The sequence below is a fragment of the Parasteatoda tepidariorum genome, chromosome 8 (genome assembly GCF_982258835.1).
Source record: "Parasteatoda tepidariorum strain Cologne lab strain chromosome 8, Ptep-v5.0, whole genome shotgun sequence".
In the NCBI taxonomy this organism is placed as follows: domain Eukaryota; kingdom Metazoa; phylum Arthropoda; class Arachnida; order Araneae; family Theridiidae; genus Parasteatoda; species Parasteatoda tepidariorum.
This window is the reverse complement of record NC_141762.1, coordinates 87,442,839-87,514,927: the sequence shown is the minus strand read 5'-3', so window position 1 is coordinate 87,514,927 and position 72,089 is coordinate 87,442,839. Positions and strand designations below refer to the sequence as shown.

General features: G+C 31.7%; 2 protein-coding genes and 1 long non-coding RNA gene across 3 annotated transcripts; 1 reads left to right on the top strand and 2 right to left on the bottom strand.

Moving 5' to 3' along the window:
- The first annotated feature begins 2,327 nt into the window (after positions 1 to 2,327).
- Positions 2,328 to 3,122, top strand: LOC147806495 (uncharacterized). Its single transcript, XM_087149651.1, has 2 exons — positions 2,328 to 2,536; positions 2,804 to 3,122. The coding sequence occupies exons 1-2, from the start codon at positions 2,328 to 2,330 to the stop codon at positions 3,120 to 3,122; spliced, it is 528 nt and encodes a 175-aa protein (XP_087005777.1).
- A 1,733-nt stretch (positions 3,123 to 4,855) lies between these two features.
- On the bottom strand, positions 4,856 to 12,994 carry LOC139425679 (uncharacterized). Its single transcript, XR_011636826.2, has 3 exons — positions 12,886 to 12,994; positions 7,676 to 7,748; positions 4,856 to 5,147 (listed from the first exon to the last, which is right to left on the bottom strand). It is a non-coding gene; the product is annotated as an uncharacterized LOC139425679 (long non-coding RNA).
- Positions 12,995 to 15,553: 2,559 nt separating this feature from the next.
- On the bottom strand, positions 15,554 to 69,374 carry LOC139425595 (uncharacterized). The gene is made up of 14 exons (XM_087149650.1): positions 69,311 to 69,374; positions 56,158 to 56,203; positions 54,636 to 54,667; positions 51,110 to 51,182; positions 50,683 to 50,855; positions 48,233 to 48,508; positions 45,672 to 45,810; positions 27,825 to 27,958; positions 23,889 to 24,010; positions 21,319 to 21,482; positions 20,178 to 20,276; positions 19,113 to 19,221; positions 15,796 to 15,889; positions 15,554 to 15,623 (listed from the first exon to the last, which is right to left on the bottom strand). Exons 2-14 carry the CDS (start codon positions 56,179 to 56,181, stop codon positions 15,554 to 15,556), a joined length of 1,509 nt encoding a protein of 502 aa, XP_087005776.1. The 5' UTR covers positions 56,182 to 56,203; positions 69,311 to 69,374.
- Between the last annotated feature and the right edge of the window lie 2,715 nt (positions 69,375 to 72,089).

The following is a 72,089-nucleotide window of genomic DNA, read 5'->3' as shown; positions in this document are numbered from 1 at the left end:
CTTGTATGAATATAATTGTATGTGATTGATTTCAGAAATTAATTAGGCCTAACTGTTATTTTTAAATTTTATTAAATTTGTCATTCCCTCACTAGTGTATAAAGTGAGAGAATGATGCTGAAGTGAGGGAATGACGCTGAAGTGAGGGAATGATTCAAGATGAGTATATTATAAAAAAAATTTTTGTTCAATCGTACCTGCCAATTTTATTTCCCAAACCTGTAAAAACTATTAAAAATATAAAACTAAATTATAATAAATATTAGTTATACTTAGTATGTTATCATTTTCAAAATTGAGGTAGCTGTAACTTAGAGGAAAACAAGTATTAAAATAAAATATCATTCCCTCACTTTTTAAACAGTGAAATTAATTAATTTATTTAAATATTAAGTATAATTTATAGGATATATACTTTTTTTATAATGCCATTACATATTTCTATTAATATAAAAAGTTTCAGAACTTTTTATTCACTTTACTTTTTTGGGATTTCATGAACTGAAAAATGACAGTTTCCGTGAGAATGACCCATGTAATGACACAATTTCTTAGAATTTTGTGACTTTTATAATTATTTTTATTGTTGATATTTACTAATAACTTGTTATATAACTGAAAATAATATCAAAAATATTAAAAAATAATTTTAAACAAATTTCTTTATACATTAGTTATTCTTTCACAATGCAGTCATTTTGACTGCTTTGGGGCAATATAGGTATTTCTGTCGATCCCTACAGTTAGTGTTAGACAGTTGTTGATTGCGCTTCACAAAAATAGATTTCATATTTCATTTTGCTTAGAACCGAGTCACGTCGGTATTCCAGGGAATGACACTGCTGATTCGGCTGTTTTAACTCTATGTGTACCTTTCTCAGACACAAAAACTTATATTCGACAGTTCATCGCATCTCTATGGCAGCAACAATTGGATCTTAAAATTTATAATAAATTAAACTCAGTAAAACCAGATTTTAACCCTTATCCTGTATTGCATATGCGGTATGCAGATGTTAAGTTAAACCGTCTCCGTATCGGCCACACTCGGCTGACCCACTTACATTTGTTATTTGGAGAACCTCTTCCACAATGCAGCACTTGCGAAGTTTTACTCACTATTCATCATATTTTAATCATCTGCCCATGTTTTGACCGTTATCGTCTTACCTTTTTCGGTGGTTCTGTTTTAACTCTGAAGGATTTGCTGGGTGACTCCCATTATCCTAACATTTTTGCGTTTCTTCACGCAATTGGTATTTTATACTGTATATAACTGATTCATCCTATTTACAATTTTATCTGATTTTATTCAGCTTTGAATGCAACTGTTTTATGATGTTTTACTGTATTTACATTAAAATGTAAATACAGTAAATTATGTTTTAATGTAAATACAGTACATTAAAAGTTAATTTTGCATACGTCTGTTTATTATATTTTAATGTAAATACAGTACATTAAAAGTTAATTTTGCATACGTCTGTTTATTACATTTTAATGTAAATACAGTACATTAAAAGTTAATTTTGCATACGTCTGTTTATTATATTTTAATGCAAATACAGCTCATTAAAAGTTAATTTTGCATACTTCTGTTTCGTTGTATTCAGTTTTATAACCTCCGTGTTATTTTTAGTAAGAAAAATTTGTAGTATAAATTTACCTAAGATTTATTTTAAAGCCGTTCCTTTGGCGTAGCATGCTGTTCTGTGGACTTTGTACCCTTAAACCCTACATTAAATTCTATTTATGCATACAAGATTTGTTGAATGACGTTCACCATCCTAACAGTTTCGCATTTACACATGTCGCGGGTATTTTCAACTACATCTACTGAAACACATCTACTGTTTTATACACTTTTGTAAATATCTTACCTAATTTTACTCAGTGCATTTTATACTGTAATCATACTTTTTTTCCGATTTTATTCATACCCTTTCATCAGATTTTATTTAGATCATTTATGTTGTCTTATTCACTTACTATTACTGTTTTATCAGTTATAATTGTGCTAGAATTAAATTTTGTATGCACTTAGGCTTATTAACTACACTGCTCAAAAAAATTAGGGGAGCACATGGTTTTAGTGAAATTACGCAAATATTTACACCGATAAGAAACAAAAAAGTAATCATTTATAATGTAAGACCGAGCAGGAAAAAGAAGAAGAAAACTTCATATGCAAATAAAAGTTCATGACGTCACAAACCAGAAAAGAAGATAAGAGCAGAAATTGGGATGTAGCAGAGACGTCTGTTTCACTGCCGTAATTCAGAAAGTTAATTTCTCAGTTATTGTTTTTGAGAAAGGGTGACTTGAAAATGTCTCAACAACGTGATTTACCAGAATCCATTGAATGGCGCATCATCGGCAGACTGGAATCCGGGCAAACACAACGCAGCGTGGCGGACGCTGTTGGAGTCAGCAGAAAAGTCATTGCAAGGCTATGGAATCGATTCCAGGAGACTGGAAATGTGAGTTGTCGGCCAGGGCAAGGTCGGCCACGTGCAACAACTGCAGCTAATGACCGGTATATACAGTTAACAGCTCGTCGTAACAGAACAGACAATGCTACTCAGCTGCAAAGACAGTTTCTCGTGGCAACAGGACGAAGAGTTTCCACTTAAACAATACGGAATAGGCTCCATCAGGGAGGTCTGTATGCTCGTAAGCCCATGGTCTGCATTCCATTGACCTCGAGCCACCGTGCTGCTAGCAGAAGATGGGCTGCTGAACATCAAGATTAGGAGCAACGCGATTGGGGCCATGTATTGTTTACAGACGAGTCTCGATTCAGTCTGGAGAGTGACACCCGACGTGTTTTGGTGTGGAGGGAAAGGGGAACTCGAAATAACCCCACTTTCAATAGTGAAAGGTCACACTACAGACGAGCTAGTTGGATGGTGTGGGGTGGAATAAGCATAGGCGGACGTACGGACCTGCATATCATTCGGAACGGTACTTTGACGGCCCGCAGATATGCAGACGAGATATTGAGACCTCATGTCATACCCTACGCAGCAGCCATTGGTAATTCCTTTGTTTTACAAGATGATAATGCGAGACCACATACAGCTCGTCTTGTGAAGAGCATGCTGGAAGCTGAAACAATATAACGTATGGAATGCCCTACACCCTCTCCTGACCTGAATCCAATCGAACATGTTCGTGCTCGGGCGACGCATTGCTGCGAGACCAAGCCTTCCATTAACTCTCCGTGACTTGGAGATTGCCCTTTTTTAGGAGTGGAACTGTAGTCCCCGAACTCTCATCGATACCATCATCGCATCCATGGGAAACAGGTGTGCAACAGTCTTAGCTGTTCGATGAGACCACATGCCTTATTAACAGTACTGCATCACTTCCAAACATTACTTTTTTATCGTTTACATGTAAACCAATTGTTGCCTTAAATCAGCTTTTTGTTTTTTTTTCCATAGTTTCCATGAATTAAAGATTAATTCCATATGTTTTTACGTCTTTTTTTCTGTATCGTGCACTGATACGTATGCACTATCCATTTCATGCAGCTCTGTGGATGTTTCGCACGACTTTCTTACTTTCTTTGCTTGCTCCCCTAATTTTTTTGAGCAGTGTATTTTACCGTATTGTTTTAATATTTTTTCTTGACAAGGATTCTAAGATTATATATGTGACAGGCAAAGTATGAAATATGAGAAGTATCACATACTTTGCCTAGGCATTATATATATAATGCCTAGGCATTATATATATAATGCCGGATGCTATTTAGACAAAGTATGAAGTAAACGTCCTGATGAGGTTATTATGTAAATGATGTGCGTCTTACTGTGAATGACCGAAATTGGTGGTTGTTGACTTTCACCGGTGAATGTTGACAATCACATAGTCGCTTCGGTGAATGTCCGAAATATTTATTACACCCGATTTGATATTAATTTATTCAGGGATATAATTACATAAATTCGATATTTCAATACTTACTGACGATAGATTAGAAGAAACATCAGTGTTTGGGGTGTCGGGCAAATATATACCGGGCAGTGGCCCGTGACCTTAAAGAACACCAGTGTAGGGTATACCGGGCAATGGGTTTTTAGGATCAAGTGTCATTGCCCGGTGTAACCTGCACTGATGTTTTTTAAGGTCAAGGGCCATTGCTCGGTATACCCTACACTGATGTTTTTTTAAGGTCAAGTGCCACTGCCCGGTATACATTTGCCCGGTATACATATACCCTACACTGATGATTTTTAAGGTCAAGGGTCACTGCCCGGTATACATTTGCCTGATATACCCTACACTGATGTTTTTTTGAGGTCAAGGGCCACTTCCCGGTATACCCTACACTGATGTTTATTTAAGGTCAAGTATCATTGCCCGGTATATATTTGCCCGATACCCCAAACACTGATGTTTCTTCTAATCTATCGTCAGTAAGTATTGAAATATCGAATTTATGTAATTATATCCCTGAATAAATTAATATCAAATCGGGTGTAATAAATATTTCGGACATTCACCGAAGCGACTATGTGATTGTCAACATTCACCGGTGAAAGTCAACAACCACCGATTTCGGTCATTCACAGTAAGATGCACATCATTTACATAATAACCTCATCAGGACGTTTATTTCATACTTTGTCTAAATAGCATCCGGCATTATATATAATGCCTAGGCAATGTGTGAAATATAAATCATTTCATACTTTGCCGGCTAGTTTTAGGCATTATATATAATACCGGATTTCATACTTTGCCGGTAACATATACAATGAAAGCAAAACATACTACTTTTTTAAGGCATTATATATGTATTTTTTTCAAAGAAAGAAAACAGAAAATTAAATAATTTCCAAACAAATCCCTTAATTGAATTTTATTAAAGCGTTTTATTTACTGTCCCAAAAGCTATTCCAGTTTTTTATTTGTTGCTCATTTTTAACGAGTATACACTTTCAGTTTACAATTATTTTAACAAAGAAAATTTAACTTTTCAAAATTTGCGTAACTAATTTATTGACTCGAACATGAAACATCTGAAGAAGAAGAATAAGGATGCTAGTTACAGTTTGGAAAAAGTGAAACAAAGCGATAAGAGATATTCCAAGCCATATTCCTATGTAGCCAGCTAAGTTACTCCAAAACTCAACACTCTAAAAAATACATATACATATCAAAATTGTTTTAAACTCGATGGTAATTAAATACAGTTGATCAATATATCATAGCACAGAAATTTTTGATTTAAACTCAAGAATTAAACTCTATGCGCAGTGTGTATAGATGTTAGCTCCTTGTTTCTTAACATTCGATTAAGAACGTTGACAATATTGTGGACATCTTTTGCAAATACGCTGGTAAAAATGATTCAAAGGACAATTGGATTTTTTTTATAATAAAGAAATAAACTAAGCAAATCAAATCACAATTTTTTACTTCCTTGTCTTTATTCGACCTTTGCGTACCGACGGTACTTTAAATAATCAAAAATCGACGGTACTTTTCGTCTCATTTAATTGCTATTAATTCGTAAAATATTGTAAAAAATAAAATTTTTATTGCTTATATATTTGAGTTTGCTCGTAAGTAAACATAAAAAAATACTTGAATTATTGATTTTCTATGTGATTGATAATGTGGTAAATAAAGGATTAAGTGAATACAACTTCATGGAACTCAAGGAAACGACGTTATACACATATGCGACCACTACAATAATGAAAGAGACTCTTACAGTTTTTGACATTTTTCTAAATTTCTAAAGAAATACTTAAAGGATTATTTTGCAATTTCAGTGCTTAGTTCATGGGAATTTTCATACTTAGCTATAATTATATCATTGCCATTCTGCAATCAGTATTTTGAAACGACAGTTCAGTACTATACACATGCTTGCTTTTAGATTTTGGATAAATGTTTTTGTGTTTACATAGTTTAAGTTGAGAAATTCTTGAATGGCTGCCAATTTAGATTTGATATGTTTAAATAACAATATAAATAAATTTATGCCGGCCAGGTGGCCGAGCGGTTAGCGAGCCTGACTGTGAAGCCAATGGCCGTGGGTTCGAATCCCGCTCTGGGATTCGAACCCACGGCCCATCTGGGAACCCTTCGACCCATCTGGGATGGATGCTTCTCTCTCTTGTGTTGTCATCTGTTGTGTGTGAAGTGTGAATGTGGTCCTCCCTATGAACGGGTTTGTGGCAGTGTGGCGTGGGCTCCTCCGTGACTTTGGTTCATAGGTGCCCACTGTGTAACGCGAAATAAGTAACACCTCTGGCATCTTCTAAGGCGAAACGAATAAAGTTCAGTGCCTGTCATTCGAAAAAATAAATGAATAAATAGTAAATAAATTTTAAAAAAATATGAAAGGTAAATTATTATATAGTATTAAAGGACCTAATTTAAATAACTAAAGGCATAATGTTAGTGTTTTGAATTTTAAAGAAAAAAATCTGCAAATATTTTAAATGTGATTCAACTCTTTTTCATGCGATCTATTAAAGCAACACTTTTATTTCTGTTCTTTTTTTAAAATATATAATTTTGGGAAATTATAGTGCATCATTAAGAGCTTGTTCGTTATCAAACAAATATAAAAATATTAGTCTTATTTTTTTTTCAAATGGCAGGCCCTGAACTTTATTCTTCGCCTTAGAGGATGCCGGAATTGTTACTCATTACTGTGAACTCATTACTCGTTACTGTGAACCAAGGTCACGGAGGCGAGCAACATTACCCACGCCACACTGCCACAAACCCGTTCATAGGGTGAGCCACATTCACTCATCACACACAACAAAGGACAACACAAGAGAGAAACATCCATGCCCAGAGCGGGATTCGAACCCGCAGCCATTGGCTTCACAATCTGGCTCGCTAACCGTTCGGCCACCTGGCCGGCGGTTAGTCTACACAAAGTCTATATTAGTCTACACAAAGAGAAAAAATGCACTGTTTAACACTTTTGGGATTGTCGATTCATGAAGGAATTCGTGCAAAATTAGATGGAAGATGGGAAAACAAATCAGATGGGGAAAAAATCAATAGCTTAAATATGGGCATGGCTAATTTGACAAACATATTTTGCTTTCACTTTAATCATTACTAGTCTAATCACATATCAATGCTAATTAAAATTGTAACTTTTTAATTTTATTTCGAGCTAAGTAGTGGGTAATTAAATAAATCAGACTATCATAGTCCCGACCACAAATAAACTGCCAAATAATTAGCATCTTCCGTTGCCCTAACTCATTTAAGAATAAAAGGAAAAATATAAGTTTTTGCATAATTCTTAAAGACAATAGATTTAATTTAAATTACAAGATAATTTTATTTGAAGTAGAGCAAAAAATATTGTTTTATATAAAATTATAATGTATTTTTTTATATCTTTTTAACGTCTTTATCTAATACTTTATAATAGTTAAAAGCTGAGAAACTGATTTCCCCTCTCGCCCTCTAGAAATTTAGGTAATTTTATGGTTATCAAATTTTTATTCATAAAGTATTAAAACCTATACTCTTAATTTTTAATACGTTTCATGATATGTTTTAAGGTAGCATTAATAACGAGACAAGAATCAATTTCAGCAAAAATAAACTAAAAATAGTACATTAAGAGTACATAAAATGTGTGCTTATAAATAAAATAATATTTATAGTTTTAAACTTTTACCTCAAATTTAGGCCTATACAAATATGATGTTGTCGGCATCTCATTCAAATTAATAATGATTGTTGTATTGCGGCTGGAATAAATCAAAACATTTATAAAACTTTGGATTTCTAGTTACAAAGAAATTCATGAATGTATTTTCCACGTATATTAAAGGAAATAGGGTGAACCAACCAGTGAAGGAGCATTTCATATATATTGATTAAAAATAAGAATTTGAAAGTTTTTCTTTAGATTGATTGGTAACAATAGCTTAATGCCAAACAACAGGAAGTCATCTAGCAATGTTTTGGATTACCTGGTCAAATAGACTTCTCTGGAAAAAATTTTGAATTTGTTATTATCTCTGCAACACCTTGTTTCCTTGAAAAATTATAAGGTGAGTGTTGTATTTATATGTTTGAAGTGGAATTAATTGCATGTAATAGTTTTATTTTTCTCACTGTGAAAAAGAGAATTCGGAATATAGATATTGAAGTTAAGTTTCATTTTTTTAAGCATCATAGCATAATAAAGTACTGAGATAAGGGGTGTTTATTCACTGGATCACCAAAAGATGAAAAACCAGTGAAAGAACAAGTGTTTCTTTACTGGTTTTTTTTTCTAAGTTAATAAAAATAGGAAAAAAAACTTTAATTTTCTTGTACCTTTAGTCATGTTCCGCATCAAAAGTATGTTAAAAATGCGAAAAACAACTTCTAACCAGTGAGGGAAAAGGCATGTTCCTTTACTGGGCATAAATTTCCCAGTGAATGAGCAGTATTTGTTAATATGTTAACACTTTAATTTTCAATTCATGATTACAAAGAAAAGTTTATATTTTCCAAGTATTTATATGTTATAATTACAAGAATAGGCTTGTTTTTAAATATTTGTATGGCATATAAATTCATAAAGAGCATTAAAAAATAACCAAAATTAAGTGTTCCTTAACTGGGTGTTCATTCACTGGTAAGAGCTGTTCCTTCACTCGGTCTTCTTACTACTTGTTATTTGAACCTCCAAAACTTTAAAACAATATTATATAAGTTCTCTACAATTTTTTTTATATAATTTGCAATTAGTAACACATATGTTGACAGTGTCATTTAACTAAAATTCCGAATTTTGAAATTAATATGATTTTTTAAAAGGCAAGCGAAGCTTAAGTGTTCCTTTACTGGTTAGTTTACCCTACATAATTAAAACTGTACTTCACAAAAATATTTTTTGAAGCTAGCATATTATGAAGTTCTTTCAAGGAGCAAGTATAGCATAATCACTTCAGATAATGTAAAACAACTTCATTTGCTTCATAAATTGTTAAGATATGGAGAAACGTTGTAGACGTTCGATGGTAGGCATCAAGACTCGCGATGGTCATTTACGTGTGGTGAGGAAACGAACGCTAATATTGAAAATAAGCGCTAAATTCATAGGGTTCGGAAGATGTCATTTTGTTTACATTTGTAATTTTTGACGCAAATTGAAGTTTCTACAATATCAAGTACGAGTCTATGTTCCAAATTCAGTTAGTTATGTTTTTAAGGAGTCATACAATAGTATGAGGAGCAATGAGAGAAAAAGTTAAACTATTTGACTCAATGCAGTTTTAAAAAGTATTTTAAAATTCTCTTGATTTTTAACTTTATTTATATACATTTAAAGTAAGTAAAGTTGTTTCAAGTCTTCTTTTGAAAGTTTGCGATCTGAATGAGCCGGAATACTCGGTTACAACTTTGGATTAAGAATATAATATGAGAATGAATATGTTAGCTAAATCCAAACATAAATTCAAATTTTAATTGAAATAAATAAAACAGGACGTAACCAAAATTAAACATAACTACATTAATTCAAATTCAAATTGGAACAGCGCACAAGGCAACTAAAACCAAATTCAAATCTTATAAACAAGTAATAATATAAATTTACTCAAAAAATATAAATATAATTAAACGAAAATTAAATAAAGTTGTGTGTTTACAGAGCAGCACTTCATCAGGGGACACACTGTCTGCAAACACACAGGAGCCTTTCTGTTGTTAGTGGCAAAGCCAAAACTAACAGTGCCCCGAGGCCCCTAATGAAAATTCAAGCATAAAGAATAATAATAATAATAATTACCACATTAAATAAATATCTACCATAATAACATTCATGAAAAACTTTGTAATAAAATCACCTTAACTGAAACAAATATACAAAACATTTAAAAGACATCAAAAAAACCGCCCCCAAAGCACATAAAAACAGTTACAGTTAGTAAAAGTGAAGAAGAATTTCCTTATAAATTCCAAATCAGCTCAAAATTTATATTGTGCTGACACCTAGATAAAAAAAACAAATTAAAGAGCAATAGAATCCAAGTGCCGCGATCTATCTAAAAAATCCCAACAATTTTGAAAAAGAAAACATATTCCCAATAAGTTTTGTAAATGAAAACAAATTCCAAAAATTTCAAGATGAAAATCAAATTGTTCACCGTCTAGGCCTGCTTAGACGGGCTTCAATATCGGCCAAGTTAATAGAATTTGTTTAAAATGTCTTTAATCAAAACATCAAAATTATTAAAGTTGAAAGGAAATTTATTTTTCTTTAAACTTTTCTTTAATACCTCAATAGCCGTCAAAAAATCTATACGGTTATTACAAATGAATTTGAATCTCATTATTTGACCAAATACAATATTCTTAAAAATTTTATAGTAAAGGTTGGAATAAAAATGCGTAAGGTTAATAACATTAAAATTGAAATCCTTCCTTTTATCATAACAACAGAAAGGCTCCTGTGTGTTTGCAGACAGTGTGTCCCCTGATGAAGTGCTGCTCTGTAAACACACAACTTTATTTAATTTTCTTTTAATTATATTTATATTTTTTGAGTAAATTTATATTATTACTTGTTTATGTTAGCTAAAATCTGAAAAGTACTATTCCTAAAGGATCAAAGATCGATCATGGTAAGAGACGCGACTGCTGAAATTCGTGTTGAGTCATTTGCTTGTGCAGTTTCTCTATTTTTGAGCCGATCTTTTTTTTCCATTTGATATTTATGTTAATTATGTACAGTTGGCAAAATAAAAACGGGAAACTCTGAATAACTTTTGTTCCAATGATCATTCTACGACTCAATCTAAATGTTTCGAAAGGGTGATCTTTATGCAAATTATATAATGCTGACGAAAATTTAAGCTACGAAATTTACACAAAAACGTACTTTCTATGAATAATCAGATCAGCTTATTCAAAAATATGACATATTTTGAAATTTGATTTCTCAGGAACTATTCGATCGATTTCGCTTGAATTTAATATTTTGCCAAGAAAAACTATGTAAAAAATTTATACTTCGCAATTCAAAATTTTTTGATGTTATTAAAAATAATAAATACTTACAAAAGGTTATATTTTGCATTTAATTGTTTTTGGATTAACGAATTTTTTAATTGTGCGCAAAAAATTTTCAATTTGCACTGAAAGTTCTCGAGATATGACGAAATACGCAAAAAAGAAAATTAACATTTGGTCCAAAATTTGGATCCCTCTCCTAATCAAACTATGGGGACCATATTCTCAAATTTCTACTACCCCTTATATTTTTGGGGTCAGAAATCCGAATAAGTGTATGCATTCAAAAAAAGAGGGTTTCTATGAAAGTATGTTGTCAGATTTTGTAACTTAAAATATCGTCAGCATGAATAAATTAGCATATTTGAGGATACCCCTTCGAACTTTTAAGATTGGGTCCTAGATCGTGAAAATCCGATAGTTAGATCATAAGTTATTCAGGGTGGTCTGTTTTTTGTTTTGTGCACTACGGTAAACAAAAACTGAGGGCCATTTCTACTTAACTTAGTAACGATAACATAGATTTTTTCAGTCCTTTCTTTTATATTTAAGTAAAATTAATAATCAAATGTCTTTTTTTTTTCATTTTACACCCCGATCGGTTACTCTAGAACAGCCTTCGATGCTGAAGTATCGGCAATAAGCGTAGCTCTGTCACAACTACAGAATCACCTTGAGAAATTTAATAACGTAGTCATCCTCTCTGACTCCAAGCTATTGCTTCCTCTAAAGCCCCCGCATCTGTCGACATCTACATTGTCGTCAAGCCCTTCACAGGCTTGACCAACACAACAAAAATGTCGACATGCAATGGGTACCAGCGCACTGTGAACTTCAAGGTAACGAAACTGCAGATTTCTTGGCCAAAAAAGCCGCCAAGATTCTACAAATATCTCTTACGCCAGTTCCTTTCCACACCGCAAAAAGGCTAATAAAAATCTCTCTTCGAACAACATTTGAGGCAAAACTCCAAGAAGCAAATAAAAATAAAGACTGGTTGGAAGGAATTAAAGATATTCCGTCATGGCCAAGAGAAAAATCTGTGGCCCTTTTTCGCCTTGCCACTGGCCATGACTGTTTATCAAAACACCTGTATAGAATCAAAATCTTTTCAAGCCTCTCTTTGTCCATTATGTAACCTGCAAGAAGAAATAGACGCTACCCATCTGAGACGTTGCCCTGCACTTCTTCCTGGGTCCTTGTGGGAACGCTATTGGCGGGCGAGATGCATTATTACAGACCTATAGACTCTTTCCTTTTGTAGCTCTTGTTCCCGTTTTTTATTCTTTTTTTATATTGTTCTCAGCTACAAATTTGTCTTTCATGTCTGCCATTGGAAATAAAAAAAAATAATCAAATGTAAGAAGATGGAACTCAGCGCAAACGATAACACAACCCAACTAAATAAGAATGGTTTATTTCAGGAATGTTCTTTTTCGAGGTTGTGCTTAATAAAATCGTTTTCTTTTTATTCTCTTATTTTCAGTGGAATTATTCAAAGTTTTGAGCTTGAAAAATAGATTTTAAATAAGTGAATATGATTTCCAGATGGAATTCTTTAGGTACCATGGTAACAAATATTTCGAGATTTGTCGAACAATTCCCAATCATTATGCAAACAGTAATAGAGAATAAGTATACTGATTCATTTCCTATGCAAAGAGATCGAATGTAAACATAAATATGGGTAGTTCTGTAATCAAATAGTTGCTGTCTTCGATGACGTTCTAATTAGAAAAATCGTCTAGGAGGCCCACCCAAGCAGATTTCTCTAGAACAGAATCCTGGTCGAGTTAATGAAGTATGAAATATTTAGTAATTTCAAACACCAGTGTATTTTGTATATTCCAAAAATATAATACATATTTTTATACGTCTTACATTACACTTCTCTTTCTGCTTTGCTTGTTTATCTTCGAATGTTGACTACAGGATTCCTGAAAAAAAATTTAAAACATACGCATGAATGAACATAAATGAAAATTCTGTTCATTAGCTAAAAGCCAGTCAAGTTGGGGCGCATATTGAACCATATTATCGATCAATTTGTTGCAACTATATCATTGTGCTCAATTGGATTGTTTTGTCGCACTTTTTTTTATGTGGGTAACCAGTATCGTGGTTTAACTACGATGAAAATAAGGTTCAACTCAAGATCTTATTAAGGTTGCGAAAACTTTGCATCGTGTTTAAGGTAGGGGAGAGTGGGGTCAATTGTAACAGGGTACGATTGTAACAGAGCAAAAATTTCGAGTGTCGGGTTCTAGATTTGGTTCCTAGGTAACGCACAAGGTGTATTTAATAAATCTACATGTACGTTCCTGCTGGCAACCATTTTCATGTACTTTTGAAAGAGTTACAACACAAAAGATATTTTCACGCTACGTAAGTACTTTTTTTGTTATTAGAATATTATATTGTATCAAAGTAATTTTGTTTGAACAAATAAAAATTATTAATCGAATAATGTAAGTGGACACCTTAATTAACATTTCTAGAAAAAACGATTGGTTTTGTTAATTAACTAGCATTGTTTTTAACAAATGAAGCTGAAATGGCGTCTTAGGGATTGTAACAATAAGTAAAGGGACGATTGTAACAGCTGAAAAATAATCTTATGTTTACAAACCATTACTTAACTCCTTAAGAAATACCAATATTTTCCTATGTCATTTATAGTATGTTGCATGTGCATTATTTTATTTGTCACCTTTCACAGCATAAACTGAAATTTTTAACCCCTTAAAGTTAAAAGTTTAACCCTTTGGGTCTCTGCTCATTATTATTTTTACTCCTAAATTGTCACTACTATTTTGATCAATAAAAAATATATCACAACTATGATAATATGTATAATTAACTATGTTTTAGTTGAATTTATGAACTGTTACAATTGACCCCGTAAGTGGGGACAATTGTAACAAGTGCACGACTGTCAAAAATTGTTAATAACTAATATAATAACATTTAAAATAAGGTTTTTCTTTTCTAGTAGAGGATAGTCTACTTTACTTGTCTGTCAATTAATACTAATAATATATTGAATTTTTTGTTAGTTAAAAATAGTTAAGTAAAAAATGTTACAATTGACCCCACTCTCCCCTACTGATACTCAAAGTTGAACCGATAGTTATGAAGATGTAGAAACGTTCATTTTCAGAACTCACCCGTTAAATAAATAGAATTTTTACTAAAAGAATTTAAAAAAAGCAAATATTGAGAAAATATTGGTAGTTCAAACCGTCAATCACTTTCTTGATTAAACTATTATGACATATTTTATAGATTATTACAAATTTACATTTTGAAAGTGGATAAATTCGAAAAGTATGAAGAAAAATATTTATTCGGGGAAAGTACAATTTTGTTCAGTTTACGTAAGTTAAAATATCATCTACCTATTGAGACAATAAGATTGGGTTCCTTGGGATATTCATCCACTTTTCCTTCGAGGTTAATATCTTCCTTACCTATACTATGCATGATTCTCTATCGCCTTACGAGATCATCGCCAACAAAACCAATTATTTTCATTTTTTGAAATGCCAGATGCTATTTAGACAAAGTATGAAATAATCGTCCTGATGAGGTTATTATGTAAATGATGTGCATGTTACTGTGAATGACCGAAATCGGTGGTTGTTGACTTTCACCGGTGAATGTTGACATCACATAGTCGCTTTGGTGAATGTCCAAAATATTTATTACATCCGATTTGATAATAATTTATTCGTGGATATAATTACATATATTCGATATTTTAATACTTACTGACGATATATTAGAACAAACATCAGTGTTTGGAGTATCGGGCAAATACCGGGCAGTGGCACTTGACCTAAAAAAAACATCAGTGTAGGGTATACCGGGCAGATGTATACCGGGCAGTGGCACTGAACCTTGAAAAAACATCAGTGTAGGGTATACCGGGCAAATGTATACCGTTCAATGGCACTTAACCTTAAAAAAACATCAGTGTAGGATATACCGGGCAATGGCACTTAACCAGACCTAGTATGACTAGACCTTTGGTAAATGTTCGAAATATATACTAGGTCTAGTGCCACTTTTGCTATAGCTTAAAATTTTTAAAAAAATTAAACAAAGCATTTGAATCAATTTTAAATTAATAACGAAATTATTTCTTCAAAATTAAAAGAATAATAATAAAAACTGCGCCAGATAAGAGTGATTGAAGTAGTTGCTTTATACAGCGCATGTGCGGAAAAAATTTTTAAAAAAATTATCCAGATGCATCTGAAAGTGGATGAATATCCCACGACACCATAAGATTGTAACCTAATATATGAGCAGCCGTAGCTTAAAAGTCATCGAGGTATTCTAATTTTTTTATTTTTGCCATTTTTTACTTTTATCAATTTAGAGGAAAGCTCTTCTTACCTTTTTTCTTATTGAGACACACTTATTTGTTACTCTCTTCTGTTTAATATAGTACACAATTACAGTAATTAGCAATTATTAATCATAATTAAAATTTAACAAATTAACTTTTTTGCAGTAGTTCATTTGAAATTAAATAAAATTTCACTTAAAAAAAACATAAACTTGCCCCGTTTTCTACAGCTTCTAAATCTCTTATCACTTCATAGGATTCCTCACTGAAAATGAAAGAAATCATTATAATTTACAAGATATATCATTTGACGGAGAAAAATATATTTGAAGTATTTTATCAAATATCATAATTTGATTTTGAAAACAGCGCAGAAACATGTTGCAGCAGCAAATATGGTATATACAAGCAGGATATACAAGTAGGATATAACTTACTAACAAGCAGGCCCACAATTCTGTTTCACACATTCAGCAATTTTTTGGCTGAAATCCTTTGAAGAAAGTATTTTAGCAATCTTCTTTCTCATTGCTGGGAAAACACACGAAAATCAGTTTTAGACAATGAGTCATTATAGCTTTATGTAATGATAAAATGTTTTAAAATTTATAACGTTAATCATATACGAGATATTATACATACATATAGGAGACCTAAACATATAGAAGAAAATATAAAAGAATTTGATTTTTAGTAAGAAATTTTTTACTATTTAGTCACAAACGGTGTAATATTGTCAAACTCTGAAAAAAAAATCTATGAAACCTTTTTCTTTCACATTTAAAAATATGAACTTGAAAATATTATTTTATAAATAAATCTAAATACCTGGAAAACATGTCTCATCAGTAAAAGGAGACTTTGTTTAAAAAAAAAAGCATTTTTCGAAATTATTAGGTATTTAAGATGATTCTATGTCGCTAGCAAAAAATTCTCATGCACTCTTATATAAGTAACTTTAAATTTTAAGTATAGAAAAAGTCAGTAAAATTAGAGAAAACTTTGGAGTTCCAAAATGCTGAATCCTTTTTTTCACCAAAGCGTTTCAAGTTCCACAAAACTCTCTTTAAGTTTCTTTCGCTATTAGAAAAGCAATTTAGCTTTAGAAATGACTAATTGGCCAAAGATTAGAATAATTGAGAAGGGGGATATATAAAAACTTTAATTACTGGTACTTAATTGTACTTTTTAAGAAAAAATTTCAGCTTATGGTGATAAGGATGGACAGGCAAATTTCAAAGGACTAGATTTTTGAAAATGTCGATTCGTTTTCAGTAATACATAATGAGACTATACCAGAGACTTTTTCAATTAATTTTTTTAATTAAAAATGAATAATTTATTAATTTTACAATTTTAAAATTCTTCATTGCAAGCACTGTCAAGTAGTTTACAAAAATAAGGAGAGAAATGAACAATAACCATACCTTCGAAATACTATATAGCAGAAACAGGAATTAAAATTCATGAACTTAAAAATAAAAATATTAAAATGTACCAAAATTCCTATTTACTCAAAAAATAATAAATATAAACGTTAATGTACATTTAAATATTTAATACATAGCAAAAGATAGAAGACATGTACCGCATTAGTAAATGCTTTGCTCAAAACAATTAAAGGACATTTTAAGTCTTGTGTAAAATAACGATTTAAGCAACGGGTTTTTTTTGTTACATAAAGTGGAAGAAAAGAGTCACAAATGCAAAGTTTTCTTATTTTATAATTTCGTTGTATACAAAGTTTGAGTTCGACGTCGAAGACGCTTTGGCGGCATCGAAATTGATTTGGCTTTCAACTTAACAAAGCAGAAAAGAATGATTGTCATTGAGTAAGCCCGTCCTTTCGATGAGTGCGGTAATTCAAGAACGTCATTTAAGCTTGATGAGTTGTTGGTCGGTTAGAGTGGGACCAAATACAAGCCAAAGTTGCAGAAGCCTTGTTTCAAAAAGTGTGATTTCCAGGATCTGCAACAGTTTTTTGGGAACTGGAAATGCTAGCCGAAGAATAGGGCAAGGGTGTAGACGTGCAACAACGCCCAATGAAGACAGTTATCTACCTCTAACGTGTCGGATACACCGAAATATGAATGCCACTCTTCTTCAACAACACTTTAACTCGGCAACTAGCACCACAGTTTTAACACAAACTGTCTAAAATCGCCTGTATCCTTGCCGACCAATGGTTTATATCACGTTAACAGCAAGGCACCGTCGCGTCCATTGGGAGGGAGCAACAGAGCACGTGAACTGGAGGAGAAATGAATGACGCAATTTTCTTGTCTCAGACGAGTCCCGTTTTTCTGTCCATCCTGATAATAGACTTTTTTTTTATCTGGAGGGAACTTGGCGCTAGAAGCAATCATGCGTTCTGGCAGTTAAGTGTAAGTTTTGGCGGTGGGGGTGATGGTCTATTCTGGCATTTTAATTGATGAGAGCCCCCATCTCCATATCATTCAAAATGGAGCTCTAACTGCCCGACGATGTAGGGATGAGATCCTGAGACCTATTGTAGTCCTTTACGCTGCAGCAATTGGAGATGACTTCATACTAATGGACAACAATTGCAGGCCACATCGTGGTAACTTGATGAATAATTTCCTTTTGGAGGAAGGAATTATGCGAATGGATTGGCCAGCGTATCCTCCGGATATAAACCCAATCAAGCATGTTTGGTACATTCTGGGCGGATGAATTGCTGGACGCCTACCACCCCCACAAACTCTCCTAGAACGAGAAAGAGCTCTTCTGGAGGAGGGGAACAGAATACCCTATATCCTCATTAATAACCTCATTGACTCGATGCCTCAAAGATGTTCAATGTTGCTGGCCGTCCGGGAAACCATAAAGCGATTTTCTTCTAAGAAAATATATATATATATATATATATATATATATATATATATAATAAATACAAGAAAACACGAAGAAAGTTAAGAATCCTATATATAAGTATAGTACTCTTAACTGTAGAGTTAAGAGTACTATTGTATTAATATATTTTGCTTTGGCTTTATTGATACAATATCAGAAAGCAATCTGTTTTGCGGATATAATCGTGTGGGCTGATGAAAAGATTATATCTTTTTTTCCGGTTTCTTTTTCCGGTTTTCTAAATAAAATTTCATCATTTTTTTCCTTTTTTTTAACTGTTGCTTGTTATTTTTTTACTTATTATTTCCCCCCACTCCTTTTTTTCATTTGTCTATAATTTTTCTTTGTCTTTTTCTTCATTTTGAACCTTGAAGAAAAGAAGAAAAAAAACGAAGAAAATTAAGACAAATAATAAGTTTTATGAGTGCATAGGCTGCAAGTAAATAGAACTCATGAAATAAGTTCAAAATTTAGAGAAAACATGGAAAAAATTACAGAACAATGAAAAAAGGGAAAAAGAAAAATAATAATAATAAAAATCTGGAAAATAAAAGATGTTATCTTTTCATCAGTTCACACGATTACATCCACTAAAAGGATTGATACGTATTGATATATTTTGCTTTAGCTATATTGATACAATATTAGAAAGAACTCCTTTTTAGAGATATAATCGTGTGAGCTGGTGAAAAGATTATATCTTTTATTTTCCAGGTTTTTAATTATCCCCCCCCCTTTTTTTCGGTATTTTTCCTGGTTTTTTATTATTATTTTTTTCTTCCTCCCCATTTCCATTGCTCTGTGATTTTTTCCACGTTTTCTCTACGTCTTGAACTTATATACATGAAAAAAATACTTAAAAAATACTTTATAGACGTACGCGTCTTATAATAGCAGGTAACACTTTCCATTAAATAATGTTTGTCGAGAGAATCAAGGCACCCAAACTCCCTTACGCTAATATTTAAGCGACATTCACTAGAGCATTCCTAAAACAAAAACAGAAAAAAACATTAATAAGAAGAACGAAATTTAGTTATCAATTAAAGTTCTTTTTCCTAAGTATATCTTTTCATAAGAAAGGTGTAAAAAATAGTTATTAAAATACTTTTAAAAGAAAGCAAGATAACATCGCTGATAAATGCATTTGAGATCAGAATTACCAAGTATTTCCTAAAGTAGGCATTTCAGATCTTATTGTTTTAGAACTGCAACGCTCTGCTGCATGCATGCAATCCCTTCTTCTAACTTCCTCACCTCATTGCACAAATCTGAGTGCATGCATCTTTTCTGAGTGGATCTTGTCCTTCCTCTTTTACGTTTTCCATCGGGTGCCCAAGTCAGTGCGATGTTAGCAGGGCTATTCCGTTTTAAACGAAAAGTATGCCCCATCCATCTCCATCTTCTCTGCATATTTTTTTACATAAATGGGTGATAATTTTACATTTTTTTTAGTAGATATTCATTTAAAATTGTGTTAGGTCTGAAAAAAAATTTAAAAATACCTCTTAAACATTTATTCTGGAATGTTTCCAGTTTGCCTATCCCAGTTTTGTGAGGGAAAAGTATGGATAGCTTTAAAAACTCTTATTTTTGCTTTGATTTTAATATATGAAGCTCTCCAAAATTTTCAAAGGTTACTGAAACAGGTTTTTATGATTCTTTGGTTTTGGTTTAGCATATCGATATTGTAATTTTAAGAGGCGCAAAAATATTTAAGAAACATGCTCGATTTTGTCGCATTTTATAAATTTTAAGCATAACATTAGCTTTAAATGCATGATCTCAACGATTTAAAATTTCTTACATTAATTTTCTTTTATGTTCTTTTTCATATCATTTTTAGTTCTACAGGCATTTTGAAGTAAAAATTCTGATTTTTTCAGTCCTACTATAATATTGTTTGGTCAGATAGAACGAGAAAAATTCATATTATTCTTCTTACTTGGTTATTCATCGGCCCCCTGCCTCCTCTTTCTTTCCATCTAGATATGTAATCAACGCAATTCGTGTCATAAGGATATGGAAGAAGTTTCTTCACCACCTGTAAATAGAGTGTGGCGTAACTACCACTATAAATATTAAATACCAATTCACTAGTATATAAGACATGTTAACTTGATTCTATCATGAGGTACCTTTTGATAGATGAAGGTTGACATAGTCTAAGATTGAAACTTACCACATTGGTGACCTACGGACGTGATAAGAAATTGTCAATATTGATGGATGAATCCACATTAAAAACAGTTGATTTGCTTAAAAAATATACTGCTCAAAAAAAAAAAGAAATCCGGTGAAGTAAATAAAGTCTCCCGGTTAATAAATAATAATGAGCGAAATGCTAGAAAAAAATAATAATAGCGAAAAGCTATAAAAAAAAATGATGGGAGAGAAATAGCGAAAAAGCTATAAAAAATGATGGGAGAAAATGGCAAAAAAAAGCTATAAAAAAATAACGAGCGAAATGCTTGGAAGGAAAAAAAAATTATGTAATGAGCAAAAATTGAAGTTAATAAATAAACAGCATTAATCAACTAGTGGTAATTGTTCATCGAATTCTATCACAGATAAAATTCTGGAAGGGGAGTAATGTGGCGTAACTACCACTATAAATATTAAATACCAATTCACTAGTATATAAGACATGTTAACTTGATTCTATCATGAGGTACCTTTTGATAGATGAAGCATACCCTCCAACTTGAACTTGATTTTGAAAATAATTCTTTCTAGTGGTAGCGAACCAAAGTAGAAATTTTTAAAGCAAATGAATCTCTCATAAAACTTTTATCAGAACTTAAGAATCTAGCCATATGGCCTGCACTTTTATAAGTAATAGTGGACAAGTTACGCTAAAATTAATTTTTTTCAAATATTAAGACATTAATTTTGCTACCGTCTGAAAAGAAGATTTCTGAAACTACGGAAATTCCGTAGCAGTTGGAGGGTATGGATGAAGGTTGACATAGTCTAAAAATAATCCCCCTCAAGAGTATGTTATTGAAGTGAGAAAAATTATAAAAGTACGAACCATTTAGAAAATTAAAAGCATGATTTGTAAAATAAGGAGGTGATAACAATACCTTCTTCAAATAAAAAGTATGTTGCTGTGATTTCATAGACAAAGTGAAGCCTCCGATGTCAGGATTGATAAATTGGTACGGATTATGAAAGGATATCTTCGCTTCTGGTGGATTGTAAAAATATGAATATTCACTTTCATCAAGTGATATATTGAGGACTATAGCTGGAATAATTGAATAATTTTCATAAATAAAAATTGCATTATCCTAAATTGCATCAACAGCAAATGCGACTAACGCCGAAAAACACATGTATAAGGCCTGGTTTCTTAGGAAACGTCGGCGTCAGCTTGAAACGAACGTTTACCTCTGATTGGTTAATTTATGAGTTTGACAGCATACGTCATCGAACGCTCAGCTTGAACGACAACTGCCGTCCAAATCAACTGCAGTTGGATTACAACTTGACGTTAACAACAGAAGCAATGGCGGATAACAGCCATCAACAGAGCATTGAAATCAGCCAAGATTTTAATTTTAACATTAAACATAGCTTCTTTTTCCTCTTCTTCTTCATTTAGCTAAGCTATAATGTGTTTTTTCTTGGACAAAGTCATTATTTATTCTTCAAAGCACTAGTCGACAATCACAAAATCAATACAAATTTAAAATAAATATTTGTTTACGTTATTAACGCATGCGCAATGCAAGATAATGTCTGTGTTGAACCGACTGCTCACGATGAGCTAACAAAAAGATATTTTTATGGCGTCAATATTATATCAACTTAACGCTGACGCCCAGTTGAGACGCTACTCCTAAGAAACCAGGTCTTGAGCAAACAAACAAGTATTTTGTTGGCGTCAGGGTAACGTCAACTTAACGCTGACGCCCAGATAAGGCGCTTGTCATAAGAAACCAGGCCTTTAAAAAAAATATACAATTTTTTGAAATCGACACTTATTCGATGAACTACTAAAAAAAACTCGTTTTTTTTATTTTAAGATTTCAACAATATTTCTCTTTATACTTTCCATTAGCTGTCAATTTACTTTACGGTTTACATTCGAAAATACTTTTTATGCTTTCAAGCTCTTGTTCAGTTGTAGGAATATTCTTCGATATGCTTTGCTCATCTTCGATATGCTTCGATACTCTTCGATATGCTTTGCTATCATCGAAAAAAAAATGGAATTGCAAAATATGTGATTACCTATCCAATTGTTTAAATGATTCGTAAACACATTCTATAAATTATTGGATTTTTCCAAGATTCAAAGGTTATCGCTTTTGGAAAAAACTAAGCTCCCTTAACTATCCTTCCTACGCTTTGCCCATCCTTCTGATTTCGGCTCATGGAGAAAAACACCTCTGACGCATTAAATGACTATGAGAAAAAATAGAAAGAATGTGAGAAAAGCTACGAAGAGCAAATTAACAAGTATCTTTTTTAAAGAAAAAATAACTGACTTACGCTATTTTCGCGCGAAGAAATGGGAGAAAGAAATGATTTGTTTAAGGGATCGTGTCAATATGGCATTACGTCCTTGACCGCGATCAAACTTTTCTTACTTATTTGGCGTTGATTTACAGACTTATTTTGAATAAATTTGTAGAAGATTCTGGTTAGCTGGGTATTTTAATCCTATCATTAGATAAATAAAATATTTGACACTAAATTTATGAAAAATGTAAAAATGAACTTGGTTTATCTAAGATTGAAAGATCTTTAAATGCAATCAACTTATGAATGGTGTGCATTGTATAATTTATACCTTTTTGTTCGAAATTATACAAATTATATAAATTGTAGAAGATGCTGGTTAGCTGGGTCTTTCAATCCTATCATTAGATAAATAAAATATTTGACACTAAATTTATGAAAAATGTAAAAATGAACTTGGTTTATCTAAGATTGAAAGATCTTTAAATGCAATCAACTTATGAATGGTGTGCATTGTATAATTTATACCTTTTTGTTCAAAATTATACAAATTATATAAATTGTAGAAGATGCTGGTTAGCTGGGTATTTCAATCCTATCATTAGATAAATAAAATATTTGAAACTAAATTTATGAGAAATGTAAAAATGAACTTGGTTTATCTAAGATTGAAAGATCTTTAAATGCAATCAACTTATGAATGGTGTGCATCGTATAATTTATGCCTGTTTGTTCGAAATTATAAAAAGCTATTTTGAAATATATTGACAACAACAGAGTAAAGTAATATTTAAATATTTTTAAGTAGTTTATCCAGAAGTTAATAATTAGCAGTGTTTTATTTCTCATAAATATGAAAGAAATCACAACAATTGTACTTCACAATTTATTCCTTTTCGTTGAAATGATTAAATAAAATTTTCTCTTAATAATATGCAGCAAAGTTATGAAAAATGCTGTCTTAAAACTAAAATTTATGTTTAAAAGGTCAAATTTTTAAAAAGAGCCAAATATATTTAATTTAAAGACATTCATTTTTTAGCATTGAAGTTGGAAAACGTTTAAACTTAAAAATATGTAAAGTCTTTCTAAACTGTTTGACATGCTAAGAGAGCAGAGTAAAGGGAGGAAAATGAAAAACTATATTTTAGAGGCATAAGAAGATAAATGTTTTTAACTGACTCACTCCCACTTGACGGCACTACACTCGGCTTCACATTTGGTCGTTCAATAATAGTATTCAAAGTAAAACATGCACTCAATATAGTATATGACGACGGTATAGAAGACTTCTTGAAGTATGACAAGCTGGGGAAAAATTAGAATCATTGTGGTTAAATATGCTTATATCATGTATATTTTAATTATCATGTATATATTAAACGCCTTTTGGGCATTCAGAATTTCGATAAAATAGAAGAGAAATTTTCATGCTAGTCTCTATTTCCCCAATTCATAACATGGAGAATCCGGTTTTTTTCTTAATTTAGAAAACCCTGCCAGTTCAGAAGAAAACAGTGCTAACGTTCAGATGATTAGTATTAAAAGGTTCAGATGATTAGTATTATTCAGATGATTAGTATTAGTTACGTATGATATGTATTAGAAAGTAAATAATAAATTGAAAATTCCGAAATATACAGTTCAGATTAATTTTAAAAATTGCTGACACAAAATGAAAATTTACCTGGTGGTTTTGTTTACTTCTTGAGAACTATTTTACCCATTTCTTTTAAATTTCTTAAAAATTTATGTCGCTTAATAATAATAATTATATATATATATATATATATATATATATATATATATATATATATATATATATATATATATATATATATATATATATATATATATATATATATATATATATATATATATATATATATATATATATATATATATATATATATATACAAGCTGCTGCTCTTGCTAATTCCCAAATACCGCCTTTGGGGCGAATTAAATGGCATATTATACATAACCAGTCTTTATCCTCCTTCCGAGCATTCCTTTTACTTTGACGGATGTCTGAGATCAACTCTCATGGCTACCTATTAAAAACTTGCGGAAAATCTCCCTAGCCGTGCGAAGGCTTTCATCGTTACAAAAGTGGGTTTGTTCGCTATCGGGCTATCAGTATCCATAGAAGCGATACAAGAATTTGTCTGTCAAGCATCGCTTTATCCTTCTTTCGAGCATTCCCTTTTACTTTGACGGATGTCTGAGATCAACTCTCATGGCTACCTATTGAAAACTTGCGAAAAATCTCTCTAGCCATGACGTAGGCTTTCATCGTTACAGAAGTGGGGTTGTTCGCTATCGGGCTAACAGTATCCATAGAACCGATTCAAGAATTTGTCTGCCAAGCATCGCTTTATCCTTCTTTCGAGCATTCCCTTTTATTTTGACGGATGTCTGAGATCAACTCTCATGGCTACCTATTAAAAACTTGCGGAAAATCTCTCTAGCCATGACGTAGGCTTTCATCGTTACAGAAGTGGGGTTGTTCGCTATCGGGTTAACAGTATCCATAGAACCGATGCAAGAATTTGTCTGTCAAACATCGCTTTATGACAATCAAACCGGATATATTTTCTGCAAAAGTTGAATATAAAACGCAGAAACTGCTCTAGAACATTATAGAATACTGTCACGCTGTGGGTGGACCATACTTCACGTTAGACCCATTAATTATCTGATATCACGACCTAGTCAAAGATATGCCTACTCTGTGAGATTTAAGGGTGCCTCTATATGACTTTTGAAAGATATGCAAGAGCGCAAAAATAACCTATAAAAACTTTTCATCTTAAAGATCGTATTTTTAAGTTTTGGAACTCAGTCTTAATGATTTAAGAAAATTACTTTGTTCAAACGAAGTAAGACACACAAAATAAGAAATTTCTTTGAATAAAAATACCCTTTACTCGACGGGAATAGATTTTCCTAAGAAAAATATGGGGAATATCTGTAATCTGGAAATTAAGGTCCCAATAAATAACGACTGAAAGTTTGACCCTCATCATGTTAATTTACTTCTGTTTCACCATAACTCTGACTACTTCAAATTTTAAATTATGAAATACAAGAATTGGAGGGAAACAATTGAGTAGTTTTTGAGAAATAAATGCTTAAAAATGAAACTTTTATGACATGAAGACATTTCAAAAGAATAAATAAGAAAACTAGCATTAAGCGACACAAAAGATAGGATCATTAAGAAGCCAATTTAATCTACGAAATTTAATTTATAAAGCATAAAATTTGAAGGTAATCATAAACTTGAAGATAAGTTTATAACCGTCGTTGAACAGTCAACCCAATTTTTGGGTTTACGACTACTAATGCTCAACTCCGTAGCCTTGTAATTTTGAACCCAATCCAGAAGATAAGGGAACTCATAGATCAAGTATTGGGAGAAATTTGCCTTCGTGGAGGACTTTCTGATGAAACTAACCCGCATTTGCGTTACATGGAGAGGAAGACCATGGTTGGCCTGACGGAAAGGTTGCTCTCACCCATGATCCGTCTACCACTGGGGATATTTCATGTGAGCACTGTGGTCGATGCAAACCGGATGCGTAATTCATATCGACATTCCAGGGCCGGGATTCGAACCCGGTTTACCTCATTGGAAGGCAAATGCTCTGTCTCCTGAGCCGTCGCGGGTCACATGCTCTTGTTCGGTTTTTTTCTACCTTTTATATCCACTTAGATGTGATTCTGAACATCTGTTGACTTGCTGTAGCACCAAATTCGAATTCCACTTCAGATCACAGAGAAGTCATCGCTATAAGATGCATAACTCGCATTTTGAGTGTTTCAAGGAAATTTTTTAATGCAAGTGGTACTTTTAATGCAAGTGGTACCAAACTAAAAACAGCTGGAAATTTGCTGTTTTTACCCAAAATGTCCAAATTTTATGTCGACACTTCTCCCAGAAGATATTAATTTGATTTAGATATACACTGAGTAGCCAAATTATTATGACCATCTCAGAGTTTTATGCAAATGAGTTATTGCGTCACAGCGCTGCCGCTAGAGGGCAAGATAACTATAACAGGGGAATGCTGAGCAAGTAAGTCATCAGTTACACTGTGTTGCTTGCTCTGATATGGGAAAGAAAAGTGATTTAACTGAATTTCAACGTGGAATTATTGTGGGTGCGAGATGCGTCGGAACGAGCATCAGCAAAACTGCTGCACTTGTGAAGTGTTCTAGAGCAGCAGTTGTTAATGTGTACAAAGAATGGACAATCAAGCAAAAAACCGGATCTCAACGTCAGACTTGCGATCGTCACAGGGTACTGAATGCTCTATCAGACAGAAGGCTGGCCAGGGTTGTGCAGCGCAACAGGAGAGCAACAGTGCGACAAATTGCAAGTGATCTTAATCAAGGAGCAACTGTGAACGTCTCTGAACGGATTGTTCGACGCACATTGCGCCGTATAGGGTATGGAAGCAGACAACTGAAGGGGTGGTCATAATAATTTGGCCACTCAGTGTCTAATTTAATACTGTAATGAGACTTTTATTGGGCATTATATTTAGCCTTGGGGAAAAAATTTAAATCGAGGTGCCCTAGTATACCATATGATTTGCAGTCATACATCATTGTTTTCAGTACCTAGGGCTTAAATAATAAAATTAATATGGATAAGCTTATAAAGCTTATTAGTACCTTTCCGAATGATATTTTTTGCTCTTTCAAACCAAACAGAGAAGAAGGACTTAAAAATAATGTCTCATGCAAAATTGTGTTCACCACAATGTCCAGTCTCAACTAGGTTATTTTGAAAACATTTTGCAACTTGCTTTAGAAAGAAAATAGCTATTTCTAACAATGAGTTTCAAAAATGAGTTTTAGTTTTCTTGATATTGAGCACAAACTATTCCTTGACAAATTGTGGTGAGAACTGCAGAATGAAACGAGTTCCATATTGGTGCAATCGAGTTGTTAGAGTACATGAATACATAAAGATGAACTTTCATCTTTAAATATAAAAGGATCTATAAAAAGAACACTCAGTACAATCTTCAACATAGGAAAGAGATTTTAACCACAGGATCTGAAACTAGATTGTTTTTCGTTATTATCTACAACGCAACATAAAACTTACTCACAATCCTCGGAATGTTTACCAGGTACAACGAAAGAACAGCTGCTCATTACATCTTTTAAATCTTGAACATACTTTAGACGTTCTTCGGGTGGCAATGACCTCAAAGTAAAATAGGAAACGTGATCCATAACCTATATAAAATAAATTATTTTAGTATCCATGTTGCGAAAGTATAGTTCCCGCATAACAGAAAATTCCTCGAGACGCATAATTGCAAGAGATTCTATATTGCTCATAAAGTTTATAGATTCTCCGTACGTACTGAAAATTGATCTGGGTGTTACGTAAACTAGAAATACATGACATCTCGTGTACATGACATCTCTCAGGTCCACTGGTCTCAACACCTCCTCACAACACAATCAGAGCTGCCTAATTGACGAGCTATTCACCTAGCTGACCACCCAGCTTCCATCATCCGGACGATTCTCCCTCTCTCAAACTGCGACAACTGCTATCATTGTCTTCGAACACCGCGTAATGGCATGTCTACCTCAGCTCTTCCTTTGTAAATGATTCAGCACACTCAAATAAGTTTTGGTTGCCTGTTTTATACTCCACAGAGTACGACGTTCAACGCTCTCTACCGGCTATACGTATTGCGCAATCACGCTGCTTTTCTAATCATTTTCATATCTCCCCGACGTGTACAGTCCGCAAAAAAAAAAACGAATCACCCTGAATAACTTTCGTTCTAATGATCGGATTTTCACGAACTAAGTGTCAATCTTAATGGTTCCTGGGGGTGACCTCAAATATGCTAATTAATTAGTGCTAACTATTAATTAAGTTACGAAATCAGACACAAAAACGTACTTTCTCTGAATAAACATGCATTTTTTTTTACATATTTGGATTTCTTATCTTCAAAATATAGGGGGTAGCCGCAATCTGGGAAATGTGGTCCCCATAGTTTGGTCAGGAGAGCGATTCAAAGTTCGTACCCCTTAATGTTAATTTCGCTTTTTGCGTTTTCAGTCATATTTTCAAAACTAATGAAGCAATTCAAAAAAAATTGCACCCACTCATAAAACTCATTTACCCAAAGATAATTTCATGCAAAAAATAATTTTTAATAATTATTTATTATTTTTTATTATTTAATTAAAGTGAGGATGAAAAAATATTGAATTATAAGGTATGAATTTTTTTATACCATATTAATCTACATATTTTTCAATTGAAAAATCTAAAGTTTCAACTGTTTTTATTTATTAGAAGCTGAGAAAAATTAAAATTAATTATTTTTAAAAAAATAATTTGGCGACAATAAAGAAATAACTAATTGGGGCGATTAATATTAAAATGTGATAAACTTGGGAGGAACTTGACTTCGCGCGAGTAGCGTAAAATTTCATTCACATTTTTTTCGCTAATAATCGTTTGCTAATCTTTTTATTTTTATTTCTTTCACACTATAAAATACGATGTTTCTTTTTTAGTCATTTAATAATTTATTTGCAATTTAGTAAAGAATTTTGAATAAAAAACACTTTATTCAACAAATGTCTAGTTTTAAAAAAGCGTGATTCTGATAGAATACACCAGATTGTGCTTATTTAATGTGATTATTTTTTATTTCTTTTATTTTGTTTTTCAATAACTGACTAAACAATGAAGGAACACTTAAGCTTAGCTTGCCTTTAAAAAAAATTTCAAAACTTGTAATTTTAGCTAAATGATGGTTTCGACATATTTGTTATTAAATGCAAATTATGTAAAAAAAGTTAGATAACTTACATAATATTGTTTTAAGCTTTTGGTGGTTTAAATAATAAGTAGTAAGATGACCAAGTGAAGGAACAGTTCTTACCAGTGAATAAACACTAAATTTTCCAGAGAATGAACACTTAATTTTGATAATGTTTGATGCTCGTTAGGAATCCATAGGCCACACAAATGTCTAAAAACAAGATTTTTCTTGGAATTACGACATATAACTATAGTTAATGTGGAAAATTTTACTTTTTTTTCAGTCATGGAATGGAAAGTAAAATATGTTTGAATACATAATTTTAAAAAAATGTTTTTCATTTTTTTCTCACAGTTTAATAGTCCGTTCTAAATTATGAATGTTTATCATTGTGTAATCTGATGATGTTTTTATTATTATTATAATTCAATCATTTTTTTGTTTAATCTTTCCCTCATATTTTTCAAGCTTTTTTTTAAATCTTTTTAAGTATTTTTTTTCTCTTCGTCATGAGTAATTTATTTCTTTTTCTTTTGATTTAACCTTCCTCTTTTTTCCAAATTTTTGGCCAATGTAAATGTATCTTCGAAATTTCTTTTGATTTTCCAGTTCCATTTCCAGAATTCCTCACTGGATAATAAATGAGAAAAAGGAGTTTCGAAGTTTGAGTAAAACCCATCTCTCATTGACTTATATCTAGTTGTTACTTATGAAACCAATCGTTTAAGCAATTAACAATGCCTCAAGAGGACTTATCTCAAAATCGGTTTTCAAGATACTTTCATTATTAATGTTAGTTGTCTCAGCTTCAGAACCAAAATTTGATTATACAATTGTTCTTTTTGAAATAAATTCTTCAATATTGAGAAAAGCGCAGGCTATTGGATATTTGGGAGACTAAACTTTTCTGTCAATGTTCCTTTAAAAATTTGCAACATAACTTGTGAGATTTCCTTCTCAAGCTTCTGAAGAAATAGCGCATCGTTACTCTCGAAGCATGTGTTTTGTTGATAAGTTGTCTTGCTGGTTAACTCTTGGTGTCTGTTTTGCATGCATTTGTTACAGTCAACGTTTTCTACATCGAATGAAAAAATATCGCATTTCATAAAAGCATTTTAACTTCATCAGTTGATGCCTAAAATCTTATTTAAAAATGGATGTAAAATTTTCTAGACATATTGTTTTACAATTCTTTTGTTTTCAAGATCTAACGAGATTTCCAAGAATTACGTATAAAACTAAACCAGAAAATTTGTTTTGAGGAACAAAACTTGCTCAGTTTCAAATTGATATGAGATTTATACCTATCCAGAAGAAGCAAAATTAGGAATTTGATTGCATTTTTAATTAGCCATGGGTAGAAACATTTGCAATATATTTGTAAAATGTTGCTGCGGTCATCGTTTCATTTCATGAATAGCTTTTTCCAATGAAATATGTAGCAGGGACTGATTCTGTAATATCTCTACGAATTCTTCTGTAAGGAAAAACTACCAATGGAGGTACTTTTTCTTTCCTAGATACTTTAGAATATAAATCCTTATAATTTTTAAGGCCGCAGATTTTTCCCGTTTAAGGGCAGTATTCAACTCTTGTTGCATTCGCATTGTAAATGCAATCACTTTATAAAAGGATGCCAGGGCTACTTCCCTCCTAAAGATTCTCTGAAGTTCTTAAAACCAGTATTTCGAATATTATTCTCTAAGGGAAGTTTTGCCTTTTGAAATTATCTTCGTATTACACTGAGTTATCGGTGGATGTCACCTTAAAAAAACTTCACCCATTTTTCACCTAGATAATTGTCTTTAAATGGATTTTTCCTACCAGTTCCCGTTAGGACATTAAAGACGGCAATAGGATAATAATTTAGCTAATTATTGGCACAAAATCCTGCAAAGATTCCATTCAAGCTTTTATTATTATATTTAGTTGTTATATTTAGTTAATAAACATAGTTTATTAAGGAGTCTAAGGTATGATGTAATAACTAATCACTACATTTATAAAGATAAATAATAAATTAATTATTATTATAATTCTTTAAATAAATTTAGCAATTAAATTTGCATATTTAAATGAAATAGTTATAGGAACTATTCATACAACATTTAACTGAATTTTAGGAGTCCTCTATGTCGCTGAACTACTAATTATCCAAGTAAAATCATATTTCACACATACTATTCATTCACTGGGAAATCTATTCTCAGTGAAGGAACATGCCTGTTCCTTCACTGGTTAGAAGTTGTTGTTTTTTTATTTTTAACATAATTTTGATTTATAATATGACAAAAGGTACAAGAAAATTAAAAATTTTCTTTTATTTTCATTAACTTGAAAAAATCCCAGTAAAGGAACACTTGTTTATACATTGGTTTTTCATCGTTCTGCAATCCAGTTAATAAACACCCCCTAATCTCAGTACTTGCTTTATGTTATGATGCTTAAAATAAATAAAACGTAACTTCAATGACCATATTTTGAATTCTTTTTTTTCACAATGAAAAGAAAAAGCATTATTATATGCAATTAATTGTAGTTTAAACGGATAACAACAAACACTGACCTTATAATTTTGTCAAAGAAACAAGGCGTTGAACAGATACTAACAAATTCAAAACTTTTTCCAGAGAAGACTCAAAGACCAGATAACTAAATGCATTGTTAAAGGACTTCCAATTGTTAGGCAGTAAGCTACTCTTACCAATCAATCTAAATTAAAACGTTTAAAATCTTATTTCTAAGAAATATCTATGAAATGCTCCTTCATTTGTTGGTTTACCCTATATCATCCTAATCTTAAAAGAAATTTCCGGAAGTGTATCGCAGAACTATTTTACCAACTATTTAATAAAATTTTAACATTTTAAAATTCTTATTCCATTTTACGTTTATTATTTCTTCATTAATATACTAATAATTTTTTTAGAACTTTAATTTAGATTTTCTTTAATTTAGGTTTCCTTTTCAAATTATAGTCAAGTTTTTTTTAAATAATTATTGTCTGCTAGCTAAGAATAAAACCTTGTTAAGAAATTAAAAACATTCAGCTGTTTAAAATTATTTAATGCAAAACAGCTGATTATTTACTTAGCATACTATTTTTTTGAAAAAAGAATATAAATTATTGATTGTCTTTTTTTTTGTTTCTTGTGACTTCAACTTAGATTATCTAAAATAGTGTTGATGTTTTATAAGTCACTACAAAGAGGATAAAGATACCGAACATAAAAAGCTGTGGAATACGTAGCCAATTTTTTTAGTGTCTTAAAATATTTCAGTATCTTAAATGTCGTCCTACTATCTTAGTTGTGAAATTAAATTTTTAATTATCTGACCACGTGTGATTCACTAATTATTTCATTATATCTTTTACTCTTTATGATACCAAGTAGATTTTTTTTTCTGATAATATACTAAACTATTAAGTTTAATTTTTTACTTTAGCATGATTTCCAAGATATTATTGTAGTATAATTTGTTATCAGGAAAATGCCTTATTTTGTTAATCAGGAAATACTAAAAATTGAAATTTGTAAGGATTCCGAAGCAGTGCACACAATACACAATTTCCGACCTTATTTTAATAAAAAAAAAATTTAAAAAAAACGTGGCAAGTAGGCTAACATACTTTTTACAGAAACTGTGAAAACTAATTTTTCCTATATTTCGTCAAAAGAGATAAGAATGATATTGCTCCAAGGGACCTACTCAATAATTTCGCTATTTCCAGATTGAAATCTGTTTGATCGAAACATATTATTCCTTGAAAATTACACGAGGGAAAAATTAACTTTTATTATTTATCTAAGCTTATTCCATTTATTTAATGATAGCGGTATTAAGGTTAAGGATATGCGTCGGAAGCTCCGTTTATTATTATACTATAAATGCATTAAATCATGTAGCTTGAATAATTTATTTTAAGTAAATTATTTCATAACTTTAAGCAAATAAGGGTGTAAAAATAAACTCGATCGAAATACTCCGAAAGTATACCCTGAAATATATGTAGAATAAACTTTGGAATCGATGTATAAAAAATACCTTTTCAAACAACTTCGAGTAGGACGGAAACGCTAACTTGTTTAAAAAAGTTGTCCTTGTTACTATTTAATTTCGATTCCTGGTACTAGGGGACATTCCATTTTCACATTCGACTTTTGAAATTTCAATTGTAAACGGAATTTTTTTATGACCTTAAGCTAAAATGTTAAGGCTTGCAGCAAAAAAAAAAAAAAGTTTTTTTTTACTGCATTAATATTTTTACAAAGTAGTGAATTATTATTTTTTCAATCTAAGAACCTGTGCCTATAACATATGTAAAAGTTATTTTAATATCAAGTGAAATAATTTAATATGTTGTGTAACTAAATGGATAATCCCAAGAAACTGAATCGAAAATATAAAAACTTCATTGATTTAAAAAAATAATATATGATAATAAAAATAGACATGTTTTGAGCGTCCAATAATAAAAGTCACAAGTTATCCAAGCCTGACAAGTCTTGAGAATGGGCGATTATACACTGGTTATCATAAATTAAGGAAAATTCACAAAAATCGCGATAACTCAAGAAATTACACATGGAATTTTATGAAACTTACCCACAATATACAACACATAGTAAGGTATTAAACAACATAAAAAGAAATTATCAGACATTAATAGTAGTATAGAAATTAGCACATGTATAAAATAAACAAATTGGAAGTATCGGTTTGCAATAGAAAAAGTACCTTTAATATGGAATATGATTGCCTCTAGAAGCAATACAGCACAAACAGCGATGTGTGATGCTTTCAATTATGCGGTCTATCAGTTCAATAGGAAGTGAGAGCCATTGCTCTTGTAAAGCAGTTGCAAGCGTGGCAAGGGTCTGAGGGGGCGGATTGATGGCAGATACACGCCTCCCTAGAGCATCCCAAACGTGCTCGATAGGATTCAAGTCCGGGGATCGAGCTGGCCACTCCATGCGAGTAATTGTTTCCTGTTGAAGATAATCATCAACAATGCGAGCTCTGTGTGGTCTTGCATTATCGTCCTGTAACAGGAAGCAATCACCAATTGCCCCGGCATATGGGCGCACATAAGCATCAAGGATGTTGTCTCGATAAACCTGAGCATTCACGGTTCCCCTTGGAAAGACATGGAGGTATGTGCGCCCTCCTAAGGATATGCCTCCCCAAACACAGACACTGCCTCTTCCGTATGCATCTCTTTCACGGATGTTTGATGGATGATAACGGGTCCCAGGTTCTCTCCATATCAAATAACGTCTACTGTCACTTTCTAGACTAAACCTGGACTCATCCGTAAAGAGAACAGGCCTCCATTGATCTGACGTCCAGTGGACATGTTGTCGGGCCCACTGCAAACGGTCTCTCCTATGGCGTGATGTGAGCGGCACGCAAATGGCTGGTCGTCTCGCATACAGACCACCTTCGTGGAGCCTTCTGCGCACAGTTGACGTTGACACCAACCTTCCGGTGGCTGCAGCAAGAGAGGATCTAAGATGTGTCGGAGTAGCGGTTCTATTCCTGCGTGCACTTAATGTCAAATATCGGTCATCGGCACTGGTCGTAACAGTTGGCCGTCCTTGACTGAACCTCCTAGATGCCGAATCTGTGGTTTGAAATTGCCTCCAAAGTCTATGAACCACAGATGGACTCACATTTAGCCATCTGGCCACTTCTGATTGACTCTGCCCTGCCTCTAGTCTCCCGATGGCTCTCCATCGTAGTTCTTCAGGCAAATGATGCCTAGAGGTCATTATTACGAATTGGCTATCTCAGATTTTCAATGTCGCAATCACAGTAAAATTTGTGTGCTTTCTCTCAAACTTGGACTTTTATGCTCCAGGCAGATGACGTAAGCCGAGTGCAGCGCCACTAATTTGCATATTGCAATTTTACTCAGCTACTCTTAGTGGACAACATATGCAAATTTTGCACGGTTTGGCTTACTTTTGAAAGAGTTATCGCTATTTTTGTGATTTTTCCTTAATTTATGATAACCAGTGTATTTGAAAACTCGAAACATGTCGACTTTTACTTCCCTCTTCATATGTTTTGAAGCCAGTTGAGTTTTTATCGTCAATTATACTGTTTTACATTTGGGTCTTGATCATTATTTTGATAAGGATTTTACACTAGTTAAAGTAAACATATGCATTTTAATATTTTATCAGGATTCATATGGTCTTTAAAAATGTAAGAACATCAATATTGTAAAAGTTATATTTAACTTAAAGATAAACATTTTGACACCAGATATTTTGAGTTAATGAAATTAAATATTTTATCTCTTAAGTTTTTGTGCCCCCATTTCAGTATCTTAAGGATCTTACGAGCTCTGTTTAAAAAGAGATCATCAGATATATATAAGAAAGCAAAAATAACCATAGTAGCAGTATTTGGTGGTAAATGTAGCTTATCGTAATTAAAGAATATGCTGTGCGACATTTTATGGTGAATTTGCGAACGTATAAGTTTCAGAATGTATCAAAACATGATGATGCTATTTGCTAATCATCTTTATCCAAAGGAAACGATGTAACCTAAATATCTAGTAGAATGAAGCGATTTTTTTAGCAATGAATTCTACAATTTGCAACATATTATTTCAATATCTTATTCTTAAACATAACATATTTCAATCTTTTTAAAATGCCACTAAACATTCAGCAATTCCTTGAGTTATAGAAAAAAGAAATATCGTAAATTATAGAAAGCCTTGTGAATGTGCATTAGAATTATTATACAATCTACATTTTATTTTTCAAGCACTTTTTTTTTTCTTCAAACTTTCTTGCCTAGAAGACTCGATTAAAACTGTAAAAATGATTATCCCTAAAATTTTGTATATAGCTATAATAAATTATGCTCATCTTATTTTAGTATAAAATCCTCGAATAAATATAGTAAAAACAGTGTAATCTAAATAATATCAGATAAAAAGTTCATGTATTTAAATTCTAAAAACTATCATAAATAATTTATAAATCGATTCAAATTTACTTTTCAAAGGAGATTAAAATAATATTTTTTTTGCTTTTTGGACAGAAATCCCCTAAAAAAATTGTTTATGGCCTGGAAACTTCGAGATATTTTCTAGTAACAATAAATTAAGCCCCTCCGAGCAATCACTGAACATTATTTCAATTTTTTTACTATCAGAGTTTGGTTGCGTAGCAACCTAGTAAAATTAAGCACTCCTCTTTTGAATTAGTCAATGGGTTATCTTAAAATATTTATTTGCGCAGGCGACTTTTTTTGACGGTTTTCTGGACTATCGCCAAATATATAAACCTTTATTGCGGCCCAATTTACCACCCAATTTTTTTAAAATTTTATCTACCCCCACTAATTCAAGGGTCTAGATTCCAAATATGTAAAAAAAATTAAATGTTTATTCAGAGAAAGTACGTTTTTGTGTCTGATTTCGTAACTTAATTAATAGTTAGCACTAATTAATTAACATATTTGAGGTCACCCCCAGGAACCATTAAGATTGACACTTAGTTCGTGAAAATCCGATCATTAGAACGAAAGTTATTCAGGGTGATTCGTTTTTTTTTTTGCGGACTGTACCGATCCCGCAATTTTTTCTTGGTGCACTAATTTTTTTGTCCATGAGTGTATATTTATGGACATGATTAAAACAAAATATCTGCATTATATCAGATACGGATGCTTGTATATATTAGTGAAAAATCAATGGTTTCTTCAACCACGTTGGCAGGAATTGAGCACAGAACTCTTAAGTAAGTGAGCAGTCACAACAATAAATATCCAAACATACATGTTCACCGATTTCCGTAATATTTTTTTTTCTTGAATGGACAAGAAAAAGCTGAAACAAAGAGAGTATGAGCGTTTAAAAGTGCATGTTTACAAAGTTTAGATTGAAAATTCTTTTCTCGCGGGCGGGGGGGGGGGCTACAAACCAACTTGGTGCGCTATAAGTTCGCTGGAAATGAAAAGTTAAAGGTGAGTAAATCATATCAACTAACAAACTGTTTAGAATATTGTTATATTGTTTGTTAATTAATGCAAACTCAATAAGAGTATAGAGTGATATCTCTGCTTTAACGATGTAGGACAGACGCGTTTCGATAAATATCGTAAGCCATTCTTTAGTGTTCGTGCTTATATTTTATGTGTTTATGGTAGAATGAAGTGCTTAATATTGTTGCCTCTCCAAGTTTATAATTGTGTTTAGAGCAAAAATCTATAATTACGAATCTAATATTCTTAGTATTATTTAGAAATACTAATCAATTTAAAACACAGACAGGCACCTAATAATGTTTCTAGGTTCTTAATGCTCTTAATCTTCATGGAAGTGAGGTATTTCAATGTATTTCGAATTGTTTAAGTTTATTTTAATTTTTACTAAGTGCTTTTTTTTTCTCACCTTTAACTTTAAATATTTCATTTGTGGATTTTTTGCTCTCCACTTTGGCACGCAAACAAATTTAATATTCTAACCTGCAACCCTTGACTTTCATCCGAAAAATTTGTTTCCCACCTGCTAAATTTATAAACTTCTTCAATTTCTGAGATCTCAGTAGATGATTGTCATTTGACTTTAAGTTTCCTATAATCTTTTTGGAGGGCTAAAGAGAATAGAAGGGCTGGTTCACTCCTTTGAAGTATCTCTCGTCGCGCCGATCCTCCGACGTCACTCTAGTGGCGTCACTTTGGCGCAAAGCTCGCACTTTTACTTCAGGAACGGAGCGTTTGGCCTTACTAGCTGTAACTAATATTGGATCATTTCTTTTTGCGAGATATTCTAAGACATTTGTTATTTTCTATAATGACTTTCCTCAGTTTTTGCAGTGAATTTACAAGAATTTAAAACTATTATCGAAATGCCAGTTTGCGCGATTGCAACTTGCAAAAATTCTGATACAAAAACAAAAGGAAAAAGTATAATTTTTCGCGTGTTCCCTAAAAGTGAACAACTATGTAAAGAATGGATTCCGAAATGACACAGTTAATATGAAACAGCAATACGTTTATTCTGTCGTAAAGAACTTTTATAAAAATTCATTATCTAAATAGAAACCGCCTCGTTACTTCATAACAGGTGAAAAGAATTAAAAAATGGATAAAGTTAAAGAAAATTAAAATGTAAATAAAAAGTAAAAATAAAATATATAGTATATAGTTGAAATTCTCCTAATTTCATAACATATTTTTTAATGTAGTTATTCTAAATATTTATGATTTTTTTAAAAAATTATATTCTCTTCAATTTAAATATCTATAAATTATATCATCGTAAATTTAAATGTCTATAAATAATTGTAAAATTTCTAATGTCATTATGAACCTAAATTATTACTTTGTTTCAGTAATTAGCGTTTAAGGTTGATGTTTCCTAATGATTAAGTATGAACAAATTGCTATTAACGACATATTTTAAAATCAGGGATTCTAAATTTAACTTAACTTATCGTTATAAAAGAATATGTAGATAAAAAAAGTGTCGATATATGCCTTCATTTTTCTTAATAGTTAAAGTTAAAACTGAACTTTTTAAAATAAAGTATTTATCGTGTCATTTTCACCAACTAGCAAAATATTTTTATAAGTTTAAAATGGTATTTTTTTTAGTATAATAACCAAGAAAGTGTTTTTTGAACTATGTTTATGAACGGAAATAATGTGTTAATTACGTAAAGTTTGAAAGCTAATAACCAGAAAAAGTCTAACTTATTTTTACAAAGAGAAAGATCCAAAGTTATCATAATATCTTTGCTTGCGATCTCCGAGATCTGTGGACACAGTGACGTCATGAGGAGGGAAATCGTAGCTTCAGCTCTAAGAGCGGAGTGAACTAGCCCTTCTATTCTCTTTAGCTCTGATCTTTTTGGGGGCAATTGGGGATTGCTTGAGGTATTTTACCCGCATTAGCAGGAGCTTTTCCCGCATGGACTAAATGGTCTACCATGTCTGTCAGCGCCTTCATTTCAATTTCCATTTTTGTGTTATTTCTTTAGTGGGTATTTTTTAATGAAGTTTTACACGCAATTTTCGTTTTTATATTCTTATGGGTTTAATGCCAAATAATAATTTATTTTGATATTGATTTTCTTCAAATAATATTCCTCCTCTTATAATATTAGCAGCTTGACGTTGATATGATTTGGAATTTTATACGCTTCACTTTTTTTTTCAATTTCTAATCTAGTTAAGTAAAAAATTCAAAATAAAACAAAAAATGCGAATTAAAGCAACCAAGCTAATACAGAAAATAAAAGACAAGAAAATACGGAATTAAAGAAAGTTACATATGTAGGAAGCAGCTAATCTGAATGTACTTACACGTAACGGTATCTTTAAAAAATAATTTAAAATCCTTTCGGAACTTGTTTGCCTGGCTTCAAAATATGAAAATAAAAGCGTAAGTGGAGTTTGAGGGGATCTTGTTATGGCGCATTCTAACTGAAGAACAGTAACCCTTATGGATTTGTTAGCTAACTTGAGCAGAATCAAACTGGATGTGTGAAAGACAAAAATATTATATCGGATAGTTCGAAATTTATAATTAATATGCTTGAGCCACGATTGCTCAGGGGATTGAGCGTTCACCTTCCAGTGAGATTAACTGGGTTCGAATCCCAGACATGACTGGTTCATAGAAATTCCGCATCCGGCTTGCACCGACCACAGTGCTGACACAAAAAATCCTCAATGGTAGACGTAACATGAGTTAGATTCCCCTCGCCATCGGGCTAACCGTGGGAGGTTTGAATGGTTTCCTCTACATGTAACACAAATGTGGGTTAGTTCCATCAAAAATTCCTCCACGAAGGCATATTTCTCCCCAAATTTGATCCACGAGTTCAATTGTCTTCGAGATTGGGTTCAAAATAACATGGCTACTGAGTTGAACATTGGTAGTCATAAACCTAAAATATTAGGTGGGCTGTTCCACGACGGTTATAAAATAAAATAAAATTAATAAGGTTGTATTTTAATTATACATTTTCTTTATTTTAATAATTTCTGAAAAACTATTAGTATTAAGCGAATAATAATTTTTTATTTTAAAAATTCTTTGTCTTTGGAATTATTCTGAATTGTATTTGCGCATGGAAAAATATAAATTTATTTAACAATGAATTTTTATTCAAATTTATATATCTCTACAATTTAATACAAAATTTAATTATGTTAGTTGGATATCTATTATTTGTTAGCAAATTTTGGAAGAGTTGTTTACTTATTTATTTTTAATTGATAAATAAATATAACTGCAAATTCTTTTAATTCTATTCACTTAATTGAATAAATGTTTTTAGAATTTTTTGCAGATTTCCATGTTATTAGTTTATTTATATTAAATGTAAAATCATTTCTATTATCACATGCAACAATGCAGATATTTTCTTCTTTTTTTAATATTCAAATCTAAAAGTTTAAAATTAATATTATCATCATGATTTCGTAGAAAGCAATTAATTAATTTATATATATATATATATATATATATATATATATATATATATATATATATATATATATATATATATATATATATATATATACACTAGTGTGCGAAACTTAAGCAACAAGTGAGTTTTTTGTCATAACTCTACAAGAAATCATCCGATTGACATGAAATTTGAATATGATGTACAATATTTAGTACTTAAACGATGGTAAAGGAATAATGGCGCAGAAAGGAATATAAAGCTTAAAGTAGGGTATGGAACAAAAAAAAGCTTTATTTGACATATAGTGGCGTTACGCATGATTGCCTCAAAAAGCGTAAGTACAACTGGCAGATGTTCCCTAGTATGGGATATGCCCTCCCCTTACTGTAATTGTTGCTTGGCATCGTCTCTCCATGCTAAGCACCAGATTATCCAGGAGTTCTTGGGGTAAACGTGTATATTCCTCCTTTCACGCATCTTTCAGCTGATGGGTGTTACCAGGAGGATACTGTCGTGTCGCAAGACGTCTCCCTAATGCATCCCACACATGCTTTATGGGATTTAGATCTGGAGAGTAAGCTGGCCTATCCATTCGTGTAATATCTTCACTTTCCAGTAGCTCTTGAACATTAGCAGTACGGTGTGGCCGGGCATTGTCATCCATAAAAATAAAGTCTGGTCCAATGGCCTCTCGGAACAGACGCGCAAGGGGTAGGATGACCTCGTTACAGTAGCGGTCTCCAGTTACTGAACCTCGGTCAAAGATCTGAAGCTCAGTCCGCCCGTTCAACATAATTCCACCCCAGGCGAAAACTCCAGGACCACCGTAACAATCTCTTTCCGCGATGTTATTGGGATGAAATCGAGCTCCAACCTCTCTTCAGATCAACTGACGTTGAGAATCACTTGTAGCACTAAAACGACTCTCATCTGTGAAGAGGACGCGACTCCATTGATGAGGTGTCCAGGTTTCATGTTCTCTGCACCACTCTAAACGGTGCCGCTGATGCCTAACTTTTAAAGGTATGCAGCGTTCAGGACGTCTGACAAATAAGCCACCTTTGTGGAGGCGTCCGGTCACTGTAAATCTTGATACTTGTCGTCCTGTGGCTGTGCACAGTTGCTGAGATATGGTGCTCGCTGACTGAAAACGGATTCTTTTCGCCTGGAGGGCAATGTAATGGTCATCTCTTGGTGTTGTTTTCCTTGGACGGCCACAACCAACCTTCCGAACAGCTTTACCAGTAGTTTTAAAGGCATTCCAAGCACGAGAAACAACACTTTTGTTGATCCCGAACTCTTCGGCGACACTGGTCGCACTACGCCCCTCCTCAAGCTTCCCAATCATTCTTCCTCGAGTAAAGTCGTCTAAATGATTTCTTGAAGACATGTTTCACAAAACAAATCACTTGCACTTGCAGCGAATGTCTTTAACTACGGTGCTCTTCATCCTTTTAACACAGCTTTGACCTGCGCGCGCTGACCCACAAGGTTTACGATACTTGCAATATAATCGACAACAGCTGCCTGCGGAAGAATACATTTACTTGCGAGACGCTATTGTCAGCAACGCCGACTCCACTGAAATTGGTAACTCTGTCATTCTAGCATCATGGTATACAGGGAGTCCACGTCATATGCAAGAATATATCCAGGATGCTCTGGCTTACGTGCGAGAGTACGGACGACCGTGTTTATTTATCACGTTCACGTGTAATCCAAAATGGCCAGAGATTACATCTTTGCTATTGCCCTGCCAAAATGCAATACATCGTCATGACATTACAGCACGTGTAGTCAGACAAAGGTTAAAGTCTTTAATAAGTTTCATTACGAAATTACATATATTATATATATCCTACATATTGCTGGATGTATTCGGTTCAATGGCAAAAGCAGGGATTACCTCATGCACACATTTTGATTTAGTTAATCAGCAAAATACGTCCTGAAGAAATCGATAGTGCAATTTCTGCGGAAATTCAAAATACGTCTACTGATCAATTGCTGTTTGATATTATTACATGATTCATGATCCATACGGTAATTTTAATCATTTATCGCTGTGTATGTTAGATGGAAAATGTACCAAAAGGGTTTCCTACAAATTTCACTAACGATACGATCACAAATGTTGACGGATATCCAATATATAGAATTCGTTGTATGTATAATTTATAAAAAAAGTCACAATAAATTAAAAAAGTTATTATTTGCTGTGTTTCTATTTTCACATTCCGTCATCGCTCACAGTGTTCCATGCCCCTTCCACTCATATACCACAAACGCACACACATACAATAAATAATATATTATATATATATATATATATATATATATATATATATATATATATATATATATATATATATATATATATATATATATATATATATATATATATATAATACTCTTACACGGCGACAAAAAAAGCCTCATTACAACTCCCCGAATGGCAACACTAGAAAATCGACCAATGTTTGTTGCTAAAAATGTCAAATGCCAAATCTAGCTGAGGTGGCTCAACATATAGCGCTATTAAAAACGGAAACTGAAATAACCAGAGAGCTTCAGCTGCGGCAATCTCATACTATTAAGCCAGGCAGAAATGAGTAGTCTTTGTCGATAGATCTCTATTTTAGCATTTTGTCGAAAGCGCTTTTTTTCACGAATTTATATATTACGAATTATTATCACGAATTATATCACGAATTAGCACATTTCTAAAAGATTTAACGAATTACATGTCATTTATTTGAATTCAAATTTATTTTAATGACTTAGTTTTTACTAAAAACATGTAATTTTTTTTTTAAAAAAAAGTCTTTATATGGATTTGTATGATTGTTTTGAATTCTTAGAATTTTGTGCATTTGCAATGAACCTAAGTTAGTAGCGAGCGAAGCGAGCTTGGTTTGCGAAGCAAACCATATAAGATTGCATGACAATTTTCGGGGGATGGCGAGCGTTAGCGAGAAGGGGGCGCAGCACAACTATTGTGTGTATATATATATATATATATATATATATATATATATATATATATATATATATATATATATATATATATATATATATATATATATATATATATATATATATATATATATATATATATATATATATATATATATATATATATATATATATATATATATATATATATATATATATATTACTGTTAAAATATTCATAAGTAGTGGTGGAAGTTCTTTTAATTATGAAACATTAAAATATTAATACATTATCTTAGCTACCACTGGAAAAAATATTTTTCGAAACTACGGAAAACAGTTCTTATCAAAACTATTTCACCTATTACCGTAATACCAGTAGTACATATTACCGTCAGCGATACACATGAATTAAGCGTCATCTCCGAATGAAGATATTTTACGGTTCTCGTAAGCGAATTTTCCATTAATCTTTATTTCATGAGCTTAGCTTTTATTTAATTTAAATTCATACACATTATTATTTGAGCATTAGTGTCAATAATAATATGCAGATTTTTCACGGTTATCCAAAACTCGAAGAAGTATCTTTTCTCCTTATTTTTGTTTTTTAGTTCAGAAGTGATTTTTTTTATTTCAATTAATACATATTACCAACAGGATTTAAGTATGATTATCGTCAATGGTAGTATGATGATTTCTTACGGTTCTTCTGTACAAATGAATACATTTACTCCATTACTTTTGCTTTCTAGTGCATAGCTTATTTCTTTTTTTCAATATACATATATTATTTTAATTAATCAAGCATCATTGGCGTCGATATTTTATGTTTCTCCAAAACGATTTAGTACTACTTTCCCATCAATTTTGCAATTGAATACATAAATATTTTTTTCTATTCCATTACCGTTGGTTTTAAATAAGTGATTTCTTAGAAACATGTTTCAAAAAATTAATTAAAAAAAATAGTGCGTGGAGTCCCTCCTCGCGGAAGAAGTTAAACTTCGCAACCTGCGACGTTAATTGTAGAAGAATCAGCTGTCGTAGAAGGATCACTAGTTCTATTCAACGACTCTTTTTCCTGCTCCGCTCGCTTTCGTGCTCTGTAGTCACGGTAATATTGTGCATTTTCCCCTCGTGGACCTCTTGTGGTTGCCTCATCGCCTCGCCATGGAAAATGTATTTGTATTAATAATGTATGTGAATGCGTCATAATGTAATTTCAGAGGAGAAAACCTAACAATCAATTGATATTCACAATAGACGTACCTTGACATAACCTTAAATTCGCCGCATTATCCGTGGGATTGTTTTCACTCATTTTTTGCAATTGTTATCCACTAAATTTGAAAATAAAAAATACTACCCTATTAAATTATATGTGTATCAAGGCAAACTAAAATAATGTTTATAGAAAAACAATACTTTTATTAGTTTTATGCTAGTGAGAACCAAAACACTATGGAGATGAATGAGGGAAAACTGGATCCTACCACGTGATTTCCCGGCCAATAAAAATGTAGCGTTAAACGTTTAACGCAACCTTGTTGGAAGTCGCATAAGAAGTATAACTTCATTAAAATGATAGCGCGTGATATCAGACAAAATTTAAATTTGGTGACGTAGACCACGCAGACGTAGGCAAAGGAATGAACTGGAATGGTACCTGGTCATTATTTTCAAGCAGGTCCTGGAATCTGTAATAGTATTTAATGAAAACAGAAATTTTTATAACAATACAAACCATTCTATCTATGGGAATGCCGTTTTCACAATAACGTTCTGGTAAGCAATCACAGATCTCGTCAGCAAAATGCCACTTTTTTATTAATGATTCGCACCAATCTGGTTTCAAATTTCCACATACCTTCGTTTGATTTACCCTGAAAGATGATTAAAATCGTGGATTTCATAATTTTTCTCACATTCATTTTAAAAAAAGTTGAAATATGGAGAAAAAAATGAATTAGTTGAAGAGTTTAGCGGGAGGTGGTTCTTAATGAGCAGTGGTAGCTAGTGACTGGAGAATCGGCGTCCGGCTCAGAAGGGATGGGGTTTGATTATGGACTCTGCTTAGACCCATGTATTTATCGTGTTGTAGTGGTTTGGCTTTCGGCCTTCCACCAGAGAGGTTCTGGGTTCAAATATGCTATGAACCATCAGGTACATGCTTATAAAACCTAGGAAGTTCTTTCATTTTTGTGCTGCTTCCTTTTCATGACTTGGCATGATACCGACATGACTCGGTATCCAGCAAAATGAAATATGAAATCCCTTCTTGTGAAGAGCGATTAATAAATGATTAATGAAGCATAATATTGGGTGAGTATCGCTGCGAAAATTTTCTAACTGGTTCAAAACGCTCTTACTATCAGAGTATATAAAATACTTTCGTTCGATTTTTCTTATGGCGTTCCACTGGGCGAAGCTAGTGTATAGGGAAACTTGTACAGTCGTCTGCTTCTACGCTTGTGTTCGTGAGGGAGCGTGTACTTGAAGTCATCAGCCATGATCATGAGCAAATAAAACTCCCTCTTGTCGTAGTCATTGACCACCTTAAGAGCTAGGTTGATTTCCTCGATGTCGAAAATGGAGGTGGGTGGACAATGTTGGAAACACACAGTGAACTGTTCCGGCTTTAGAGTGAGTCCCACTGTTGATGGATAATAGTCATCTCCGTAGCGATTGAACTTTCTAATATGATGATCTAGACTCTAGATTTATAAATTATAAGATTAGAATCTAGATCTAGATTATATTATGAAAAAGCTACAAATTTTCTAACAACAGAGAGATTTATTTGATTAAATATTAAAAGAGTTGTTCGATGTGAAGCTAGCTGATGTCGTGACACATACAATAGCGACGTAAAAACAATTCCCAGAAACGAAGATGTTTGGAAGATGACGTGCTTCGAGGATTTTACTTTTAGCGCAGAAAAAGTCACCAATATTTCATGCAACATTTCATAAAAATAAATTCATAAATTGCTAAATATAATGTTTTTCACTTATCTTGATATGAATTAATAAAAACAAAAAAAAAATATGTTTAATGAAAATCTGCGTCAGAGGGTTGGCGTCCGTGTTGTTGTCGTCTTTGTATAATATTAAAAGAGTGACTTTCTCAAATCATTTCCGATTTTTCAATTTCAGGTATATATCCATTCATTTATTTATCTTACCAAATGCATTTGGAATATTTTCTTGATTAAAATACACCCAAAGAGAGTCACTACATCAATCAATACTGGATCTACCCTTTTTACATATTCTTTGATAGAATATGATAGTCAAAAGTCTGACGAGTGATGAAAAGTATTAAGAGGATAAAATCTTATTGCAGAAGATGAGGTCACAAATCACGTTGTGAGAGGGAAAATCATGAAAAATCCATATTGGCGGTAGCAAAAAAAATGTAAAAAAAGATACAAACTTGTTTACAACAAAGGGTATTTGATGAATTATTATAAGAGTTGTTGGCATTCGTCGACGGTGTTAGAGTGACGTAAAAATAATTCCTAGAAACGAAGATGCTAGGTGTGCTTTTTCTGTCTCTTTTAGATTCAATGTTTACAAACATTTTCCCAGGAAATATTTTATATTAGGTATTACTCCTTTAGATTCCTTTTATCTTCCTGGCGTCATAATACAGTCTACACTGACGTAAAAACTGTTTCCAGACGCTCAGATGCCAGATGTATTTTTCCTGTATCCTTTGGAATCAAAGATTGCAAACATTTTTGTAGGGAAATATTCTATTTCATGTGTTAATTGAGATGTCTTTTATCTCCCTGACGTCATTATACAGTCTGCAGTGACATAAGAACAATTTCTAAATGAAAATACATCAGGAGTGTTATTCAACTGGCCTCTAGATTCAAAGATTGCAAATATTTTTCGGGGAAATATTCTGTGTTAGGTATTCATCCTTTAGATTCCTTTTATCTCCTTGACGTCATTGCACAGCCTAACAGTGACGTAAAAACAGTTTCGAGAAGCGAAGATGCCTGGTGTGCTTTTCGTGTCTATTCTAGATTCAAAGTGTGCAAACATTTTTCAAGGAAAAGTTCCATGGTAGGCATTCATCCTCTAGATTCCTTTTATCACAATTCTGGACTTGACAGTTTAGAGACACCCTCTATTGTATCGTTGAATATGACTAAAATAAGTTCTTTGCAAAACAAACCTTAAATATTTTTAAAATCATCATAAACAATGTTTTCCCACTTTTCTCTTCAGATATGTCGAATATCATATAATAAACAGATAGGATTTGGTAATGAAAAACATACTTTTCACTTACCCATCAAAATTACAGATAGTGATAGAAGGTAGTTCTGTTACTTTGCTGTTTGTAATACTGATATCAACAACAGTTTCATACTTCCAAAAAAGTCGTAGGAATTCAGAAGATTGATAAATATATCCCACTAAGCAAGACAGAAGGACCAATGTAAGGGCGCATTTCTTAAATATACTCTTAGCCAGAAGAATCTGTGGAACGCCACTCAGCATTGAATCCCGAAAAGCATGTTTCAAATAATTGGACCAAAATTTGATTTCTTTTTTATCAATTTTCCTGAAAGAAAAGTGAGATATAATTAGTTATGGTTTCTGCAAAAAGGTAACCACTAAATAGAATGAAAGTGCATCATTTTTTCAGAGGCAAAAATATATATATATATATATATATATATATATATATATATATATATATATATATATATATATATATATATATATATATATATATATATATATATATATATATATATATATATATATATATATATATCTCAAAGTACGAAAGGTAACGTCAGTTCAATATTATGCATTACGTTAAAAGTGTTTATTAATGGCCATGACAATGTGTAATAGGTTTAGAAGCATGTTTAAAAAATGAACTCAAAATTATATACATATCGTAAGCTACAGATGAACAATTAAATGCGGTAAACAAAAACAGTTGATGTAGGAGAATGCAAAAGAGAAATTAAAATCATCAAGAACCAGTATATTGGGGTAATTGAACTATAGCTTATTATCGGCTTTAAGTTTCATTATAAAATAAACTGGTTTTAAATTACTGAAATCTGAAATTTTATTTTAATAACCTCATCAGCGATTGCTACTAGTTGGGTAGATCTTTTTAATGTTTTCTCAATAATACATCGATTCGTGAACAAATGTGTGCATAATTAAGTCGATTTTTATTCACAAAAAAGTTTGAAAAGCTGTTTAAAGAAACGTCTTTGCGGAATATCACTCTAAGATAGAACAGAATAATTGTTATTGGTCTTGTTGTGTGTCTTATATCAGACGCGATAAGACGCTTATATCAAATTTAAAATTTGTTCCCCATGAGCAATCGATCTTAATTCTACCACAAATATTTATTAGGACTTTTTTGTCGAAAATAGTTAGCACCTCTTCATCTCTCGTGGTTAATGTGCATGTCTTGGATGCATTTAATAATGCAGACCTTATAAATTCTTTATATGCATTCTCAGAAATAAAAATCTTAGTTTTGACGAATCCAATTTCGTTAATTTTTATATATATATATATATATATATATATATATATATATATATATATATATATATATATTAAACTCCGAACTTCATAGTGGGAGATGAGATTGTTAAGTAGAATGACGAAACTAGAATGAAGACTAAATAGTGGAAAATAAAATGACGAAACAAGTCGACCGAGTTGTACGGTAGTCAAGGTGTTTGTCTTGTTCCAGGAAGGTCCCGGGTTCGAATCTTGCTTAGGGCATGTGTGTAATTTTGTTTTCTATGTGCCTTTGTGTTGTTTGGACGAATTTCGGTCTACTAACATGATGCCCTTGACTAAAGATAATTAGGTCTCTATTAGTTTTTTTTTTCGGAAAAAAATATTATGACTAGAAGTTTTTTTTTTTAATTTTAATGAAATCCGTTTCTTTAAAGTACTGACGATTATTGTTTCGTCACTTTAATGAAGTTCTTGCACGGAGCATATGCCTGGAAATGGTTACATCAAAAACAAAGAAAGTCTCATGAAATTTGAGTATCCATTTTACAGAGCTCAGAAATACTTTAAACTGAAATTTGTAAAATTATTGACAATTCAAATATGTAGTTATTTGCCTGAATTGTAGAAAAAAAATAACATGTACAACTAAAAAAATACCTCTCTAAGCTTATTGCTCTAATGTATATAGCTATCAACCTCAAATGTGAATAAGACAACTTCATGTACCTTGATTAACCTTGGGAGTTTGATTTTGTAAGGTTAAGTGAACTTCAAATAAACCTCAAATCTACCTTATCACTTAACCTTATCACATAAATGAACCATAAGTAAACCTCAAAACAGCTTAAATTTCTGTAAGAGTAGCCACATGAAAGGCCAAAATATCCAGCTTATAATTTTCAAAAACATCAGCCAAATTAAGTCCACCACGTTTACTGACAGAGGTGTTACAATTCTGTGTATTAATACGCGTGTAAATTTTCATTTCGAGATTTTAGGAAAGTAACCGTCCGGGAAATTGCTTTTGAAATTTCTTAACCAAAAGTTTTTTATGGTTGTATTGTAAAAGTTTGTATTTTTTTTACTTAATTATTTATTTATTTATTATTTTTCTTTTGCAAGGGTTAAAAATCTATCACGGTAGTTTATATTTATGATATTTAGATTGTGAAAAGTTTAATAGCTGTTCAAGATCTTTGATTTTTACAATCTCAACCTCTTTCTAAATCTTACTTGTTCCTCTTTTGATGTTTTATTCTACGAACTCGAGTCTTTTTGATGGAGAGGTTTTGGAAGGAAAATTTCAGCAAAGAAAAAGCAGTACTCAAGAAATCGAAAACTGCAATTAATGAAATTCCCAGCCACATACCAACATAGCCTCCAATGTTGCTAAAATGTTCAATGCTCTAAAACAGGAAAGTAATAAAACAGGTTATATTATATTATACTACATTATATTATATTACGTTACGTTACGTTACGTTACATTACATTACATTATATCATAAAATAAAAAAGAAAAGAGTTTTATACATCGTTCATGACCTTCTTTGTGTCAAACATCTTGATTACAATGTTCTTTGCTTTCGAAACAAAATGGCAAAAAATAAAATAGGAAAACATGATATTATAAATTAAGAATGATATTAAAAGAGCTTACTTCAAATTTTGGATTACTGTTATAAGTCGTCTTTCCCATATGGCCCAGGTGAACGTGAATTCCACTCTTAAAACTAGAAAAGATTTTTTAAAAATAAATATTAGACAGAAAATTTTATTTTATAGAGGATACTGCAATGACCAGCTTACGTACTATACACCATTTAGAATCCATATAAGAAAATAATACACTGATCGAAATGAAGTTCCAACTACAACAAAAAATTATTGTAAAGTAATGAAATTTCGACAATGTATTTTTCTGAGTAACATGTTTAATTGATTAAAGTTTCAATGTCACAGGTTAATGCAATTGAAAGGAAAATCGTTTCAAATGTGATGGTACATTAATACAGGGCTAAAGAGAATAGAAGGGCTGGTTCACTCCTTTGAAGAAACTCTGGCCGCGCTAATCCTCCGATTTTCTCTAGTGACGTTACTTTGGCGCGAAGCTCGCACTTTTACTTCAAGAACAAAGCGTTCGGCTTTACTAGCTCTAACTAATATTGGAGCATTTCTTTTTGTGACATATTCTAAGACATTTGTTATTTTCTATAATGACTTTCCTCAGTTTTTGCAGTGAATTTACAAGAATTTAAAACTATTATCAAAATGCCAGTTTGCGCGATTGCAACTTGAAAAATGTTTGATAGAAAAACAAAAGGAAAAAGTATAATTTTCCGCATGTTCCCTAAAGTAAATGAACAACTATGTAAAGAATGGATTCTGAAATGACACAGTTAATATAAAACAGCAATACGTTTATTCTGTCGTTAAGAACTTTTATAAAAATTCATTATCTAAATGGAAACCGCCTCGTTACTTCAAAAAGAAAGGCAGGTGAAAAAAATTAAAAAATGGATAAAGTCAAAAAAAATTAAAATGTAAATAAAAAGTATAAATGAAATATATAGTATACAGTTGAAATTCTCCTAATTTCATAACATATTTTTTAATGTAGTTATTCTAAATATTTACGATTTTTTTTAAAAATTATATTCTCTTCAATTTAAATATCGATAAATCATATCATCGTAAATTTAAATATCTATAAACAATTATAAAATTTCTAATGTCATTTAATAATGTGTATTTTTTTTCAGTAATTGGCGTTTAAGGTTGATGTTTCCTAATGATAAAGTATGAACAAATTGCTATTAACGGCATATTTTAAAATCGGGGATTCTAAATTTAACTCAACTTATTGTTATAAAAGAATATGTCGATAAAAAAGTGTCGATATATGCTTTCATTTTTCTCAATAATTAAAGTTAAAACTGAACTTTTTAAAATAAAGTATTTATAGTGTCATTTTCGCCAACTAGTAACATATTTTTATAAGTTTAAAATGGTATTTTTTTAATATAATGACCAAGAAAGTTTTTTTAAACTATGTTTATGAATGGAAATAATGTGTTAATTAGGTAAAATTTGAAAGCTAATAACCAGAAAAAGTCTAACTTATTTTTATAAAGAGGAAGATGGAAAGTTATTATAATATCTCTGCGTGCGATCTTCCGAGATCTGTGGACACAGTAACGTCATGAGGAGGGAAATCGTAGCTTAAGCTCTAAGAGCGGAGTGAACTAGCCCTTCTATTCTCTTTAGCCCTGACATTAATAACAGGTGAATCCACCAGAATTTTGTACGCAAGCAGGCAAACAGGCATGCATTGTGTCTTACAGATGCGTATTTCATTTCGCAGAATTGAGTTCCATATCTGTTGCACTCGATCAGTCGATAAGGGGATAACGCTGACTGTTTAAAAGTAAAGGTGCGTAGAATAACAAAGAGAGTCCTCCTGCTGTAATAGAAATCACTCCCCAGACCATTAATCCAGGTGTACGTCAGTATGTCTTGGTCAGAGACAGGTTGGTAGTTGGCGCCCACCCGGCATCCTTCCAACCAGCCTACTGATATCCCTGACACAAACGCTGAACCGATTTTTATTAGGAAAAAAAATGGATCTCATCTCTGAGTGAGCTCTAAATCGACACCACTCATACACGACAATAGTATGAAGTAAGTGGACTGCAAGCCCCTGAGCTGTAATTGACTTAGCCGGTTTTTAACAGTTCCTTGTGCCATAGCAGTGCCAACTGCAGCTCGAATTTCTGATGAAGATGTAGTATGGTGAGCCATAGTCATACGATGTACACAGTGATCTTGTGCCATGCGGAAGGCGCCATATGGCAGTCCAGAACCCAGTTCTTTTGCCGCAGTACCTTCCCTTTAACACTGCAGCCAACAATCATATACAGTATAGCTGTGATGGTTCAGGGGAGAGAGTGCTAGCCTCCAAATGAGGTGCATCAGATTCGAATCCCGGCAATGGTTGGTTGATTCGAATTCCGCACCCGGCTCTCACCAACCGCATTGCTAACGTAAAATATATATAGTAGTAAACCGGTCATGGATAAGAGTCTCTTTGTCGTCGAGCTAAACAAGGGAGATTTCAGTGGCTTTCCTCTCCATATAATGCAAATGCGGCTTTATTCTATCAAATAGTCCTCCACGAATTCAAATTTCTTCCAATACTTGATCCAGGAGTTCTCTTGTTTTCTGGATTGGGTTCAAAATTATAAGTCTACGGAGTTGAACATTAGTAGTAGCAAACCCAAAATTGAGTCGACTGTTTAACGAAGGTTATAAAATAAACTAAAACCATGCACAGTGGATCCATTTCTCCCCAGTCCTTCTGCAATATCTCGGCAAGAAATTCCACCTTCTCACAACCCTATTGCACGGCCACGTTCAAAGTCAGTGAGCTATTTATAATAACTTCGTCATTTTCTTAAAAGCATATTTGACTAAGAGCAACTCACCATGTAGAAATTTAACGAAAAATAACGCTTATAAACTGTAGATCACGTATTTAAAACAACCCTGATTTGCTTGTTCACAGTGGTGCTAAAAGTGTGATGAACCTGATTGGCTATTAAATTGAAACCTCCAATGTTTTGTCTACGATGATAGCACTTTCAGGCATCCAATCGTCTTTCAGGAAGTTTTTTTAATGGTTTACGATCTGTTAAAAGTTAATAATTTATTATTTACAATTTTTACACCGTACAAAGCATAAGGATAACTTTTTTCATTTAAGGAAAAAGAAGATTTTAACGTTGCGAATCTCATTAATACTTAGATGAAATGTTTAGAAGTAAATTGGATCCATTCTTTTCAAATTTTCGAATTTATGTCGAATTTATTATTACTGCGACTTATAAGTCTTTTAATAATTGATGTTCGAAGTGAAGTTTAAAAAATTGCTCTTTGGAGAACTCTTACAATTCTCTAACCTCTTTCAAAGCAGTGAAGAAATTAAAATTCGTTTGATTTGCCGGCTCATTCCTCGATTTGATTTACTGCTTTTATTTTCTTGTGTGCAACCCATAATTTTTATTAATTTTTAACAAGGCTTTCAAAAACATTTATTAGAAGTGATGATTTACGGCTTGAATTGTTTTGTTACTAACAAGTGCGATCCCTAAATATGAAATATTCTACGAAAAAGCCTATAGACTTACTCAGAATATTCTAATGGAACACTGCATTCGCCCTAAAAAGAAAAATAATATAAAAAATCGCAAGTCTGTTGTATAAGGAATGATTCCAATTATTTTTTAAATAGTAATACAGAAATGAAAAATATAGACGTAATATAATTAAATAATTAGGCAATGCACTTAAATAATAATAGCCTCATATTTAACTTAATCAACAGTAATGCTAAATAGTTTATTACAAGTATGGGTAGCTCAAATTCAAGTCATTTCTTCTTTATAAACTAAAAACAGAAATTCTAATTAAATTTATTTCGATATTTTGTAATTACCAGGAGGAATAAAAAGGTAATTACTCCAGGTGTAAGTTATGTTATACAAAAGTTGGCTACAAAGATAAAACTCTCAAGCTTGGTCCACGAGTTCTTTATAAAATAAGTAGCAAAAATAAAAATGTATCATTCCAGTATTTCATAATAGGGTACTTTCAACTCAAGTAGAAATGAATTAATTTTATTTCTAACCTTAAATTTAATTGGATAACTGTACGTGATGTCACGCGTATGTGTTGAACCTGATTGGCTTCAGTGAATCGATAAATGCATCGATACTGCGACGTCACTTGCAGGAATTCAACTGTCAGGCACAATTAAAAAAGCTCTAAATAACACTTTTTTCTCTGTGAGGTCTCAAATTTTTACTTATGTTTTATATATAAAATAAACAAAGTCATGTAGATTCATGTGGATAAAGTCACGTGTAATCACTTACGCGTAAAATGAGTTTTTGTGTAGATACCTCTATCTCTTATAATTTCAAAACCTTTTATGCTAGCCTCTTCAAATTTGAACAATATGTGAATGGGTCAGTTTAAGCCCCAGATCATGCTTAAAAAATAACTACACACTTCAATATTTTACTAGAATTTATTAATTATGCGATTGCCACACGATACGATAATCGATTCTGAGATTGCAAATCGAATTCATATTTAAAATTCAAGCCTTACTCGAAATAGCATTAAAACAGCATTTGATAACATAAACAAAAGCCCCGTTTCAGCACCCAATCAGAATCGATACCCGTGATGAGGACGCTCGCAGGTATCCAGTTAAAAGAAAACAAAAAACCTAATGATTACAAGGAGTTTCACAGATGTAATTAAAAATAATTTTTAAAAAATTATCAACACATCAATCTAACTAATAGTCAACCCTTAGCGTAGTCCTCAAAACGCTATGATTTAAGTATTTTATCATAGCGTTTTTTTAAAAAAAGCGCACTAATAAAGAAAAACGCGTCTCCTTTTTATACACTCTAACATTGGAGTTGAAACTCTTAATATATATTTCTCTGTGTTCCAAGCAGTCTTCTGTTAATACTTTAAGAAATTATGAACGAATTTTTACGTGGGAACAGGAAGGAAATAAGGAATGGTTATGGATATTGCAAGGTAGACTTATGCTAGCTCTATGCATTGTTTCTCTTAAATACAATTTCAAATATAATAATCTTTCAAGGTAAAAGTAGTTTAGAATCGACTTACCTCGCGACTTTCAGAAACATCCATAGAAGCTTCATAGAACTCATCACTATAAATATTTAAAAAGAATTGCATATTTATTTCTATGTTGAGTACATATTTCATGTTGCATTTTGACTCTATTAGCATTGTTAAAAGGTAAATATGAACAACATTATAAATTTATCATGGCTTTTATGAAGACTGCCGTCACATGGAATAACACATTTTTCTGATAATATGCTATTTTTACAACGATTGTGAGTTTGCGAAAGTTCTTTATTATTGTTTGAACGTTTAACCAGTCTTTACCTTGACCCTCTATGCAAATTCTGAAAAAAAAATGACGCTTTCTGAAGAAAAAAAAGTCATTATGAAGAAAAGTCATAGTATTGTGAAAATTGAAATCGTTTCTGACAAATGTTTTAATATTTGAAAACTTATTACAAAGCTGGTTTTGCAAATTCCTGGAGAAAAAACCGAATATTCATCGATTATTCATGGAAGTTATTCATCGATTTTGATAATTTGGGTGGAAAAATCTCTCCAAATTATTATTTTTTACTAGCCATGTATTTGAATTATTTCTTCGACATCAGAAAACTCTCCACAATAAAGTAGAATTTTAAAATTTTACGTTGACACTTAAGTTAATACTTCATATGACGGACCTTTTCCCTTAAAAAACATTGGTAAAATTCCAGAGAAAAAAAACCGGTTTGAAGAAGATTTTTACCCCTTAATTGGTATTTTAATTTATGAATTAAATTACCACATCTATATCCATTTTCCTGGCGAATCCAAGGTAACAAACCAATTGGATCGATTCTTAACTTCAGTAGGATTTTTCATTAAAAATCTTTTTCTCACTACCATCTATTACGCTTTTACTTAACACTTTGTAATATGCAAATTTTACTATCGAAATATTATTTTACTTACTTTTTTAGAGTTGATAGTAAGTACATGATATCACTATTTCTCTTCTCCCTATATATTTTGTCTGTATTTTAATTTTTATTTAATTGATATTTTAAATTCTCTTAAAAAATTATTTTTTCTCTTATATATATATATATATATATATATATATATATATATATATATATATATATATATATATATATATATATATATATATATATATATATATATATATATATATATATATATATATATATAGGGTAAACCAACCAGTGAAGGAACACTACCCAGTGAAGGAACATTTCATATATATTGATTAAAAATAAGAATTTGAAAGTTTTTTTTAAGATTGATTGGTAACAATAGCTTACTGCCAAACAATAGGAAGTCATCTAGCAATATTTTGGATTACCTGGTCAAATAGAATTCTCTGGAAAAATTTTTGAATCTGTTATTATCTCTGCAACACCTTGTTTCGTTGAAAAAATTATAAGGTGAGTGTTTGTATTTATATGTTTGAAGTGGAATTAATTGCATGTAGTAGTCTTATTTTTCTCACTGTGAAAAAGAGAATTCAAAATATAGTTATTGAAGTTACGTTTTATTTTTTTTAAAGTACCATAGCATAATCAAGTACTGAGATAAGGGGGTGTTTATTCACTGGATCACCAAACGATGAAAAACCAGTGAAGGAACAAGTGTTCCTTTACTGGGTTTTTCTCCCAGTTAATGAAAATAAAAGAAATTTTTTAATTTTCTTGTACTTTTAGTCATATTATACATCAAAATTCTGTTTAAAAGACAAAAAACAACTTCTAACCAGTGAAGGAACAGGCATGTTTCTTCACTGGATCACCAAACGATGAAGAACCAGTGAAGGAACAAGTGTTTCTTTACTGGGTTCATTTCCCAGTTAATGAAAATAAAAGAAATTTTTTAATTTTCTTGTACTTTTAGTCATATTATACATCAAAATTCTGTTTAAAAGACAAAAAACAACTTCTAACCAGTGAAGGAACAGGCATGTTTCTTCACTGGATCACCAAACGATGAAGAACCAGTGAAGGAACAAGTGTTTCTTTACTGGGTTCATTTCCCAGTTAATGAAAATAAAAGAAATTTTTTAATTTTCTTGTACTTTTAGTCATATTATACATCAAAATTCTGTTTAAAAGACAAAAAACAACTTCTAACCAGTGAAGGAACAGGCATGTTTCTTCACTGGATCACCAAACGATGAAGAACCAGTGAAGGAACAAGTGTTTCTTTACTGGGTTCATTTCCCAGTTAATGAAAATAAAAGAAATTTTTTAATTTTCTTGTACTTTTAGTCATATTATACATCAAAATTCTGTTTAAAAGACAAAAAACAACTTCTAACCAGTGAAGGAACAGGCATGTTTCTTCACTGGATCACCAAACGATGAAGAACCAGTGAAGGAACAAGTGTTTCTTTACTGGGTTCATTTCCCAGTTAATGAAAATAAAAGAAATTTTTTAATTTTCTTGTACTTTTAGTCATATTATACATCAAAATTCTGTTTAAAAGACAAAAAACAACTTCTAACCAGTGAAGGAACAGGCATGTTTCTTCACTGGATCACCAAACGATGAAGAACCAGTGAAGGAACAAGTGTTTCTTTACTGGGTTCATTTCCCAGTTAATGAAAATAAAAGAAATTTTTTAATTTTCTTGTACTTTTAGTCATATTATACATCAAAATTCTGTTTAAAAGACAAAAAACAACTTCTAACCAGTGAAGGAACAGGCATGTTTCTTCACTGGATCACCAAACGATGAAGAACCAGTGAAGGAACAAGTGTTTCTTTACTGGGTTCATTTCCCAGTTAATGAAAATAAAAGAAATTTTTTAATTTTCTTGTACTTTTAGTCATATTATACATCAAAATTCTGTTTAAAAGACAAAAAACAACTTCTAACCAGTGAAGGAACAGGCATGTTTCTTCACTGGATCACCAAACGATGAAGAACCAGTGAAGGAACAAGTGTTTCTTTACTGGGTTCATTTCCCAGTTAATGAAAATAAAGGAAATTTTTTAATTTTCTTGTACTTTTAGTCATATTATACATCAAAATTCTGTTTAAAAGACAAAAAACAACTTCTAACCAGTGAAGGAACAGGCATGTTTCTTCACTGGATCACCAAACGATGAAGAACCAGTGAAGGAACAAGTGTTTCTTTACTGGGTTCATTTCCCAGTTAATGAAAATAAAAGAAATTTTTTAATTTTCTTGTACTTTTAGTCATATTATACATCAAAATTCTGTTTAAAAAACAAAAAACAACTTCTAACCAGTGAAGGAGCAGGCATGTTTCTTCACTGGATCACCAAACGATGAAGAACCAGTGAAGGAACAAGTGTTTCTTTACTGGGTTCATTTCCCAGTTAATGAAAATAAAAGAAATTTTTTAATTTTCTTGTACTTTTAGTCATATTATACATCAAAATTCTGTTTAAAAGACAAAAAACAACTTCTAACCAGTGAAGGAACAGGCATGTTTCTTCACTGGATCACCAAACGATGAAGAACCAGTGAAGGAACAAGTGTTTCTTTACTGGGTTCATTTCCCAGTTAATGAAAATAAAAGAAATTTTTTAATTTTCTTGTACTTTTAGTCATATTATACATCAAAATTCTGTTTAAAAGACAAAAAACAACTTCTAACCAGTGAAGGAACAGGCATGTTTCTTCACTGGATCACCAAACGATGAAGAACCAGTGAAGGAACAAGTGTTTCTTTACTGGGTTCATTTCCCAGTTAATGAAAATAAAAGAAATTTTTTAATTTTCTTGTACTTTTAGTCATATTATACATCAAAATTCTGTTTAAAAGACAAAAAACAACTTCTAACCAGTGAAGGAACAGGCATGTTTCTTCACTGGATCACCAAACGATGAAGAACCAGTGAAGGAACAAGTGTTTCTTTACTGGGTTCATTTCCCAGTTAATGAAAATAAAGGAAATTTTTTAATTTTCTTGTACTTTTAGTCATATTATACATCAAAATTCTGTTTAAAAGACAAAAAACAACTTCTAACCAGTGAAGGAACAGGCATGTTTCTTCACTGGATCACCAAACGATGAAGAACCAGTGAAGGAACAAGTGTTTCTTTACTGGGTTCATTTCCCAGTTAATGAAAATAAAAGAAATTTTTTAATTTTCTTGTACTTTTAGTCATATTATACATCAAAATTCTGTTTAAAAGACAAAAAACAACTTCTAACCAGTGAAGGAACAGGCATGTTTCTTCACTGGATCACCAAACGATGAAGAACCAGTGAAGGAACAAGTGTTTCTTTACTGGGTTCATTTCCCAGTTAATGAAAATAAAAGAAATTTTTTAATTTTCTTGTACTTTTAGTCATATTATACATCAAAATTCTGTTTAAAAGACAAAAAACAACTTCTAACCAGTGAAGGAACAGGCATGTTTCTTCACTGGATCACCAAACGATGAAGAACCAGTCAAGGAACAAGTGTTTCTTTACTGGGTTCATTTCCCAGTTAATGAAAATAAAAGAAATTTTTTAATTTTCTTGTACTTTTAGTCATATTATACATCAAAATTCTGTTTAAAAGACAAAAAACAACTTCTAACCAGTGAAGGAACAGGCATGTTTCTTCACTGGATCACCAAACGATGAAGAACCAGTGAAGGAACAAGTGTTTCTTTACTGGGTTCATTTCCCAGTTAATGAAAATAAAAGAAATTTTTTAATTTTCTTGTACTTTTAGTCATATTATACATCAAAATTCTGTTTAAAAGACAAAAAACAACTTCTAACCAGTGAAGGAACAGGCATGTTTCTTCACTGGATCACCAAACGATGAAGAACCAGTGAAGGAACAAGTGTTTCTTTACTGGGTTCATTTCCCAGTTAATGAAAATAAAGGAAATTTTTTAATTTTCTTGTACTTTTAGTCATATTATACATCAAAATTCTGTTTAAAAGACAAAAAACAACTTCTAACCAGTGAAGGAACAGGCATGTTTCTTCACTGGATCACCAAACGATGAAGAACCAGTGAAGGAACAAGTGTTTCTTTACTGGGTTCATTTCCCAGTTAATGAAAATAAAAGAAATTTTTTAATTTTCTTGTACTTTTAGTCATATTATACATCAAAATTCTGTTTAAAAAACAAAAAACAACTTCTAACCAGTGAAGGAGCAGGCATGTTTCTTCACTGGATCACCAAACAATGAAGAACCAGTGAAGGAACAAGTGTTTCTTTACTGGGTTCATTTCCCAGTTAATGAAAATAAAAGAAATTTTTTAATTTTCTTGTACTTTTAGTCATATTATACATCAAAATTCTGTTTAAAAGACAAAAAACAACTTCTAACCAGTGAAGGAACAGGCATGTTTCTTCACTGGATCACCAAACGATGAAGAACCAGTGAAGGAACAAGTGTTTCTTTACTGGGTTCATTTCCCAGTTAATGAAAATAAAAGAAATTTTTTAATTTTCTTGTACTTTTAGTCATATTATACATCAAAATTCTGTTTAAAAGACAAAAAACAACTTCTAACCAGTGAAGGAACAGGCATGTTTCTTCACTGGATCACCAAACGATGAAGAACCAGTGAAGGAACAAGTGTTTCTTTACTGGGTTCATTTCCCAGTTAATGAAAATAAAGGAAATTTTTTAATTTTCTTGTACTTTTAGTCATATTATACATCAAAATTCTGTTTAAAAGACAAAAAACAACTTCTAACCAGTGAAGGAACAGGCATGTTTCTTCACTGGATCACCAAACGATGAAGAACCAGTGAAGGAACAAGTGTTTCTTTACTGGGTTCATTTCCCAGTTAATGAAAATAAAAGAAATTTTTTAATTTTCTTGTACTTTTAGTCATATTATACATCAAAATTCTGTTTAAAAAACAAAAAACAACTTCTAACCAGTGAAGGAACAGGCATGTTTCTTCACTGGATCACCAAACGATGAAGAACCAGTGAAGGAACAAGTGTTTCTTTACTGGGTTCATTTCCCAGTTAATGAAAATAAAAGAAATTTTTTAATTTTCTTGTACTTTTAGTCATATTATACATCAAAATTCTGTTTAAAAGACAAAAAACAACTTCTAACCAGTGAAGGAACAGGCATGTTTCTTCACTGGATCACCAAACGATGAAGAACCAGTGAAGGAACAAGTGTTTCTTTACTGGGTTCATTTCCCAGTTAATGAAAATAAAAGAAATTTTTTAATTTTCTTGTACTTTTAGTCATATTATACATCAAAATTCTGTTTAAAAGACAAAAAACAACTTCTAACCAGTGAAGGAACAGGCATGTTTCTTCACTGGATCACCAAACGATGAAGAACCAGTGAAGGAACAAGTGTTTCTTTACTGGGTTCATTTCCCAGTTAATGAAAATAAAAGAAATTTTTTAATTTTCTTGTACTTTTAGTCATATTATACATCAAAATTCTGTTTAAAAGACAAAAAACAACTTCTTACCAGTGAAGGAAAAGGCATGTTTCTTCACTGGATCACCAAACGATGAAGAACCAGTGAAGGAACAAGTGTTTCTTTACTGGGTTCATTTCCCAGTTAATGAAAATAAAAGAAATTTTTTAATTTTCTTGTACTTTTAGTCATATTATACATCAAAATTCTGTTTAAAAGACAAAAAATAACTTCTAACCAGTGAAGAAACAGGTATGTTCCTTCACTGGGAATACTTCCAGTGAATGAACCGTAATGTGTCAAATATGATTTTACTTGACTCTAGGATAAGTAATTCTGCTATATAGGGGTCATTCTCACTGAAAAGGTATAAATAGACTAAAACATTTTCTTAAATTGAAGTAATTAAAAAAGTGATAAAAAATTACATACATGCCTTTTTTTATTTTTGTTATATGTCCTTATAATAATGGTCAAGTTTCCTATTTAATTTTTTACAAAATTTAAAATATTTTAAATTCTGCCTTGTCCACGGAGGAGATGTAATAGTCAACGGAGAAGACATTTTATGTTATAAAATATAAAATGTCAATGAAATTAATTCATTAATTATTAAGTACAACTGATATGAATTTAACAATTATAAGTAAATAATAAAATATTTCATTATTAGAGATAGAGCTACTTCCGATTAATGATGCTGCTATGAAAGGAAACATCCATTTTTAACCTAGGTGTACAATTTTTTAAGTAACTCTTACTGAATATTAATAAATTGAAATGTAAAGACTATTGAAATAAAAATTCAAACTCCACATTAAAGTTGAGTGTTGAGGGTACTCTTTTATGAACTTTTTATGCAAGTTAAACATACTGTCATCCAAATAATGTTTTTGTTTTTTCTCTTTTCTTCCTGTTATTGTTTCTTTTCTCCCTGGGCACAAACGGCTTGCTCTATCAATTTCTAGAAATTTAGGTACATTTAATCACGATTTTTCTGTTAAATCTTTTTCTGATACACATTTTTGCTCTTTCTTCCTTTTTTTTTTTTTTACTTTCTTCAAACAATATAGGGTTTTCTTTTAATTCATGTATAGCTTGTCTCATACTAAGTTTTTTCTATTCCCTTCTCTTTTGCATCTGAACATTTGATTGCTTTCTTTTTCTACATTTTGGTTTTACCATTTTTCTTCTAAAATTTGAAGAGAAAAAAATGCTAAACATCACAGAAATTATTTAGAAAAATTGCCAATATTTACTTCTCATATAAGAAAAAGTTAAACTTAATTGATTTTCTTTAAAAATACAAACAAATTAACACATTTGTTCCATTTTAAAAAATATCAATTAAAAGAAAATAGTTTTTTGATTATTAAAATTGTATTATGGTTGTCTAACACATTGTCTCTTTCATTGACTGTGTCTTCTCCTCCGTGGACTTGTTATGTCCACGGAGGAGACAAAAACTAGTTCTTGAATTTTACTGATTTTTAATTTTTAAGTTACAAAAATAGGGCAGTTCTTTTTATTAAATATACTATTTTTGCAATCTAAAATTCATCTATCAAAAATAAAATAATTTTCTCTTACCTTCGTTATGATGTCCACGGAGTATACGGTGAGAACTTTGCCAAACCCCAGTAGAACACAACAATCCAAAACTGACACCAAAGAGAGCAAAAACAACTGATAGTTAACATTAGAAAATGGAATGATTACCTTTCCCAGCAGCTGTCTTACAGGGATTTCGCATATGCTGCCCTTTATTGCATATTGACCAACTATATTAATTGTCTACGGAGGGAGATTTCATTTTTGATGGACAAAGTTTACTAGTCATTTATTTTATAAAAAAAAAAATTTCTAAAAAAATATTAAATAAAAAGTTACTATAAACATTTAACTAGGTAAAACTACAAAAATCATTAAAATAACATTTAAATTGTTTAACAGCCATTAGAAATTATTTTGTGTCACAGACGTTGGGACGTCCACGGAGGGGATTTTGAAGTTATGTTTATTAAAAAATAAGAATGAAATATTAAATACATTTGGCAGAAATGCATATGATTTGTTAGTTAGAACTTTGCGAAAAATGATGAAGAAAAATATTTAGAAATCTGCTGTATTTAGAAATCTACTGTATTTATTACTAAGGGACTTAAAAAATCACCTTTCTGTGAGAATGACCCATGGAGGACAACCGAAATTTTGTTAAAAATTGTATGAATAATTCCTGAAATAATTTCTGTTCAAAATGTTAATTTAATAGCTTAATTTATGAAAAAATTATAATTTATATTTATTAATGGGGTGTGTAGTTACATCAAATGTTAGGCAACTTAATAAACTATGTTTACAAATCGAAAACTAATTAAATATAATCATAAAAATTTGAAAAGAACATTTTTTCGCTGGCTTTTGCACCAATAAGCTTTGCACTCCTAATAAGCTATCATTATAGGATAGCAACGTGATTATATAATTTCTAAAAACTACTTTACGATGTTAGAATTTAGAAGCAAGCTCCTCAACAAAAAACAGAGTTAAACAGAAACGATACTCAATTTCTTCAGAAGCTTGAGAGGAAAATCCGTCAAGATATGTTGCAAATTTTTAACGCAGCATAGACTAAAGAGTCTAGTATCAAAAATATCCAAGAACCTGTACTTTTTTCAATATGGAAGAAGTACGTATTAAAAGAAGACCACTTGGTTAAGTCAAACTTAGAAGCTGAAGCTAGTATTGATAATGAATGCATCTTAGATATCGAATTTGAAATGAGTCCTCATGCTGATCCTCTCTTAGTTGAAAAAAGAAATGATTCTATAAGTAAAATCAGTACTTCTAAAGATCCTCTAGATCAGGGTTTCTTAACCTGTGGTTCATGGACCCCTTAGGGGTCCATGGGTCATATTTTGGAGGTTCACCAACTGCTCCTAATTTTTAAAGCGTTTCTATCAATAATATTTAAATAACATTGATCTTTTTTTCTTTCTAAAAGGTGAAAATACATACATATTTAAAACTAGGTGATCGAGATACCCCAAATTCAGTACGGACTGCACACAGCCCCCTAATATCCCTATCATATTTTCAACATCCTCCACTAACCGGCTTTCAGTTTGCACCATCAGGGGCAACCCCCTGATGACGTCCGCTGTACTATTTTTATTATCCCCTATCAAGCTACGTACATTTGACATCTTGTTCAGGTTACTAGATCTAGAATTTATTACTAAGAAGAAAGCCCAGTTTTTGAAATCTGGAACATTAGACAAACTTGTGTTTGATATTCCATAAAAACCTCTGGTTGTGGCATCTCTCAAAGTTGCATATCATATTGCTGAAAGCAAGAAACCGCATACTATTGGAGAGACGTTATTTAAGCCATGTGCGCTGGAGATGGTTGAATTATTTTGTAGATTGGAACAGAGAAAAAAAACTTGAGGCAATTCCATTTTCAAATGATGTGACACATTCAAGAACAGTTGAAATTTCTTGCAATATCTTGAAAAAGATCATCGATGAATTGAAAGTATCGCCATTTCCCTTTAGTATGCAACTGGATGAAACTACAGATATCTCGAATTATAGTCAACTTCTTGTTTTTGTTCGTTACGTGTCTCTTGATACTATCAAAGAAGAATTTTTATTTTGTGAGTCTCTTTTGTAAACTACAAAGACAGTTGATGTTTTAGAAATGCTAAATGTTTTCCTTACCAAACAAGACTTTGACTGAAAAAGAAAATTTCATTCATTTCGTACAGATGGAGCACCTGTGATGCTTGGCAATAAATCTGGTTTTGCCCTGTTGGTAAAAAAAAAGTCTCCTAATGTTCTTGTTACTCATTGTTTTTTACATAAACATGCGCTGGCTACAAAAACTCTTCCAACCAGCTTAAGAGAAGCATTATTAAAAGTTATTAAAACTGTAAGTTTTATTAGACGTAGAGCTCTTAATCATCGTCTCCTTAAAACGCTGTGTCAAGAAATGAACGCAGAACATGAGGTACTTCTGTACCACACGGAATTGCGCTGGCTGTCACGAGGGCAGATTTTGAAACAATTTTTCATGTTGAAGATCGAATTATCACTTGTTCTAGAAGAAAAAGATAACTCATTCTTCAAATATTAAAACAAAAAAGATTTTACCTATAAATTGGCTTACCTGGCAGATAATTTTAACCACATGAACAATATAAGTCTTTTAATTCAAGGACCCGATATCACCATTATGGATGCAACTGAGAAATTACAAGCATTCTAATTGAAGATGACATTTTGAAAAAAAAAATTCAAAGTGAGATATATGCAAACTTTTAAATGTTGGACGAAGTGCTTTCTGAAAATGGATCTTAGCAAGATAATTTGTTACTGAATAACTTAAAAAATGAAATCTGTGAACATATGGAAGTACTCCAAGTTTCATTGAAAAAATATTTTAATTTAGATGAGATAAAGATAAAAGATGAGTTGTGGATTCGTCATCCCTTTCTTTGTGATATTGACTGTATCGATGATATGAACCTTGCCAAAGATGAGCTTATTGATCTTAGAACAAAGTCCTTGCTAAAAATGGATTTCGATTCAAAAACACTCAGAGAGTTCTGGTCTTCTGTGAAAGAAGCCTACCCATTGCTTGTGAAGCGAGCTATTTCAGCTATAATTCCGTTAGCTACAGTGTAGCTTAACGAAGCCGGACTTTCCACAGTTGTGACAATAAAAACAAAACATCGTTATCGATTGAATGTTGAACATGTTATGCTCGTTGCTTTGTCGAAAACCATCCCTCTATTCAATTTATTAATTAAGAAAAAGCAGCACAACCTTCAGACTAAAAATTTTAATTTTGAATATTTTGTATACTATTGAAATAATAAAATTAAATGCTAAAATAAATTAAATACTAAAAATTGATGTTTTTTTGCAATTTTTTTTCTCAGAGGGGTGGTTCGTGACTTCTTAAAAAACTTTAAAAGGGGTCCATTGTATCAATAAAGTTAAGAAACACTGCTCTAGATTTAAGTCAACAAGAGATGGATTTGCCTCAAACTTCAAAACACCTTTCCCCCGCCTACTTTCGAGAAAGGCTACTAGAAATGTTGCTGAAAAATCAGAAGAAGTTTGGAAGAACCATTTACATTTGCCAAATATTGATGATAAAAAAAAAGGTCAAATAAGAAGAAAAACGAATAAATTACCTTTTGCACTAACTTCAGAGAAATGGCAAAAATTTCAAGAGGCTGAAAGATCTAAAAAAAGTTAAAACAGGAGAACATAGAAAAGAAAAAGAAAGAAAAAATACTTAAAAAAGAAAAAAAGCTTCCAGAAATAAGAGGAAAAAGAGTAAACAAAAAGATGATAAAATAATAATGATAATAAACACATCGGATGACACAATGATTTAGATTTGACTGTCAAATTATAAGAAAGAATGATTTTTTTAAATTTATTTTGTATTTAACATCACTTTAATTTCTAGTTCATGATTACAGAAAAAAGTTAGTATTTTACAAGTACTTGTATGTTATAATTTCACAAATAGTCTTGTTTTTATATATTTGTATGGCTAAAAAATTCATAAAGAGCATTAAAAAATAACCAAAATTAAGTGTTCCTTTACTGGGCAATTTTGTGTTCCTTCACTGGTAAGAGCTGTTCCTTCACTGGGTCTTCTTACTACTTGTTATTTGAACCTCCAAAACTTTAAAACAATATTAAGTAAGTTCTCTACAATTTTTTTGCATAGTTTGCAATTAGTAACAATTATGTTGACACAGTCATTTAACTGAAATTACGAATTTTGAAATTAATATGATTTTTTAAAAGGCAAGCGAAGCTTAAGTGTTCCTTCACTGGTTAGTTTACCCTATATATATATATATATATATATATATATATATATATATATATATATATATATATATATAGTTTACCCTATATATATATATATATATATATATATATATATATATATATATATATATATATATATATATATAGTTTACCCTATATATATATATATATATATATTTATAAAAATCCGGGGGAAAAAAGTACAATCAAACCTCGATATCTCGAACTTGAAGGGAGAGGAGAAAAAATTCGAGATACCGAAAATTCGTATTATCGAAAATCGCATGTTATCGATGGTAAAATAAGGAAAAATGAGCTTTACATCCCTCATTTACTATTCCATATTTATTCTAAAAACACTTTTTACACTTAAAAAGATTCAATAGTTGCTTGCTTTAGAGATGTGTAAGAAAGTTTGTCTATAACACTTTCTAAGTGGACTATGACTTTAAATTTCTCCTCTGACATATTCAGCTGCCTCTCAATAAATCTCCTTACAGTGTCCACTGCAGAAAGTGTTTGTTTGAGAATTGATTATGATTATGAGAATTAGCTCTATATTCTTAATTATTTTTTTTTCAGAAAAAAAATCTACACTATTTATATAGAAAAAAATTGTATTTATGGAACTTAAAACACTATTTATGGAAAAGAATAATAAATATAAATAAAAATATTTTTTTAAATACTTTTAAAAAATAATATGAATAATAATTCTTCTCTTGTCCTTTTTTTTATTATTTTTCATCTTTTCTCAATTTTTCGAGTACTACGAACTATCTTGTTTATCTGAAAAAATCTTAATAATGAAACATATTCCACTTTTTTTTGGCAAATAGAAACCATCCTTTTTAAGGGATGCTAGGCTTAATTAAAAATTAATGATACTTCTTTTTTATACAGAAATTTGCTTTTGTTTCAGGAATATAATTTGTAAAATAATAACTTACAAGCACGCAGGTCCACAGTTTTTGAGCTGGCAATCAATAATTTCTTTTGATATTTCTTCTGTTATCCTCTCTGAAATAAACAACCGAAAATTTATGACTTTTTAACTATACAAAACAATCACTTTTTAACTATATTAAAAGTTACTTTTTGATTATATTCATTATTCACCTGATATTAGTAATTTATAATTTAAACCTGAGCAAAAATATTACATTGAAGTAGAGCACTTTTTCAAAAAGTGGGAATGATAAACAAAACTCGAGATAATATTGATATTCATGACATAAATATTTACCAAATATGCAAAATACCTAATTTTCTAAGTTCCACTAGAACTTCTTAAAATGCTAAAGAAAACTTATTGCAGTAGCAAATATGTAGTATATTTGAGCTCAACGCCACAGGTAATTTTCTCCAACCCGGTTTATTAAAATACACTGGTGGACAAAATTAAGAGATGGAAAGCATTTTCGCACATTTCTATGACGCTATATTCTTCTATGACGCACATTTCTATGACGCTATTTCTGGACGGTTATTGAGGGAACCTGGAACCCGATACCATCCCAGCAACATTATCGAAAGGGACCATTATGCTGGTGGAGGACACATGGCTTGGGCAGGGATCTTTCAAGATACCCGCACACCACTTCATGTGTTTGACAATGGTTCAGTGAATGTCCAGAGGAACAGGAAGGAGGTACTAGAGCCCTATGTGCGTCTTTTCAGGGGCGCTGTTGGCTCTGAGTTCATTTTTATGGACGACAATGCGCGACCACATAGGGCTCTCATGTTTGATGAGTATCTGGAAAGCGAGGATATTCAACGAATATCCCCTGACCTGAATCCTATTGAACATGCTTGGGATGCTCTTGGGAGAGCTATTGCGATGCACCAACCTCCCCCAGAACCATTCTGGAGTTAAAAATTGCTCTGGTGGAAGAATGGGAGGGTCTTCCACAAGTCCTCCTTAACTCCATTATGAGCTGCATGCATACTCGTTGTGCATGCTGTCTGCATACCTGCCAACTTTTACGCATCTGGCGTAAAATTTTATTTTTATATTTAAAGTGGTAGTAAATATATATTTTTTTTACTTTTATAAACTTAATTTTTAAATGATTTTGATCACCACTATTCTTAAAAAAATTAAGCATATATATTAATATGCGTTACTAACATGGTCGTCAGCTTAAGCTTTTTCAAATACAACGCATTTTTTTGCTTAAAATTGAAATTTTAATTCCATTTCAATACCACTGGGAAAAATCATAATGGAAGGGATTAAAAGTTGGCAGGTATGTGTCTGTCTGTCAAGGGTGACGATACACCATACTAGAGGTAACACACACTGTACAAGACTCACTTTCATTGTCATCTTTTATCCTTAAGTTCAGAATACATTGGATTTATTGGCAATTGGTCTTGCCAGTGAATGGCACTTTCATTTTTGTTTTGCATACTTTATTATCATGGAATAAGCTATATCCATACCAAATTTCATTTATTTATATTCTGTATTTTTTTAGGTATTTGGGAAAATGTCTTCCATCTTTTAATTTTGTCGACCAGTATATTTATAAATTATTTCTTATATTAAATGCTGAATTGTTATAAAATTCAAACTCTGATACAAAATAAAGCATGCTCACTTTTAAGGCTGCACCTTTCTCTTTCTGTTTTTGGCAGTCCATACGCTATCGAAGTAATATTTGTGTAGCATTCCTGAATGCACTCCTAAGATATTTTTACAAAGAAAGTAGATTAATCTACAATCAAAAGAAGCTAAACTTCCGTAACCATTTAAAAAATGAAAGCCACAACATTCGAAAAAAAAATAGCAAGATATTTTTTTTTCGAAACACCCGTGAATAACTTTGTTTCTTTTTCGATATAGTTTGTCAGAGAACTCTGAGGAATATTAATGCTAAGATTAAAAACTATTAAGATTTTTTCTTTTAAATATTATCAATGGTAACTTCCATTAAGTGACTGGTTAATAAATACTATTTATTCAACAGTGCACCTCAACAGTCCTCAATCACCTAACTTAACAGTTTTTTTTTTCGTTTTTAAAACAGTACACAGTTTGAAATTTGCGTTTATGAAACTAGAAACAGCTCAAAATGAGTGTTTTCGAAAGAAAAAAAACATCTCGAAAGGTGTATTTAAGAAAAATGAAATTTTTTTTTTCAAAACCATTTTAACATTACTGGAATGTTTTTTCAAGAATAATTAAGTAACTCTAAATAAATTCGTAATATGACGCAGTACATATGCATAAATCGATTGATACATTTTGCTCGTAACGAATTTTTTGTGTGTTTGTTTACTAAGGTCAACTGTTGTTGCTTTTTTCATAATTACAATAGGTGCTACATATTAATAATAATCTGATCTAATTTATTTTATCTAGTTTAATCTGTCTTATTTTATCTAATTTGTTTAATTTGCGAATTTCAAAACTCACTTTTTCGACGACATCGGACTTTTCATCTGACAGAATCCTAAGACATCACCTGAAAAATAACACCTACAATATGCATAGCCACCCCGTCCCCCAATTCCAGGAATTTGCCCGTAAAGATGATATTAGTGATTAAATAACTGAGGAAAAGTAAACATGCAATTTTTATTTAGTTCTTAAATTAGGGTTAAGAACTGGAAAGGCGTATTTTTCCTTGTATCCATTCTCGCAAACACACATTTTAATACTGAGAACGCTATTGTATAAAACACAAAATAATGTCATCAATAGGTAATTCGATGCATAAACAA

What these genes read in the sequence shown, in the direction of transcription:
- LOC147806495 (XM_087149651.1), top strand. Translation starts at nt 2,328, where the DNA reads ATGTCTCAACAACGTGATTTACCAGAATCCATTGAATGGCGCATCATC. An exon ending in ACAACTGCAGCTAATGACCG is followed by an intron (nt 2,537 to 2,803) that starts GTATATACAGTT and finishes GTCTCGATTCAG; the next exon opens with TCTGGAGAGTGACACCCGAC.
- LOC139425595 (XM_087149650.1), bottom strand. Translation starts at nt 56,181, where the DNA reads ATGGATGTTTCTGAAAGTCGCGAG. An exon ending in ACTATCTGTAATTTTGATGG is followed by an intron (nt 45,811 to 48,232) that starts GTAAGTGAAAAG and finishes ATCATCTTTCAG; the next exon opens with GGTAAATCAAACGAAGGTAT. An exon ending in AATTGTGGGCCTGCTTGTTA is followed by an intron (nt 15,624 to 15,795) that starts GTAAGTTATATC and finishes TTTCATTTTCAG; the next exon opens with TGAGGAATCCTATGAAGTGA.